General features: G+C 48.7%; 1 long non-coding RNA gene across 1 annotated transcript; it reads left to right on the plus strand.

Annotated features, from left to right (window-relative positions):
* The first annotated feature begins 47027 nt into the window (after window positions 1-47027).
* On the plus strand, window positions 47028-58999 carry LOC105726509 (uncharacterized). Its single transcript, XR_001109543.2, has 4 exons — window positions 47028-47164; window positions 47591-47719; window positions 57238-57408; window positions 58857-58999. It is a non-coding gene; the product is annotated as an uncharacterized LOC105726509 (long non-coding RNA).
* Window positions 59000-72089: the final 13090 nt, after the last annotated feature.

Consider the following 72089-nt stretch of genomic DNA (forward strand, 5'->3'; position numbering starts at 1 on the left):
GTCCGTGCAGGTGAGCTTTGATTCAAGGCCTGTGGGGGTTCCCCAGACTCTGCGGAACCTGGAGGATGCCCTTTCTCAAGGCCTGGCGAGGGAGGAATCCATTCTCTCTGCAATCTCCGGAGAGATTTATGCTGCTTGGCGTACCGGCATGCATGATTACATTTCCTTCTCTCTCATTAATCATCCCTGGGCTCATTCCTCCTGACAGCCAGGAGCCGCAGCCCGCAAGCCAGAGATTTCCAATCTCGCTGCCGAGAACCTGGCCAAGAGACTGGCGGCTTATCTGTGGAGGAGGCCTTCACGCTGCCCTGAAGAAAGGGTGGTGAGCTGCATCCCTACCCAAACCTCTGTCCTCTCCAGGAAGGGGCCCCTGCCTCCCCGGAAGCCAGGCATGGAGGGGCTTGCTCTGCACAGGGCGAAGGGACCCCCGGCACTGGCCAGGCATCGGCTCCAAAGTCATGCTGGGATGGTGGTCATCACTTTCTTTTTGTTCATTTTATAACTGTTTATTGAGAATTTACAATAAGCTGGTGCTGTGCCAAGCACTTTACTTTTATTGCCTTAGTGAATTGTCTCAAAGTCCTTTGACAGACATACAGCCTTCCGCCCTGCCTTCTGCTGCCTTCCACTGTGGGGCATGGGATTCCACCCTTCAACCCTGCTTTTTATCAGCTTTAGGGAGATGTCATTCGAATGCCATGCAATTCATTCATTTCAAGTGTCCAATTCAATGGCTTTTACTATATTCATACATATGCACAACCACCATCTCAATCAATTCTAGAACATTCTTATCACCCTGGAAAGAAACCTCTGCATCCTTTAGCCATCTTCCAATTCTCTAGCCCTAAATGGCCCTGTCTCTTGGTGCATATTCAGGTAACAGACAGTAATTGCCTACATGCCAGCCCATGGCCCAGCCTTTCCTGGGTCCTGGTTCCTGCACCCCAAGTCTTTGCAGCCTCTGAGGCTCCTTGCTGGTGTGCTGGTGAACCTGGGGGTGGGCTGTGTGGCTCAGCCTGCAGAGCCACCCCAGCTGGGATTCTGGCAGAAGGAGGAGAGTGGGATGGGGAGGTGGGCTTAAAGGCCTAGTGGGAGATGACAGTGGGGGGTGGCAGAGGAGTCACCAGGGATTATGACTCAGGGCAGTGAGTAGAAAGGAAAGGACAGGGAGCCCGAGGTGTGCAACATACACTGTGTTGACACAGGAGACATAGGTAGGAGTTGGGGTCAAGTGAGGAGGGGACACAAGGCAGGTGCCTGGGCTGGAGAAATGGCACCTGCAGAGATGTGGAGGGAAGAACACAGGGTCCCTGTGGAGCTGCAGCAAACTTGGCCTGAAGCTGCAGAGGACCAATGGGGTGAGGAGGTAGGGGGAAGGACAGGCAGGAGACAGGCCAGCAGATGAGGGCACGCAGACTCCCAGGGGAAGGGACTTGCCTGGGTCCAGACCACCCAGGCTCTGGCCTTACCCTCCCCTGGGTGTAGACCCCTGGAAAGCAGAGATGTTTCAGAGGTCTCCATGTTCCCAGCTCCCAGGCCACCAACCCGGGAACTCAAAGAGGAGGAGCTGGCCTGCTGCAGAGCACCATGATGGTGCCTGGGACCCTCTGGAGGCCTGATGGCGGTGACCACCGGACACAGCCTCTGCAGCACCTTGGCAAGGCAGACATCAAAGCTCATGCCACAGGCTGGGTCTGGCTGCCTGAAGTAGGAGATCCAGGTGCATTTGCTGCTGGTGTGTTGCACTGTGAGGCATTTTTGAGGGTACTGGTGCCATAGGGACAGCATAGCTGGCTTTTGCAAATGCCGCTATTTTAATACCATCCTTGCCCATCATTTGGGAGGTGAGATATGAGCCCCAAATCACAGACTCACAGGACGTCACAGAAGACACCCCATGCGGCAACAGCTCCATGTTTTCTTCACATGAATGCGCTGTTTCATGTGTGACCTCTTTTGCCTCCTCTGGTAGAGACCAGTCAGTGGCTCATCAAGCCAGTGACCTCTTTTTTGTCCCCTAGAAATACAGCTGGACTTTGTTTCCCAGCCTCCCTTGCAATGAGCTGTGGTGATGTGACTGAGTCTAGCCAATGGCCCAGGAAAATCTCTCTTCCAAGATTCTCTCTTCTTTCCCTACTTTCCAGTGAAATTCAGAAGATTCTGAGGTCCTGGAAGACCACTAGACAGAATTCCCACCTGGAGGAGAGCTGCCTGTTAAGTCAGGAACATTGGTTTAGACTTTACATAATGGAGTTATAAATACCTATTGTGCTAAGCCACTTTTATTTGGGGGGTTATTTGTTACAGCACCTAGCATTACCCTAATACACCTCTCTGTTTGAAAGATTTTGTTTTTCCATTGTATCAGTTAAAGACATATGTAACTTCGATGTAAATAGGCATTTTTTTGGAATAGCTAGAAAGACTTTATAATAGCTTTCACAACTGTCTTCATCAACTCTTAAGGTTTGGGGTACCCAAGATGGGAATGGCTGGTCCGAGAGATTATAGAAAGTGGAAATCCAGACCCAGGAGGGGTGTGTGATTTGCCTGGGATCACACACCTGTGTGGCTGAGTCAGGGCCACATTCTGTTGGGCTCAGGTAGAGGTGGGCTGTGTCTCAGTCTGCTTGGGCTGTCATAACAAAATACACAGACCGGGTGGCTTCAACAACAGATGTGTATTTCTCATAGTTTTGGAGGCTGTGCCAGCATGGTTGGGTTTGGTGATGGTGCTCTTCCTGGCTTGCAGAGGGCTGCCGCCTTGCTGGGTCTTCATGTGGCACAGAGAAGGACAGAGAGCTCCCTGGTGTCTCCTCTTACATGGACACAAAGTCCAGCATGAGGGTCCCTTCCTCATGACCTCATCTAAACTGAGTCACCTCCCAAATTCTATTACATTGTGGGTGAGGGCTTCACCATATGAACTGAGGAGTCACCATTCAGTCATTAGTATATTGTGTCTGCATTCTCTCAAACTACTGGTTTTTTTCCTTCTCTATTTTTGTCCAGAAGTTTTTGCTACAAGGAATAGCTTTCAACTTTGAAATAATGAATCAACAATATATATCTCAGTTTCTTGTGTCATGAGCCATTTTCCAACATTATTTTCCATGTCTACATCATGTTCTGTTTTATTACGCATTTCAGAATTTACACAGCCAATCTCTTGTTGTTCGACATTTAGTTTCTCTATTTTTGAAAAGCAACTGGGCTTCTGGGGAGCATTTTGCATTTTGGAGTCCTTCAGCTTTATTTCCTATCAGTGTGCTTTTGCAGAAACTGCTTCCTGTTGAATAAATTTTCTAAGGTTTTGTCAAGCCCCTGATCTTGATCTTTAAAGTTAGATACTGTGTTTGACCAGCATGAAAGCAATACTGGAGAGTGAGAGAGAAGGTCTCAGCCAGGGCAGAGGAAGTCTATCCTACCCTCCCCACCCTCCCAGCCACCCCCGGGGTCACCCAAAGAAAGAATGGCCTGGAACCCTGCAGGGTATGACAGCACCCTGGTAATCCCTGAATGTCCTAGAACAGGAAGTGACCAGAATTGCTTTCAGTGACTCGAGGAATATTCAAGACCAGTCCATTGGTGACTTCCCATGCCATGACTTGAAGCTTGAAAATCATTTAATTTCCTTAGCTTAAAAATCAGTTACAAAGGTAAAAAGACACTCACTGTTCTCTTAAAACATTTAGAATTTACCACCTCTACTTTTAGTTACCTTTCTCCTTCCCCAGAATTGGGAGAATGCTAATGTCTTATTGTGGTAGCTAATTATCTCTCTTTCTCTCACATACGCACTCTCATAGATGTGTATATATATATTTTACACATGTGGACATATATATATATATCCATAGGAAATAATTGATGGTTTGTAAGTGTGTTTATATAAATCGTATGACACTGTATCAATCTAAAATTTACGTTTTTTTCAGAAGCTATTTGTGTTACTGTGGACAGATCTAACTTGTTCTTCTTAATGCCTTCAGCATGCATCATCTGAATAGCTTTAGAAATCTGCTAAAATGCACATGGGTCCCCAGGGGGAAGGCCTTAGAAATCAAAGTGGGGTGATCTCCCTGCTTTTCTGAGTTGCCCTCTACTTGGGGCCAGAGATACCTGAACACAACTGGGATTTGAAGATGCAAAAGCTCAACAAGGTTCAGCAGAACGTGCAGGACAGGACCCATCCTGGGCAAGTGAGAGGGGAGTGGCTGGATAAGTCTCAATGCACTCAAAATAACACAAATCTTAAGCAGTCACAGGAGTGAGGACCACCAGATACTGAAGAACCACCATGCAGAGCACAGCCTCATTCAGAGTCTTATCACCAGTTTTTGCATGGGAATACTGTGTTCCTATTTCAAAGATAAGGAGACAGAGAACACAGACGTGGTCAATAGCTGTTGGCCCAACATTACAGCTGCTGCGTGGTGGAGGTGGGACTCACCCAAGTTCCTTCTCCTTTCAAACCCCAGGGCGTGAGAGTAGGGTGGCAGTGGTCTGCTGGTTGTCACCTTTTATTTTTAAATTCTACAGAGCACAAAGGAGTGACAGGGCAGGGGGTGGCATCATAACACACTGAGATCAGACGTGGTAGTGAACAATGACCTGGGTGCCGCTCAGGGCTGGGATTGTCTCAGCCACTGTGCTGGTTGAGAGAACTCCCTCCTCCTCCATTAGAACCTGGCAGTTCCAGTTCCCCAGACTTTCAGCCCCAAAGCCTCCACCAGTTAGAATGTCCCATGAGGTGCAAGGGAAGTACAAGACACGTCTCCACTGAGAAACTTCAGGAGTTCAGACACCATTGACTTTTATGTTCCTAAATCAGAGGCCTTCAAGGTTAGCCCTACTATAAAATCACTCTCTCTCACTTGCATTCCAGATTGTCTGCTCGAGTGGGAGATATGGAGCCAAAGCCGCAGCTTGCCCTGTGAAAATAACACGTAACCACCCCTGCACCTGCACGGGCTGCTCTCGGGGGTCGGGATGGAAAACTTGACCATAGTCTACCGGCTCTGCAGTTCCTAGGAAGAATCTTCTGCACTCCTTCTGGTCTTACTGCCCACGTCGAGCCTGGAGGCCCTTAGGCGGAGTCACCAGCTTTCTGTTGCTCTGCCATGCTGGCCAGCACCTGTTTTACATTTGACTCCTCAGTGCCTACTACTGGGGAGAATCCACCGAGAATTCAGATTTTTCCTTCTAAATACCAGAAGATCTGATCATGCCAGGCCCAGATTCCATCCTGGCAATGACCAGAGCCCATGTTCTCTGTGGGCAAGTCCCTGAGAGTCTCCGTTTCTTTCTCCCCAAGGCAGGAGGCCAAGGGTCACTCACGCTTTATCTTCTCCCACCTGGCCTGCTTCCCTCACTGGAATAAGAGTCGATGTGTTGATATATAAATGTATGCAATATGTGGTCACCTGCCACCCTGGAAGACCTTGGGGTTGGAGTCTGATCCTTCCTGTGAAGTGTTTGTGGTGGACGTTCAGCCACAGAGCTCCTACTGGCAAGATGGCGCCTTGGTGCAAAAGACAGAAGGGCCCCCAGAGGGGTAGCAGACAGTTCACAGGTGCCCCCCACCCGGGGCAATGAATTCCCCAGGCTGTGCTGGGCTCAGCCTCATTCTCCTTGGCAGCCCCTGTTTGTGTTACCACGGATGAGTCCAGGAGACTGACAGCAAGGACATTGCCCACCGTTATTTGGCTCATCCAATTCGATGCACGTGGAACCTGGGCACCTGCCAGCAGTGACACATGTCTGAGGTCCTCCTGCAGGACAGGTTTCCTGCCAGTGCCGGGAGCCTGGAGTGGGTGTTGGCTAGGGTTTCCTCTGTCCTCGTTCCTACCCCCCCGGGCTCCCAGACCATCCGTCAGCCCACAGCTCACCTGTGAAACCCAAGGCTGGGAACTGCGGCGCTATTCTGTTACAAAATCAAGATTTATCGGAACATGACAGGCCTGGAGGGGTTTTATGACATGCATGGCGCCAATCCCTCCTCTTGACCTATTTGTCCCCAGTGGTGCGGGGCGTTTTATGACTGCCAACACCACTCCATCTGCTCCTGGACTCCCAGCATTTTGACAGTGAGGACAAAATGTCCAGCCTGGGCCAGGCCCCTTGGGCTGGATTATCACTTCAGCAGTGAGCGCTCGGCCCCTTCCCCTTGGAAAAAGACCTCAAGCCCTGCTCCCCCCACCCCAGCTCAGCCTGGTGTGAATGAAATTCAAATCAAGCTCTGACAGCCCCATGAATTGTCTGTTTTCCAACCTGCCTCCCGCTCTTTCATCTTCACGGCAGAAACAGTGAAATAATCCGTTCCCATCTCTACAAAGGCCCCACCACACCCCAATTGCCTGTGTCTCAAGAGAAACGTGGCGTGGGGACCATTTGGAGCCTCTTTAAAAACAACGTCGCCACATCCTGAGACTGCCTGGGAATTGCCGTCCAGCAAGGTAGGGAGGGACCCTGGGGGTGACAAGGACACTGGGCCAGCTCTTTTAATGATTTAAAGAGTTAAGTTGTGTTTACATGAAATGGAACCCGTCAGGAAATTGGAAGCTCTCAGCCTCACTGTGAGCTCTGCCTAGTCCAATGCTGTTCCCCCCGCTGCGTGTCCACCCTTGGCGCGGAGCTGGGATGGCTTTTATTTTATTAGAGGGACAGGGTTGCTTTCTATTTACTCAGTGTGCTCCCTTCTTTCTCAGCCTGACTCCTGGCTCTGGGATGGGGGAGCTGAGAGATGTTTGATGTTCAGAAAAGGAGGCTGAAAAGGGCTTCTCTTGGGTGGGTAGACAAGGCAGCACCCCTGAAGGTTGCTTCTGGCTGAGAAGGGTCGCGGCCAGAGGGTGATGCCGGCCACTGTGTGCTGAGACCAGGGTGGGAAGGGAGTGTGTGGGGGGCGAGGAATAATGCCAGCCATTGATATTCCTGGCAGCTCGCGGTGCCCTGGCCTGTGCTCATCATTTTCGGAATCCGGTGCAGGGGGTACTGTGCGATTCTGGTTTTGCTGATGAGGCTGTTGTGCCACTGACTCACTCAGTGTAAAAAAGATGGTCTGCAGCAGGGCTGGGGAGGGAATCCAGCTGATGCCAACCTTGTTCCCAGGAGGAAACAGCTCTGGCCTGCTGATGACAAGGTAGTCTTCAATTGCCCTGGTATCATTCAATTGTCACATCTGTACGTTGGGTTTATGAAATCTACCTCACAGGGTTTTCAGTCTCAAATTAGAGTTGACATATTGATAAATGTATTCGGTATGCAGTGGGCACTCAATAGTTGTTCACGGACTCCAGTTGGTTGTGAGCCTTGGAGTCAAAGGAACTGGGCTAGAATCCCTGGTTCTGCCCCTAACAGCTCAATCACCTCTGGCAAGTCCAGCCAACCCCTGAACTTCACGTCACGCCTCTGAGCCTTGGGGTCACATCTGCCCAGTTGGGAGAGACTCACAGCACCCACCTCACGTTCACGAGGGCTCTCACAAGACGCTGCAGGTAATGTGCTTGGCGAGATGTGCAGTAAGGAGTCACTAGATGTTTTCCCCATGGGGAGAGCCACCAGGGGGTCATCATTGCTGCCATTTCCCAGGTCTCCAGCTGCACCTCTGGAGACCCCAGGGGTCAGGTGAGCCAGAGGCCAGATCTCAGGCCTTACCTGGGCGTGGGCTGTTCCCTTTCTGTATCTGCAGATGCTCCCATGGGCCCGATCACACCATGGCTGTGGTCTGTGGCCTGTGAGCCCCTGTGAGCTGCAGCAGCCTTTGTTGGCCTGCATGGCCTGCATACTTGTGTTTGGAAATGAGAAGTAAGAAAAGCTCGCCCAGCCAGCCTGGCATGATTTCATCCCCAGTGCCCTCTGAAGCCCCCACCAGGAGACCGGCAGGACGCCAGGGTCTACAGAAGTTCGCAAAGCTGAACTGGCTGTGACCTGAGCTTTGACTCCAAGGGTGTGCCGGGCTGGCTCCGTCTAAATGGGAAGCCCTTCACCAGGCCCTGCAACCCCGAGGAGATAGCAGAGCTCCGAGGTGCGGCTGACATCACCTCCCTGGGCCCCCAAAATGAGAAGGGTGTGTAGAAAGACTCACATGGAGGTCATAGCAGCTTGAATGGAGCCCACCTGCGCACCTCCCCATCCCACACTGAGGCCACCTGCGCTTCTGCCCATTCTACACTGAGCTCCACCTCGTGCCTGCCCATCCCACATTGAGCTCCACCTCACCCCTGCCTGTCCCTCAATGAGCACCACCTGCGCGCCTGCCCGTCCCTCAATGAGCACCACCTGCGCGCCTGCCTGTCCTCTAGGCTGTTCAGTGACCACCGACACCTGGATGTGGGTGGCGCTGCTGAAAGGCCATAGAGTCATGGGCATAGCCGCTCTGGAGGACAGTCCAAAAGTTTCCCACAAGACTGCACATGCTCTTGCCGCCCGCTCCAGCAGTCATGATCCTTGGTATTTACCCAAAGAAGTTGTAAACCTCTGTCCACACAAAAACCTGCACACAGATGTGTCACAGTTTTATTCTAATTTTCAAAACCCAGAGGCAACCCAGATATCCTTCAGCACCAAATGGATAAATACACGGTAGGAGGTGGCCGTAGAATATTATTCAGCAGCAAAAGGAAATGAGCTGCCAGGCCTTGGGAGGACACAGAGAAGCCTTAAATGCCCATTGCTCAGTGAAAGAAGCCCATCGGAAAAGGCCACAGGCCGTAGGATCATCTAGATGACATTCTGAAAAAGGCAAAACTATGGAGATAGTGAAAGCATTTGTGGTTTCCAGGGGTGAGGGGAGAGAGAGATAAGTAGGTCAAGGGCATTTTTAGGGCAGAGAAACTCGGGGTATGATAGTGGAATTGTGGGGTCAGCTCATTATGCAATTGTCCAGACTCAGAATGTCCAATGCCGAGAGTGAGCAACTATGGACTGAATGATAATCCATCAATATTGGTTCATTGTAACAAATGTATCACATGATGTTACTAGCAGTGGAAACTGTGTGTGCATGAGAGAGAATGGAAACTCTCTGTACTTTCTGCTCAATTTCTGTAAGCCCAAAACTACTCTAAAAATTCCATGAATTTAAAAAATAAGAAGGACACAAACTATGTGAACCCCGGAGCCAGACCTTCCCAGTGCGAGCCCCACCTTCACCACCATGTTGGTCAGTTTTATGTGTCAACTTCAGTCCCTGGTTATTCAGTCCCACACCTCTGGGTGCTGCTGGCGGGGAGGTGGTTTTGCAGATGTGATGAAAGTGCATGATCAGTTGCCCCTCAGTAAGGGAGACTGTTTTAGATGACCTGGGTGGGCCTGGGTGGGTCAGCTGAGAGGCCTTGAGAGCCAGGCTGAGGCTTTTCTTTCCTGAGGAAGAAGAAACCCCACCTGTGGGCAGCAGCTCCCCTGCCCGCCCCTTGAGGTGAGCACCCTGCAGATGCTGGACCTGCCCAGCTGGCCCCACCACTGTGAAGCCCACTCGCGCATTAAATCTCTTACGATGTGTCTTCCACTGACTCTGCATCTCTGCTAGGAACCTGACTGATTCAGCCATGTAACAGCTGTGTGACCTAGGGCAAGTTATTTACCCTCAGTTACCTTATCTGTAGAATGGGGTTAATAATAGCACTTGCCTCTGTGCTGGCTGGGCCTCTAATACAGTCCTCTAGATGGGGAAATACAGTTTCCAGTACTGGTAACATCGTGTGGTACATTTGCTACAAGTGATGAGCCAATATTGATGGATTAAGTCCATAGTCCTCTAGATGGGGACTGTATTTGTCCATTCTCACACTGCTAATAAAGACATACCCGAGACTGGGTAATTTATAAAGAAAAGAGGTTTAATGGACTCACAGTTCCTCATGGCTGGGGAGGCCTCACAATTATGGGAGAAGGTGAAGGAAGAGCAAAATAATGCCTTACATGGCGGCAGGCAAGGGAGCATGTGCAGGGGAACTCCCCTTATAAAACCATCAGCTCTTGTGAGACTTATTCACTATCACAAGAACAGAACAGGAAAAACTTGCCCCATGATTCAGTTATCTCCCATCAGTTCCCTCCCTTGACACATGGGAATTACTGCAATTCAAGGTGAGATTTGGGTGGGGACACAGAGCCAGAGCATACTGGAGATGAAGTGAGTTACCACATGTCAGACAGTGAGAATGACAGCACAGAGCGGGTGTAACTATTGGGATTCCTGCTTCACCAAGGAAGAAACCGAGGCTAAGGAAGGGTCTGTAACTCGCGCCATGGCACAGAAGTGGCCGAGTCAGTGTGGGATGTGGAGATCTGTTGTGGCACCTGCAGCCCTAACCATGCTCACACCTCCTCCACTAGCAGGCGATACTGATGGTATTCATAGCCAGAAGGGTCTCAGATGACCTATATATTCAGTTCGAAGTCCCTGTCCTACAACAGAGGAAACCAAAGCTCAGGAAAGTGGTTGGCTCATGAAATATTTAAAGCCTGGGACAGTAAGGTCAGGGTCATTGGGCTTCACAGGGCCAGGCAGGAGATGGAGCCAGAGGAGCCAAACTGTGGCTGGGCATGGCGGGCTGTGCCTGGTCAGCTGCCCACCCGGCCCTGAGCGGGACCCCGGCACTCACGTCCTCACAGCTGATGCACCTTGTCTTCCCCAGGACACTGGGAGCTTCCCAGGGGCTTTTAATGGAGACAGCAGAGGACCTAGCAGCTACCTCTCTGCTTGGAGCAGCAGATTTTTCACATTCCTCCTTGACTTGGCACAGCTGGGACACTGTCCCTTAAAAAAATTAATAAATCTGGTATTTGAAAATTAAAATAAAATAACAAGCTTCCTCTCCTGGATTCATTTCCTGTGGTGTTTCCCTGGCCTAATCGAAACCTGACAGGCTGCCATGTGGAGGAAGCCAGACGCCCCTGCATCAGGGCAGAGTTCAGCGTGGAGAATGGTGTTTTTGTTCAGGGAAGCGGGAAGAGGTGACGGAGAGGGGGCTTCCCCCACTGAAATCTAAAAGCAAAGAGAAGGGCCATGAGGCAAACATCCTAGACGTAGCGTTGGACTCCACCCCTGAGGCAGTGGATAATACCGGGGTGGCAGCACCCATAGATGGGCCACTTCCTGAGGGGTTCCTGTTCTCCTCCTCAGCTTGGAAGGACCATCGGAGCTCTTGGGGTAGAAGTGACTGTCCCCCACACACTCCTACCAGGGCAGACAGCAGCAAAGGAACAAGCTGATTCTCTGATTCAAGAACCCCTCGTTACCCTCATGGGGCTGAATGGGAACAAGCCGACCATCAGCAAGGATGCCAAGCTCAGCAAAGCCACCACAGGCATTCTGGAGGGGAGCAGTCATTTATGGAGGTCCATCCCCTGCCCCCAAGAATGATGAAATTGGCCAACACCTTGTTGCTATAATCATAGCTAATAGGTATCAAGCACTGACTGTGCAGCGGGCATGGTGTTCAGCACTCTGCATGCATCATCTTGGTTAATCCACAAAACAATCTTAGGAGGTAGAAGAAAGGATGGCTGCTGCCCTGTTATGGAGGGAGAGCTTGGAAATATCACAGCCACAAGGTCACGACATGTCCAGGCCCACATGTTGAGCTCATGCTCTGCTCATGGCTGAAGGAGAAAGGCACTGGGCTTGAGCCACTGGGCTTGATGGTTAAAAACAATAGTCGGTCACTGAGTATGAACCGCATGATCCTTGAAGACTTGAACAAGCACTTTTCGCTAGAGTCATAAATGGGCAGTGTGTGTATGAACAGGTGCCCCGACTCATTACTCACTGAGGAAATAAACATTAAAGCCACAACAAGGTAACTGCTACCTGCCCAGTACAATGATTGAAATGGAAGAGACTGGGAATGCCCTGTGTTGGTGAGGGTGTGAGCTACTAGAGCTCATGCCTGGCCGGTGGGGTGTGAATTGGCATATTCTGGAGAACCGTGTGATGCGAACTATGGCTTCATCGTCTCTGTATCCCCAATGCCTGGCACTTGGTGGATGCTTAATAAAGGTCTACTACAGCTCCATGTCCTCCTATCGTATGATCCAACATATGCAGTCCAGAGAAATGAATAACATCCACCAACCATATATGCAAGAAAAGGCCATTCATAACTGCTTCATTCATCATCACCCCAAACCAGAAAATACCAAGTATTCATCCATGTAAGATAAATAATGGAAGCGGCTCCATATAATGGACCACACTCACAGCACTGAAGAAGAATGGAGTACTGCTATCCATGACATGGGTGAATCTCACACACTAATGATAAGTGAAGGAATCTCCCATGCTAAAGAAAAGAGCACACACCATACATCCCTTTATATGAAGAGGGAGGGCAGGCACCACCAGTCTCTGATGGTGGAGGTCAGGACAGCAGTCATCCTTGGGAGATGTTGGTTGGGAAGGGGTGTGGGAGGGTTTTCCAGGGTACTGGAAAACACTATTTCATGTGGGTGGTAGTTACACTGTACCTATGTGAAAATTATTTATGGTGTATATATATATAGTTGCACTTTAGGCTCTGGGGTGCATGTGAAGAACATGCAGGATTGTTGCACAGGTACATACATGGCAATGTGGTTTGCTGCCACCATCCCCATTACCTATATCTAGCATTTCTCCCCATGTTTTCCCTCCCCAACTCCCTACCCCCTACTGTCCCTCCCCTATTCCCCCCAACAGATCTCAGTGTGTGATGCTCCCCTCCCTGTGTCCATGTGTTCTCATTGTTCAACATCCACCTATGAGTGAGAACATGTGGTGTTTGATTTTCTGTTCTTGTGTCAGTTTGCTGAGAATGATGGTTTCCAGGTTCATCCATGTCCCTACAAAGGATACGAACTCATCATTTTTTATGGCTGCCTAGTATTCCATGGTGTATATGTGCTACATTTTTCCTGTCCAGTCTATCATCGATGGTCATTTGGGTTGGTTCCTAGTCTTTGCTATTATAAACAGTGCTGCAATGAAAATACATGTGCATGTATCTTTATAATAGAACAGTTTATAATCCTTTGCATATATACCCAATAGTGGGATTGCTTGGTCAAATGGAATTTCTATTTCTAGGTCCTTGAGGAATCGCCACACTGTCTTCCACAATGGTTGAACTAATTTACACTCCCACAACAGCATAAAAGTGTTCCTATTTCTCCACATACTCTCCAGAATCTGTTGTCTCCAGATTTTTTAAATGATCTCCATTCTAACTGGCGTGAGATGGTATCTCAATGTGGTTTTGATTTGCATTTCTCTAATGACCAGTGATGATGAGCATTTCTTCCTATGCTTGTTGGCCTCATATATGTCTTCTTTTGATAAGTGTCTGTTCATATCCTTTGCCCACTTTTGAATGGGGTTGTTTTTTCTTGTAAATCTGTTTTAGCTCTTTGTAGATTCTGGATATAAGTACTTTGTCAGATGCGTAGATTGCAAAAATTTTTTCCCATTCTGTTGGTTGCCAGTTCACTCTAATGATTGTTTCTTTTGCTGTGCAGAAGCTCTGGAGTTTAATTAGTTCCCATTTGTCTATTTTGGCTTTTGTTGCCAATGCTTTTGGTGTTTTAGTCATGAAGTCCTTGCCTATGCCTATGTCCTGAATGGTTTTGCCTAGGTTTTCTTCTAGGGGTTTTATGGTGTTAGGTCTTATGTTTAAGTCTTTAATCCATCTAGAGTTAATTTTAGTGTAAGGTGTCAGGAAGGGGTCCAGTTTCTGCTTTCTGCACATGGCTAGCCAATTTTCCCAACACCATTTATTAAACAGGGGATCCTTTCCCCATTGCTTGTTTTTGTCAGTTTTGTCAAAGATCAGATGGTTGTAGATGTGTGGCATTGCCCCCGAGGCCTCTGTTCTGTCCCATTGGTCTCTATCTCTGTTTTGGTACCAGTGTCATGCTGTTTTGATTACTGTAGCCTTGTAGTATAGTTTGAAGTCAGGTAGTGTGATGCCTCCAGCTTTGTTCTTTTTGCTTAGAATTGACTTGGTTATGTGGGCTCTCTTTTGGTTCCATATGAAGTTTAAGGTGGTTTTTTCCACTTCTGTGAAGAGGGTCATCGGTAGCTTGATGGGGATAGCATTGAATCTATGAAATACTTTGGGCAGTATGGCCATTTTCACAATATTGAGTCTGCCTAACCAGGAACATGGAATGTTTTTCCATCTGTTTGTGTCCTCTCTGATTTCCTTGAGCAGTGGTTTGTAGTTCTTTTTTTTTTTTTTTATGAATAAATGTTTTAATTATAAAATAACAATTTTAAACTTTCAGAGGAAATGGTAGTAATATAAAACAGAGGACATTTTTATAAGAAACTCTTACATTCTTAATATTTTGCAAATTATTATTCTCTCATCACCAAATAATGTTACCTAAGAAGAGGTTCTTTACATTCCTTGTTGGTTGTATTCCTAGGTATTTTATTCTCTTTGTAGCAATTGTGAATGGCAGTTTGTTCTTGATTTGGCTCTCTCTAAGTCTGTTATTGGTGTATAGGAATGCTTGTGATTTTTGCACATTGATTTTGTATCCTGAGACTTTGCTGAAGTTGCTTATCAGTTTCAGGAGATTTTGGGCTGATCTGTTGGGGTCTTCTAAATATACAATCATGTTGTGTGCAAATAGAGACAATTTCACTTCCTCCTTTCCTAATTGAATGCTCTTTATTCCTTTTCCTTGCCTCATTGCTTTGGCTAGAATTTCCAATACTGTATTGAATAGGAGTGGTGAGAGAGGGTATCCTTGTCTAGTGCCGGATTTCAAAGGGAATGCTTTCAGTTTCTGCCCATTCAGTATGACATTGGCTGTGGGTTTGTTGTAAATACCTTTTATTATTTTGAGATACGTTCCATCGATATCTAGTTTACTGAGAGTTTTTAGCATAAAGGGCTGTTGAATTTTGTGGAAGGCCTTCTCTGCATCTATTGAGATAATCATGTGGTTTTTGTCTTTGGTTCTGTTTATGTGGTGAATTATATTTATAGACTTGAGTATGTTGAACCAGTCTTGCATCCCCAGGATGAAGCTTACTTGATTGTGATGGATACGCTTTTTAATGTGCTGTTGCAATTGGTTTGCCAGTATTTTATTGAAGATTTTTGAATCTATGTTGATCATGGATATTGGCCTGAAGTTTTCTTTTCTTGTTGAGTCTCTGCTGGGTTTTGGTATCAGGATGATGTTGGTCTCATAAAATGATTGGGAAGGATTCTCTCTTTTTGGATTGTTTGGAATAGTTTCAGAAGGAGTGTTACCAGCTCCTCTTTGTAGGTCTGGTAGAATTTGGCTGTGAACCTATCTGGACCTGGGCTATCTTTGGTTGGTAGGCTACTAATTGCTGCCTCAACTTCGGCCCTTGTTAATGGTCTATTCAGGGTTTCGAATTCTTCCTGGTTTAGGCTTAGGAGGATGCAAGTGTCCAGGAATTTATCCATTTCTTCCAGGTTTACTAGTTTATGTGCATAGAGTTGTCTGTAATAATCTCTGATAATGGTTTGAATTTCTGTGGAATCTGTGGTGATATCCCCTTTATTGTTTTTTATTGCATCTATTTGATTATTCTCTCTTTTCTTTTTTATTAATCTGGCTAGTGGTCTGTCTATTTTGTTGATCTTTTCAAAAAACCAGCTCCCGGAATTATTGATTTTTCGAAGGGTTTTTTGTGTCTCTATCTCCTTCAGTTCTGTTCTGATCTTAGTTATTTCTTGTCTTCTGCTAGCTTTTGAGTTTTTTTGATTTTGCTCCTCTAGCTCTTTCAATTTTGATAATGGGGTGTCAATTTTAGATCTTTCCTTGCTTCCCATGTGGGCATTTATTGCTTTAAAATTTCCTCTAGACACTGCTTTAAATGTGTCCCAGAGATTCTGGTATGTCGTGTCTTCATTCTCGTTGGTTTTAAAGAACATCTTTATTTCTGCCCTCATTTCATTGTTTATCCAGTCAACACTCAAGAGCCAGTTGTTCAGTTTCCATGAATTTGTGCTGTTCTGAGTTAGTTTCTTAATCCTGAGGTCTAATTAGATTGCACTGTGGTCTGAGAGGCTGTTTGTTATGATTTCCGTTCTTTTGCATTTGCTGAGGAGTGATTTACTTCCAATTATGTGGTCAGTTTTAGAGTAGGTGTGATGTGGTGCTGAGAAGAATGTATATTCTGTGGATTTGGGGTGGAGAGTTCTTTAGTGTCTATTAGGTTTGCTTGGTCCAGGTCTGAGTTCAAGTCCTGGATATCCTTGTTAATTTTCTGTCTTGTTGATCTGTCTAATATTGACAGTGGAGTGTTAAAGTCTCCCACTATTATTGTGTGGGAGTCTAAGTCTCTTTGTTAAGTCATTAAGAACTTGCTTTATGTATCTGGGTGCTCCTGTATTGGGTATGTATATATTTAGGATTGTTAGCTCTTCTTGTTGCATCGATCATTTTACCATTAGGTAATGTCCTTCTTTGTCTCTTTTGATCTTTCTTGGTTTAAAGTCTATTTTATCAGAGACTAGGATTGCAACTCCTGCTTCTTTTTGCTCTCCATTTGCTTGGTAAATCTTCCTCCATCCCTTTATTTTGAGCCTATGTGTATCCTCGCATGTGAGATGGGCTTCCTGGATACAGCACACCGATGGGTTTTGACTTTTTATCCAATTTTCCAGTCTGTTTCTTTTGATTGGGGCATTTAGCCTATTTACATTGAAGGTCAATATTGTTATGTGTGAATTTGATCCTGCCATTTTGATGCTAGCTGGTTGTTTTGCCCATTAGTTGACATAATCTCTTCATTGTGTCGATGCTCTTTACCATTTGGTACGTTTTTGGAGTGGCTGGTACTGGTTGTTCCTTTCTATGTTTAGTGCTTCTTTCAGGAGCTCTTGTAAAGCAGGCCTGGTGGTGATGAAATCTCTGAGCAATTGCTTGTTCATAAGGGATTTTATTTCTCCTTTGCTTATGAAGCTTAGTTTGGCTGGATATGAAATTCTAGGTTGAAAGTTCTTTTCTTTAAGGGTGTTGAATATTGGCCCCCACTCTCTTCTGGCTGGTAGGGTTTCTGCTGAGAGATCTGCTGTGAGTCTGATGGGCTTCCCTTTGTGGGTAACCCGACCTTTCTCTCTGGCTACCCTTAGCATTTTTTCTTTCATTTCAACCCCGGTGAATCTCATGATTACGTGCCTTGGGGTTGCTCTTCTTGAGGAATATCTTTATGATGTTCTCTGTATTTCCTGGACTTGAATATTACCCTGCCTTGCTAGGTTGGGGAAGTTCTCCTGGATAATATCCTGAAGAGCATTTTCTAGCTTAGATTCATTCTCTTCGTCACATTCAGGTACACCTATCAAATGTAGATTAGGTCTTTTCACATAATCCCATATTTCTTGGAGGCTTTGTTCATTTCTTTTTACTCTTTTTTCTCTAATATTGCCTTCTTGTTTTATTTCATTAAGTTGATCTTCAATCTCTGATATCCTTTATTCTGCTTGGTCAATTTGGCAATTGAAACTTGTGTATGCTTTGCAAAGTTCTAGTGTTATGTTTTCCAGCTCCATCAATTCATTTATATTCCTCTCTAAGCTGTTTATTCTCGTTAGCATTTTGTCAAACCTTTTTTCAAGGTTCTTAGTTTCTTTGCATTGGGTTAGAACATGTTCTTTTAGCTCAGAGAAGTTTGTTATTATCCACCTTCTGAAGCCTGTTTCTGTCAATTCATCAGACTCATTCTCCATCCAGCCTTATTCTTTTGCTGGTGAGGAGTTGTGATCCCTTGGGGGAGGAGAGACATTCTGGTTTTGGGTGTTTTCATCCTTTTTGCACTGGTTTCTTCCCATCTTTGTGGATTTATCTCCCTGTGATCTTAGTATTTGGTGACTTTCAGATGGGGTCTCTGAGTAGATGTCCTGTTTGTTGATGATGAAGTTATTTCTTTCTGTTTCTTAGTTTTCCTCCTAACAGTCAGGCCCCTCTGCTGTAGGACTGCTGGAGGTCCACTCCAGACCCTGCTTGCCTGGGCATCACCTGCAGCAGCTGCAGAACAGTAAGGGTTGCTGCCAGTTTCTTCTTCTGTTATCTTTGTCCCAGAAGGATACCCGCCAGATATCAGCCACAGTTCTCCTTTATGAGGTGTCTCTTTGGATATACAGGGGTCAGGGAGCTGCTTGAGGAGACAGTCTGTCCCTTATAGGAGTTCAAGTGCTAAGCTGTGAGCTCTGTTGTTCCATTCAGAGCTGCTGGGCAGGTACATTTAAGTCTGCTGCAGTGGAACTCATAACCACCTTTTTTTCCCCAGATGCTCTGTCCTGGGAAGGTGGGGCTTTATTTATAAGTTCCTGGTGTGCTGCTGCCTTTTTTCAGAGATGTCCTGCCTAGCTAGGAGGCAGCCTAGTCACAGTCTGCCAACAGAGGCATTGCTGAGCTGCCGTGGGCTCTGCCCAGCTGCTGTGTGAACTTCCTTGCAGTTTTGTTTATAGGGGTATAGTTAGAACTGACTTGGTAATAGCAGTCTGCCTCAGTAATGGCAGACTGTCTCTGTAATGGTGGATTGCCTTGGTAATGATGGACTGCCTTAGTAGTGGTGACTGCCTCGGTAATGGCGGATGCTCTTACCCCCACAGAGCTAGACCATCCTGGGTCCAGCTGTGCTTGCTGTGAAACTCTCAATCCAGAGCGTTTCAGATTGTTGGTCTTTGTGGGGATGGGACCAGCTGAGCCAGATCAACTGGCTCCCTGTTTCAGCCACCTTTTTTTCAGTTGAATGGGCAACTCTGTCTCCCAGGCATTCCAGTCACCAGCTGAAACAGTGCCCGGATTTGTGTGAGTTTTTGTGTGGAGATTCATTGTGCTGGCTGAAATAGCCATGCTGGAGACTCATGGCACTTTTCTGGCCGGGAATCTCCTGGTCTGTGGGCAGTAAAAATTCATGTGGAGATGCGGTGATCACTCACCCTCTGCGTTTTTGCTGGGAACTGCAATCCAGAGCTGTTCCTATTCAGCCATCTTGGATCGTACCTAGGTGTATTCTTAATAGTTGTGTTCTTTACTATGTATTTATAATGATCCAACTAAAATTAGGGAAATGATCCAACTAAAATTAGGCAGGTACTGCCCTCAACTGAGTTACAGCCTAGCTGGGGTGATTGGCACACTCTAGGAAGTTCAGATAAGGAATATGTCAGTAGAAACTGGGGTGGGACAGGAAGGTGCCATTGAAACCTAAGTTAGGAGACTCCAGAGTCACCGTCAGGCTGCTGTTGGTTCAGGAGGGCATCTCTACCTTCATATAGTATTTCCAAGGTACATGTCAATGTGTGTGCATGCATTTGGGTGTCTCTCTTTCCCTCTCTCTCCCTACATCCCCCATCTCTGTGTGTTGGGGGTGGGGATTTGAGGTTTTATATACTTGCACCAAATAAAAAAAGTTTAGCAATTTCACTGGCATTGTTACCACCCATGGTTTAAGTATGCAAGGCAATTGTTCAGTGGTCCTTGTTTTTCCTAAATACTTAAATCTACTATTAGATCTCTGATCATGTCAGCGTATATTTAGGCAGAGGGAAAAAAATGGGAACTTCCTCCTGGCATGGGGCAGGTCTGTGAAGGCAGTTGTGGGATGATGTGGCCGTGACATTCACACTGCCCTTGTCACATACGTGGGCAGTGAGAGCCTTTGGAAAGGTCTTGAGCTTATCATCTCTCAGAAGTAACTCTTCCCGGCTAGCTCTCTCAGGAGTCCTTTGTAAAATAACCAAACAAAATATTGCCATGAAGGAGGGAGGGTTGTGGGTTGATTACTGGCCAGACTTGGAATGATCCATCTGTCTTAACAGTTCAGAGCAAGTCAGATGAGAAATGGGAAGCTACAACGTGTGGAGAAGGCAAATAAAGTAATAATGAGAAGATCACCTTTACTCTTTTTTTTTTTTTTTTTTTTTTTTTGAGACAGAGTCTTGTTCTGTCATCCAGGCTGGAGTGCAGTGGCATGAGTTTGGCTCATTGCAACCTCTGCCTCCTGGGTTCAAGCAATTCTTCTGCCTCAGCCTCCTGAGTAGCTGTGATAACAGGCACGCTACACCACGCCTGGCTAATTTTTGTATTTTTAGAAGAGATGGGGTTTTACCATGTTGGTCAGACTGGTCTTGAACTCCTGACCTTGTGATCTGCCTGCCTCAGCCTCCCAAGGTGTTGGGATTACAGGCGTGAGCCACTGCACCCGGCCTACTCTGTCTTTCAAAGGAACCATCAATTTGTTTCAAAAGTAATATCAGTTCCCTTTGTACTTGATGTGTCAGCAGTACCTGTGAAATGTGCTGTGAGTAGACAGTACTGCCTGTAGAAGGCACACACAGATGTTGGCTTGTGGATGGGCATCGTGTTAGTGAATGGACACTGTTTGAAAAGGTTGAAATCCACATGCATAATTCAAGGAATGTTTTAGAGACAAAGTTGGTTGTGCCTCAGGAGTACTTCTGCCTGAATTATGGTAATGATAAAATTATATTAAATTTATTAATATGCATGACTCTGTTCAGTGGAACGATAAAACCCTTAAAAGCAGTACCTATGGCTTAATCAGCTGTGTATCCCCAGTGACTGACACCTGCTAGTTGCTTAATAAATATTTAGTGAAAAGTTTAATAAGTGAGTGAGTGTGAATGACTGAATATGCTCTTGGGAAAGACATCATTTTCAGGATTTGGAAAAATGAGGATAGTGATGGCACTGCCTCAAGGGTTTATTGTGAGAGCTGGGTGAAATCCTGCTTGTGCACTGGTTGCAGGGCAGGGTGACGATGATGATGATGATGATGATGATGATGATGAGAATGGGCAGGAGAGAAACAGGGCAAATAATTCACCTTGTTATGTTCACTAATGAATCAATGTTGCAGTTGGAATTCAGTTCCCAGCCCTAACTCTGGAGCTGTTTCTCTAGAAGCCTGAGACAAATGAGGGGCCACTGGCCTCCGCAGTGGAACTCCATGTGAACTCACCCCAGTGGGCTGGGGTCAAACTCTGGGCAGTGGACTGGCTCATTAAACAAATGACCTAATTTAGTGCTTAAGACACCCAAAATTTACAAGACTAATTTGTCAAGTCATCCAGAACAACCAAACCACAAATGGTTAGCCTCGTAGGGTTTAATGGAATCATAGACAACATTCAGATTACCACTCAGTGAAAGGTTAAGTTAAAGTAGAAGTGACAATTTAGTCTTCAGAGCACTGCAGAGATTTTATGGGCTGGTATAAATCTCTTGGCCAACTCTTTCATCTTGTCCTTTCCATTTTTAGCACCTCTCAAGGAGAATGGTTTATGGAACTTGGGAGCAGGAAGCAGGAAGTAGGAAACAGGAAGTAGAAAGGTTCTCCTTCACATGTGGTCACTGATAAGCACATGAAGTTATCCTTGGAGGGTAATGGTGACAGGGATTGTTCTATTCGCCGGCTTTCAATGGGGACTCAATGAATGAAGGGTATTTGTCAATGGAAACAAGATCGTTTGGCATGACAAGGCTAGCTACAGAAACATAAAGGGATGGAATAAAGTGTGGTCCCATAGAAAGCTATTATTTTCATTCACTCCTGAAATCAATACCTCTATAATTACACCTCCTTCTGTAACTAAGGTGATGTTTGTCATTTTGCTTCAGAGCAACAAGGAAGGAGCCCTCACAGAGCTTGTGCATTTTGCTGGTTCAGGAAAGACAATGGAAGCAGTTTTCCAAGGCCATGTTCCTGGGGCTCTGTTCTACCTCCCATCATCTGGACAGCTGTCTGTTTACACGGGCAGGGCTGCAAAGCTTCCAACTTAAAGATCCATCTGGTTCTTACATCAACCTAACCCGTAACCTTAAGGAGCAAGCCCAAACACACCAGGGACATTTGAAAATTTAGGAACGAGCGTGTTTATATTGTATTTGCATTAATGCTTCCTAGAGTTTATTTTCAAAGTGAAGAAAGAACAATGCATAGTAGGCTATTAAACCCAAACATAATCAGTTTAAAGTTAGGGGCATGCTCCTAAGAATATTTTTCTCCTGTTTTGAAGGGTCCACTTGAGGAGGGAGTTGGGGGGGCGGTGCGGCGAGGAACCCAGGGCAGGGGAGGGGGATGGAGGGACTGTTCTGAATTCTCCTCAGGGTTTGGCCGGCCCCTGCGGGCCACTGCTGTTTGTCATATGGAATGGATTAGGCCTTCGCTCTCACACTGTCAACTTGGGTGTTCTGCACACAGGCTGTTTTTGCTGGGGTCTTGGTTTTGCTTTTTATAACGGCAGGAAGTGCCCCTCTCGGACCACATGTGAAATCGTGTGGGAACGGCTGGGAGGGGTGGGGGCCTGGAGAGGAGGTGAGTGGGGTGTGGGGATGGAAAACCTCCTCACATCAACGGCAGTGTGGGTGGAAGCCAGGGAGGGGAAGATGCTCACTGGCCAATTTAACTTTATGGGGTCTCGTTGGCAGGAGGACGGGGAGGTGGATGCTTCCTTGACGAAACCAGCCTGTCCCTAATAGATCTGCCCTCATATTTTACAATCCCACACAGGATCGTGGAGGGGCCATTAAAGCATGAGGGACTGCAGCTGCTGTTTAATTTGTTCTAAATTTCCTGCCGGCCTCACCAGACGTGTACAGGAAATGGGCGGTAAATGTTTAATAGGTCATACCTAACCAGACAATTAACGGGTGCTGTCATTTAGAAAATCCCAAACTGTGTGTGTGCATATTATGGGGTGGTACCCAACAGGGGACTGGACAGAATAAGACTCTAGAGTGGTTTAAAGTGTTAGCCTGCCCGGCACATGGGTCTCAGTGTTGCTAAGCCGGGCCCGTGGTGTTTCTGCTGCCGGCCGCCTCCTTTCCCTCCAAGAAGGCTGTCCCGGACATTTCTGGGCCTGGTACTCAGAGAGTGAGCAGTGCTTGCTGCCTCATTTGAGAGCGCCCGATTCTCTAAGAAGGTGCCTCCCCACCTGCAGCTCCGCTCACCCACCTGTTCTCTTATCCGGTGAGGGGCAGGCAGGAAGCAGACAATGGCAAAGGGCCCTTGCATGACAGAGGGCTCGCAGGACATGGCCAGGAGCCAAGAGGAGGCTGAAGCGGAGAGGGAATGGTGCTGTGTGTGGGGGTGTGTGTCTGTGTGGGGGGGTGTTTGTGTGGTTATATGTGTGTTTGGGTGTGCATTTGTGTTTCTGTGTGTTTGCGTTTCTGTGTGTTTGTGTGTTTGTGCACGTTCGTGTGTTTGCTTGCATGTGTGTTTTACATGTGTGTGTTTGTGTATGTTTTTGTGTTTGTGTGTATGTGTATAAATTTGTGTGATTGTGCTGTTTATGGATGTGTATGTATTTTTGTGTGTATGTGTTTGTGTCTGTGTGCCTTTGTGAGTTTATGTGTCTGTGTGTGTCTCTGTTTTTGTGTGTATTTGTTTGTGTATATTTATGTTTATGTGCATTTGTATGTGTGTGCCTTTGTGTATTTGTGTGTGTGTATTTGTGTATGTGTATTTGTGTGTGTGTGTGTGTGTTTTACTTGGGTGGGGGTGGGGCAGGGGTATCTCAGGTCCCCCAGTTTATCCTCCTGATGGGTGCTGGCAGTGTTCCCTAATTAGCCCCTTAATTTTGTCCAAGTACTTTGCCTGATTCATCCCTTCAGCCCCAGGAGTTCGGGGGTAGAATCATTTCCATTTTTACAGGAAACGAGGCACCAACCAGATAGGAACCCTGCCCATGGCCAGAGAATCAGCTGGTAGTAGAGCTGAGATTTTACCCAGAAATCTGACTCCCATCCAAGCTTCATGTTTGATTATTTTGCCCAAGGACAAAAAGACTCTGCCACCCAGCACCAACCTGTTACGATTTTGATTCAGTTTCTCTTGTGCTTTTCTGTGTGGAATATTTTTTCCTACAAAATCAATATCATGCTCTTTATAGTGTTTCAAACTTGCACTTATAATTATTATTATATGGTGATTACTTCCTGTTGTTCACATGCAAAAATGTTTTTTAATGGCAGCAAATACCTATGCCTAAGGATACACCCTCAATTATTCAATTAATCTCTTCTTTTGACATTTATAAAACCACACTGAATTGCACATCCTGTACATAACTCAGATGATACCTCTGATTATTTTAATACTTTTATAATTGGAATAAAGGAAACTTATAAATATAAATGAAGTTCCCAAATCATTGTCAAGGATGGAGTAAGTGCAGAGAGGATGAAAGAAGAGAATTGCCATCTTTTGGCTCATTTAAGAAGCAAATGGGGCCAGGCTCACGCTTGTAATCCTAGCAGTTTGGGAGGCCGAGGTGGGCAGATTGCCTTCAGGTCGGGAGTTTGAGACCAGCCTAACCAACATGGAGAAACCCCATCTCTACTAAAAATACAAAATTATCTGGGTACGGTGGCCCCTGCTTGTAATCCCAGCTACTTGGGAGGCTGAGGCAGGAGAATTGCTTAAGCCTGGGGGAGCGGAGATCTCAGCTTAATGGAGTTTAATGGAGCTGAGATCTCACCATTGCACTCCAGCCTGGGCAACGGGCGAAACTCCGTCTCAAAAAAAAAAAAGAAGGAAAGGAAATGGACTTCTTGCTGTGGCCTTGTGGGCTTGGAAGAAGAAGAATAATTGGGGCTGGATTTGGTCATCTCTACTGGGCATAATTGGGTTCTCCCCTGGGCAGTTCCATTGGTTGATTATCCAATAAGTGATCTTGAATATTCTCAGAAATGTAGACTGCACTAAATGGGAAAAGGCTAGAAATACACAGAAACGCTGAGGAGAAGAGAAACACCAGGATCCATAGTGGGTGAGCCCATGTTAAGTGATGGCCCATTCATTCATTCATTCATTTGTTCGTTCATTCATTCGTTCGTTCATTCATTCATTCCTTCTGTTCATTGGCTCCTTCTGAGGGTCTGCTCATTCCTACAGACAAAAGATGAATGAAATCTATTCAGTTACTGCTACGAGGGAGCCAGTTACCCAGCCCCTGGCTGCCCAAAGCTGGTCACTGCAGCAGTGATATCACCTGGTGCCTGTTATATATCACCTGATGCTGGATCTCAGGCTCACCCAGACCCACGGGATCGGAACCTGCACTTTAACACGGTCCAGGGATTCATGATCTCAGGCCTGCCGAGATCCGTGGGATCAGAACCTGCACTTTAACACGGTCCAGGGATTCATGATCTCAGGCCTGCCGAGATCCGTGGGATCAGAACCTGCACTTTAACACGGTCCAGGGACTCTCTCGTACAAGTGGAGCTTAAGCCCCAGCTGGAAGTTTTCACCCTGAGACCTCAAGTCAGATTTCTTTATCCCTTTTCTGCCTCCTACAAAACACAACACAAAGGAAATGTGTGATAAGGAGTGTGTTAGAATGTCACTATGGCTGTGTCCCTGACTGAATGGATCAGCATTGAGGGCAGGGCTATCCCTGTCCAGCCTAACGTCTGGCTCACAGAATGCCCCTTGATACATGCATATTGAAATAAAATCAGCAGAGAGTGCTACAGCCGTATACTGTTCTTCCACAAAAGAACCCACAATCACCTTAGACCCAAGTGATTCTTTGAATCCTCTTCAGATGTTGTGAGAACTCTAGCTCTTTGGGCAAAGGCTTGTGATGCAGTGGCCAGTTTCTTATGAGGCTCTCGGATGATGGAGCTGACCCGACACATCCACACCACCTCTGCATTCACTGCCAACCTTTAACAATGAGAGATTGCCTTCATGGCACTTGGTTTGATTGGCTTTGTAAAATTTAGGGCTGGAGGGAGGGTGACTACCCTGGTTTTCCTGGGTCGTGGGACTTCTAGTGGAAAAACTAGGAAAGATCCAGGCAAACAGGGGTGTCAGCCACCCTAGACAGAAGAAATCGGTGGGACCCCAGGTCTTATGCTCCGATCTTACAGCTGCAGGTGCTGAGGCCTGGACATGCCCGGGGACTTCTCCAGGGCTCTGCAGCTGGTCAGAGTGTAAATTAAAGTGCCCCCCAGCTCTCTCACCTTCCATGGCATCAAGCCTTGACAATTCCATGCAAATGTCTGGATAGAAATTGCTGCATTGGTTACCAGGCAACCCTCAGCTCCCATCCTCCCTGATGTTACCTGCATGAAGTTCAAGGCTAATGGAGTTCAAAAGATGATTTAAAAACAACATCTAGAAAGTATTCTAATAGTCCATGACTAATGGGCTGGGCTTGGCTGTCTAATAAATTGTCTATGGAGCATTTACAGTGACGATCCTCAGATGCCCTTATCAGCACTTGAGGCTCGTGTAAACCAACTCTCATTAATAACAGGATGAAAACAGAGACACTGTGCAGGCCTCCTGCCTGCCGTCCACATCACACTTTGAAGTCCAGCTGCTAATAGCAGTGTCGACTACTTACATAAAGACGGGTGGCAGGTTATACAGACACGTCCAATTTCAAACAATTGATGTCAGCTGTCATTTCTGCCAGGAAACTTCTCCTTTTCCTGGCCATGGCAGAGCGGGCTGTGTGGGGATGGCGTACAGCTTAGAGGCTCAGTGACATCCCTACCTGAGATACTCTAATCCTCTAAAGCAGAGGGTATACCTGGTGGCTTGGGAACCAGATCAGTCCATAGATGTGTTTAAATTTTAAAAATGCATCTCACAGCTCTTAAAGTCTTTCAGGAGCAATTGAAACAGGCCTTACAGGAAGCTGAAAAAGCTAATCATCAACTTAACTGTTTCCTAAATCAAGAGAAGTTACTTAAAAGTGAGGGGAAGACCAAGACAATGATGGAAGTGGGTAATAAGCAAAAGTTAAAATCAAGATTCAAAAAATATACCACTGGAGAACGAAAGAAGAAAATCACTGGTTTCAGATTCAGGTGGACAAAGGACAAATGATAAAATCCAAGAATATCCACAGATCTTGTCCAATGGGGAAGACCAGCTGAGAAAAGATCCTTATAGAGTTTCTGAAACACTTTGGAAAAATCTCCCAAACCTTCAGAGAGTGGATGACAGTGAAGTAAGGAGAGCCCACCTGAGCAGATACATGGTATTGCTTACAATAAAGTACATCTTTGCTATTAAAAAAAAAACAAACCCTAGATCTCTAGCTTTTCTTGAGAAATCAGAAGATCTGGCTAAAGCTGGGCCTTCCACCTGGCAGACACTGGCTGGAGGTGAGCAGTGGCTGTCCCCTTTGAAGGAAGCTGTGCTTTCCAATGTGCCGCAGTCCCCACCACGCACTGCTGTCTCACACCTAGTGCACTTCGTTTATTTAAACCACAGGCCTGGCTTCTGTAGGTGTTTAAATCTGGGAGCCTGTGTGGCAGTCTCTCATTTTACCTTTTAAATATCCTCAAAAGGAGAAAAGAGACTGAAGTGAGTTCTAATTTTTAGTCTTATAATAAATTTCTGAATTTATCCTCAAGGCCTACAAAGGGGGTCACAAAGGAAAGATCGTGAGGTGAGAAGCTGCTAGAAACTTGGAAAGAAATGTGAAAGTTAAATATTCTGGATTTGCATCTGGGCTCTGTTGCTGACACTGTTCTGTCGGGAGGACCTGGAACACTTTGGAAGGACCTGGCTGGCTCTACCCAGCTTGTGCTCACACATGTGAGACACCAAGCATCACGTGATGCTGGCCCACGTGACACTGGCCCATGTGATGCTTGGTGTCTCACGTGTGTGAGCACAAGCAGGGCAGAGTGATTCCAAGATTCCTTCAATATCCAACTTCTCCTTCTATGATGCTTGGAGATCTCTGTCCTCCACCTCCCTCCCAGGATGAGGAAACCCGAGCCTATAGAAAGCAATGGAAGGAAAACCCCCTTGAGGGGGCCCGCACCTGGTGAAGCCCTATCCCCTCCACTCAGCAAGGATTATCTGAAGACCTCGTCTGAGCCCAGCACTGAGTGGTTATAAGAGCCTGCATCATCGAAGCCTTTAGAAAAGGAATCCTTATTTTGGGGGATGATCTAAATCCTTGTTCTGAGAATGGCAGAACCTTGAGGGGGAAGAAGGCAAAGAGATGGAGGGAAAGGGAGATAGAAAAAAGAGAGAAAAAAAAGAAAGAAGGAATAATGAGGAAGGGAGGAAGGAGGGAAGGCAGGTAGGACAAAAGGGAGGGAGCAGGGGATGGAGAGTAACGAGATGATTAAATGAGAAGGTTGGCGCACAGTGAACCACTTTCTCTGTGAAGGAGCAGATAACACAGTCTTCAAAGAGGGAGGATGCGTAAGAAGTGCTGTAAAGTATCTACATTGTGGGAATGGAAAATGAACCTGTCTGGGGAGAACGAACATATTTACCGAGCTGTGTTGTTTGGAATCATGTGAGTGAGAGACAGGAAAGAGTCAAACTGTGCTCAAGGTTCCTATTCAGGAAGGGAAGATGGTGTTGACATTAACCAGTATAGTTTGGGTTGAGTGAAAAGGTGAGAGAGAGGCATTAAGCTTGGGGTATCGGAGGACATTTAGCTTGGGAATCCCATCAAGTTTCCTCTGTAAACCTCAGTTGACTTGGATTATGTTAAAAGATCACAACCTTTTCAAAAGGAGCCAGGTCACCATTTGATTCAGAGTAGGTGCTCAGTGAGTATTCGTTGATGTGAGCAGAAGATGTTCAAGGAGGAGGTGGTCTCACACCCGGCTGCACATTACGGCCACCTGAGAGCTTTTTTAAAAGTAACCTCCCCCCTGCAGAGATTCTGACTCAATTAGCCCGGAGTGGAACCTGAGCTGCCTGCGTAATCTGAGTATGCATCCGTATTGAGACCCAAAGATCTACTGGAAGGCCCTTGACAATTGAAGCTGTTTCACCTCTGTATGTCTCAGACTCAGAACCTACAAGACAGCAAGTTTGGATCAAGTCATCCCTAAAGCTTCCTGTTCAGTGCTATAATTCCCCCTTTTAATAAACTCCTCACTTGGAATTCCAACTCCTCTAAGAGCACTGTGTGTCTCCTCACTTCTCATTTCTAGCATGTTACACCCCAACGATGGGTCAAGAACCCCATGAGAAAGGTATTATTCCCATTTGACAGATGAAGAAATGGAGAACACAGAGGTTGAACTGTTTGCCCAAGGTCACACAGTTAGTAAAAGGCAAGGCTGGGACTCAAAGACAGGGTTACCGTCTCCAAAGCCCAGGGGGTAGCAGGTAGTGACTGCATACTATTTTACCATTCCTCCCCTCTTCAAGATGGAGATGGAGAGAGTAAGTTTGCCCTAGAAGGAAGAACTCATTGGATACCTGTGAAAGGGTTCAAGGAACTCTAGAAAGCAGAGCACATGCAAGTAATTACTCGTATCATTGCCCTCCTGGAATTGTATTTTGAAGGACCAGAGGAAGGGAGAGAAATGGTCTGTTGTAGACATTGATATACGAAGAATGGAAATTCCCCTGAATGTGACGATAGTGACTTATGTAAAGGGAAACTGAGAGTTGAATACAATTACAATAATTTTAAAGGCAGGGAAGTCCTTGCTAATGAGAATGCAAGCACAGCCAATTTTGAGTGCCCGCATTAATGCAGAGATGAAGGGTGTGGGGCACCCAGTCGTTCAGAGAGCCGCAAGGATATGAACAGACACTTCTCAAAGTGAGACATTTATACAGCCAACAACCCTTCCTTTGTGCTTGATTTCATTATCTCTTTTATTGTCCTGTATTTTTATATTTTGTTTCACAGATAAAATTCACAAAACAGATAAAATTCAGTGGCCTTCAGTGGACTCACAGTGGTGCATCATCACCACCTCTGTCTAGTTTGATGAGATGTTCACCACCTCCCAAAAGAAACCCTGTCTCCATGAGCAGTCACTCCCCACGTAGCCCTTCCCCCAGCAATACCTAGTCTGCTTTCTGTCTCCATGAACTTAGCTATTCTGGACATTCATATAAACTGTTAAATATGTGGTCTTTTGAGTTTGGCTTCTTTCACGTAGTGTATTTTTGAAGTTCATCTATTGTAGCATGAGTCAGCACTTTGTTCCTTTTTATGGCTGAATCATATTCCATTGCACAGTATGCTTTTCTTCGTCATCTGTTGACAGACATTTGGACTCTTTCCATACTTTGGCTGTTGTGAGTCATGCGGCTGTGAACATTTGTGTAAAAGCATTTGTTTAAATACCTGTTTCATTTCTTTTGAGTACAAATGAAACAGGTATTTAAACAAATTCTTACACCTCTCCTTCCCCCATCAAACTATAAATTCTGACTTATCCTCTGTATCTCCCAGGGCTGATCTAGAGTCTAGCCCCGAGGAGGTCTTTGGTAATATTTATTGAATACATGAATGAATGGATGATTAAATGAATGAATGAATGATGGGTTCCATCTATCTCCAGTTAGCTCTTCCCTTGGAAATAGCATATGAAAGAGACAAGCAGAAGAAAAGACTGACCTGTTGGTCCCAGTCCTGCCATTTCCTGGCTGTGTGGCTTGGGGACAGGCTGCCACCAGGCTCTGGTCTCCTCTTTTTCACTGTCCACCCTGCAGATCTATGAGTGGCCTGCCCACTTAGCTCCAGTCATGTTGGCGTCTCTGCAGCATCGGCTGCCGCCAGGGAGAACGCCTCACACGGGGTGTGGGTGTGCTGGCTGCCTCCCCCTGCATTTCCTTTGACTCTGATAGCAAGTGGAGCCACGCTGGGCTTGGTGGCCACTGTGGCTGAGCAGACCTCAGGGACGTGGGGTCTGCACACATCCCTCAAGCTTCATTTCTGGAAGACAATTCCTGGACCAAAGGGAGTCCCCACTGGGGGCTTCCAGGCACTTTGGGAGCTGCACCTCTGTGCAAGCATGGCTGGGCCTACCTAGTTTTGAGGGGGTCTCCTTCCACCTCCTTCCCCCACCCCATTCCACCCCAGGTGGATATTTGGCTGTGTTGTTGGTGTAGGGCCTGTGAGTGCTGAACTCATGTTTAGGAACCTCTGCTGACAGGCGGCCCCTGTTTCTTCTCTGTTCTTCCCTTTGAAGTCAATGGGGACTCTGTGTGCAGCTGAAAGTGCGTGGGGTGTGGGAGCAAAGAATTCGGCTTCGCTGTTTCTGGCCAGGACAGAGGGCAGAGGTGCCAGAAGTCTCACTGCAGGGATGGAGGGTGGTAGCCTCCCACTGCAATTTCTCCAATGTGAAAGGTTTGGAGAGGTTTCAGACAAACCTCTGATGTCCTGGACTCAGAACCTGACACCTCCTAAAACCACGGCCCACCCCGCTCCAGGAGGATTTTTCCAAGCTCACAGGGCATCTTGGATGGAGTTCCTCTGCAGCCTGCTCCAGGGACCTGGACCGAGCCTCAGTGCACGGAAGAGGTGGAGCCTTTGATGTGCAGCTTCACCTTCCTGTACCTTCCCACTCAGGAGGGACTTGTGAGGAGCCACTAATTGGATTTGAGCTTGGCTCCCCTCCTATGGGCTGCTGAAGACTGTGAAGAGAGGCCACCTGGCCTTAGGGCTGGCATAAGGCCTAGACTTTCACCAGGCCATGGGTTTGTGCATGCAAATAATCCAGTGCCCTTGCATCCTGAGAGGTGAGTAACTTGGAGAGTGAGGAGAAGGAAGCCAAGGTGCCATGTTGCTCCAGAACCTACCTCTTGTCAGGTATCACAGAGTAAAGCCACCAGGAGAAAAGACAGCTAATCCTTCAGCCAGAAGATGAGCTGGGTACACACCTGTAATCCTGGGGGAGTGTGTCTCTAAACGTTTCTCTCTCCTCTCCTGCTCAGTAGGGGAAGGAAGGAATGCAGGAAGGGAAGCAGAGGAAGAGAGGGAGCGGAAGAGAGAGAAAGAAAGAGGGAGGGAAAGAGAGAGAGAGAGAGAGAAAATGGCTATATACGGGGAACAAAGCACAAACCATATATAACTATAAAATAAATTCATTTATTCAACAACTGTTTACTGAGCATGTAATCTCTTCAAGAAGCTGTGCTAGGTCTACAGCAGATAGTGGGAAGACAAGAAATAGTTCTTTCAAAAGTATTGCAGTATAAGATTCTGGATGGGAGTGGGGTTTTAGAGACAGACACAGATCTGGTGGGATTCTGAAGCCGCCATCATCTCTATGGGACCTGAGGCAGATTGTTTTATCTCTCCAAGCCTCAGTTTCTTTCTCATGGAGCCATTCTGAGAAGGCAATGAAGCTTTTAGCGTGGGTTAACACTTAGTGAGTCAGAAATGGCAACAGCAGCTGCCGCTGTGGCAGTGACCTGGGAGGGGAAGTAACGCACGTGCACGGGTGTGCTTCTCTGCAGCTCCCTGGGGTTGCCTGTGAGAGTGTAGACACTTTCCCTCCTGTTCCCACATCATGTCCTTCTCGCTTCCACATAGCCCTTCTCCCCCAGTGTGGTGATGATGGTTCCCATGTCGGTCTCTCCTGATGGACCATGAGCTTGTGCACGGAAGCTTGGTCTCGCTCCTATCTTAGCCCTGGCTTCCAGCTTAGAGCTGGCCAGTGCTAAATCCACATGCACACTCTAACCCTGCTCTCCCAACCCCCACCCAGGCCTTGTTCTCTTTCCTAGTATGTCCTACAGTTTACTTCTTCACTATGTTTATCCATCTCTCCCCACTACAATGCCAGCCTCGGAAGAACAGGGATTTTTGCCTTTTTGTTCACTGGTTTACCCCACTGCCTGGACACATCCTTTGTGCAGATACCCCCCAGTACCTGATGAAATAGCAACCCAGTAAGGATTTGCTGAATGGATTAGTGACACTGTGTGAAATTACTGAGCAGACTATAATTATTGGAGGCAGAAAAGGCCATTGAGAAAGAACAGTCTTCCAACAAAAAAGCATGGGGTTCCCAGAGGTCAGGCCAATGTGGGTGCTATGGCCTGCCCCTCTGTGTCCCAGCCACAGGACTCGCTCAAGGTTCTGAACGTCCCGAAGACTCAGCTAGCTCAGCAGTAAAATGAGAAAATAATAGCATCCACCTGGCAAGACATAGGGAGATTTAAAAGTAACGATGGTTGTCAGCTGCTTAAGAGAAGTGTGGCACGTGAGTCAGAGTGGCAGTGTCAGCTGTCGAGAACCACAGCAGCTCAATGGTGCCACATCACCCCCTGGAGAGCAAGTGCTTTTGTGGGAGCAGCGTCATCTCATCCCTCTTGTGATAACCGGCCTTGCTCTCTGTATCATCATCTGACTTAGGAGTCAGGGTAGGCCGGGTGCGGTAGCTCACACCTGTAATCCCAGCACTCTGGGAAGCCAAGACAGGCAGATCACCTGTGGTTGGGAGTTCGAGCATGGAGAAACCCCGTCTCTACTAAAAATACAAAATTAGCTGGGTGTGGTGGTGCACACCTGTAATCTCAGCTACTCGGGAAGCTGAAGCAGGAGAATCAATTGAATCCGGGAGGCGGAGGTGGCGGTGAGCCAAGATGGCACCGCTGCACTCCAGCCTGGACAACAAGGGCAAAACTCTATCTCAAACAAAAAAAAAAGAAGTCAGGGTAGTGTGTCTTCACAGCCTCCACCTCTGCAAAACCCTAGTCCATGGCACTGTATTCAGTCTGCTGTACAGTTCCGTCAGCAACGTGGCTTCCATCACTCCTGAGCAGTGAAACCCTCCGCTCCCTCGCCATCCCCGCCCTCAGGCAGCCACCAAAATGCTGCTCCAAGTGCAGGGCTTCCAGAGCAAGCAAGCAGCAGAAACATCTTTCTAGGGAATTCACACACAGAGTGCTGGGCCTGAGTGCAAATTCTGCGATTCGGACTTCCACTGTTCAGGTGTGTGTTTACAGTGTGTGTGCTGTGTCCTGGGTCGGGCGGCTTGCAGTGCCCTTTCATCCTCTGCTGTAGGGCAGCCTGGAGAAGCCCCCAGGCCTCTACCTGGCCTCATCTGGCACTCATTGGTGCCTTCACGACAGTTTGTTTACGTGTAATTTCTGGCTGAGACTTGAAAGTTTAACTACCGATCCTTTCTCTAAACAGCCACTACTGTTATACAAAAAACAGACGATCCCCCTGCTTGGATGTCAGATCAAAATGTCTATTCCTGGCGTACCTTGAGAGGGAAATCAAAGGGGGCTTGTTTACTCCCAAATGAAAACTTCCAAAATTCCGAATCCTGCAAGGTTGGCTTATTTCCCTGTGAGGAAAATGCATGCTGAACAGCTCACCGTAAGCCTAAATGTTTGTTTACTGAGACAGCCTCCCTGGTCAGGAATCAGATATCCTGGAATGCTGGGGCAGGCAGGGGCTGGGGTCCACCAGCTGGGGACAGGCACTGTGCAGTGAGGGAGGGTCTCGGGCTCCCACCGCACTCATCCCGCCGTCCTGACCTCCCTGTTTCCTCCCTCTTCTCTCCCTCCTTCCCAGGGAAGGTCCGCAGGCAGGGCGGGCTCAGAGAGAAAGTCTCCTTTGTTTCTCCCGCAAATGTTTTCGTTAGAAAGCTGGTTCTCCTCTGTATATTGTCCCTGGCCCCTCACAGAACCGGTCATCGGGTTTCAGGACCACAATTTGGACAGCTGCACGTGCTAATTTGATCAGGTATCTGATTTGGGTACCATGATCAGGTATCATGATTCCCAGGGAGGCCATGGTGGCAGCCCGGTCCTGTCCTGCAGGCACAGACCCTGGAGGCGCCTGCCCTTCTGTGGACAGCTGTCCATCAGAACAGCTCCGGGCCGAATGCAGGAGAACTCCAGTGTGGCCCAGCTTATTATGTATTCAATGATGCCCCAAGAGAAAAAGGAAGGGAAAGTAGTAATGACTGCTTGACTCTCATTTTTCTTTCCTGCGGGTTCTACAAGACCTCTGTTCCAATATGTTTTGGGGCTGGGGTGGCTGGCAGGGGGCACAGTTGTTCCCCAGTTGATGCCAGCAACAACCTGTAGGAGCCCCTATGCCACCAGCTTCTTGCAGCAGATGGGACCAGCCCCTGTATGCACATCTGACAACCCTCTCTAGAGCTGATATTCATGTCCAGGGCCATAATGAATGACCACATAATGAATGACCACGAACAGTGGGGCTTACTGTAGCAGAATCGAGTCTCTCACAGTCCCAGAGGCTGGGAGTCTGAAACCGAGGTGTGGGCAGGGCCGTGCTCCCTCTGAGGGCTCCAGGGGAGGATGCTTCCTGCCTTTTCCCACTTCCGGTCTCACTGGCTCTCCTTGGGATTCCCTGGCTCTGAGGTGCATTACTGAGGCCTCTGCCGTCTTCCCTCTGTGGGGGTCTGTGTCCAAATTTCCCTCTTCTTATGAAGGCACCAGTCCGGTTGGATTAGGTCCCACCCTCCTCCCATATGACCACATCTTAACCCAATTATATCTGCAGTGACACCACTTCCAAATAAGGTCTCACTCACGTGTGCCCAGGGGTAGGACTTGATCATAACTGTTTTGGTGACACAGTTCAACCCTGCACAGAGCTGTTTTCCACAACAGCCCTTTTCACATTGATGTCTCAGTTTTTTCATCTGCAATATGGGGATAATAGCCACACCTTCCTGGCTAGGCCAGTGTGGGGACTGAATTGGCTGAGACGTTGCGTGCTCAGAGCTGTGTTGGGCCTGCAGCAAGCACGATGTCAGACGGCTCTGCTCTTGATGTCATCATCAGCTGCAGGCTTCCGACAGCACAGAGGGAGAGGGTCGGGGGTGGACACAGGCCCTTCTCCATCAGAATGAAATCCATCCAGGCCAGTGCCACATAGCTCCCAAAACTCACCCTGCACTCTCTAGCTCTACCTCACCGTGCCTGGCATGTGGGCCTCTGGTCTTCATCGTGTCACAGGGGTGGTGGCTGCTGCTGGAACCCCTGTCCTGAGTTCTTGGATGGTGGGGCTTTTGCTCTCCTTCCCTGACTGTCCCATCAGGGTGAGCTTCCCTGTCCTGTCTTTGCTCCTGAGTGCCTCTGGCCCTGGCTGCTGCTGCTGCTGCTGCTGCCCGCTGTTCCCTTCAGCACATGCGTATTCAGTGCCTTCGTGCAGGGCGGAGTTTGCTTGTGCTCTGATCTGAAGGCGTTTAGACTGTAAGTCCACGAGGCCAGGAGCTGCGTCTGATGTGTTCTTCCCTGTGTGCCCTGGCAGATGGGTGCTCGAAGCAGTCTTGGTACCCACGTCTTTGGATGAGATTGGACTGCTCGATGGGTCACCTGAACCCCTTTCACCGATGGGCGCTGTGGTACAGGGGCAGCTTCCGTCCTGGGGCAGCCCATGAGAGGGGCAGATGGGCAGGGAGGCTAGGCATGGCTCCCTGGCTGTATTTTTCCCTGTTTTATTTGCTTTTATAAAAGTTTTTACTTTAAAAAAATTGGACCTGTAGAAAAATGGACAAATATTACAATGGCCTGGTATATTCCTGTGGCTGGGCTCACCTGTGGCTGGGCTCCCCTGTGGCTGTGCTCACTTGTGGCTGGGCTCTCTTGTGGGTGGACTCACCTATGGCTGGGCTCACCTGTAGCTGGGCTCACCTGTGGCTGGGCTCACCCATGGCTGACCTTACCTGTAGCTGGGCTCACCTGTGGCTGGCACTTGCTGCACTTGCTCTTTGCTCCTTCTCTGTCACTATCAGCATCATCATTGTCGTTTGTTTCTTTACTTTTGTTGAACTCTTTGACAGGAACCTGTGGAGGGTGTGTTCCTCAGCTGTGAACACATTGATGTTCTCCCAAGGAGGAGGACGTTCTCCTGTACAGCCACAGCACCAGAATGCTCTCAGCTGATTTTCCTATTCAAACACCATCATTTGTCCCAATGCTGTGCTTTAGGGCAACTTTTGCCTTCCCATCCAGGCTTCAACCTGGAAGCACACCTTGCATGTAGCTGTCTCCTTGGTCTTCTTTAATCTGGAACATTCCTCTGTCTTTCTTCGTCTTTACTGCATTGGCATTTTGGAAGAGTGTAGAGACTTGCATTTTGCTGTTGCACATCTCTTTGAGTTTGTTTGATTGGATTCAATTGAGGTTTTGCATTTTTGGAAACTCAGTGTTTTTAAAAATGGGGGAATTATTTATTATAGAAAACATTTTCACCTTTTATAAATTCATAAATTTGGCAACATTGGGCCCCAATTTCCACTTGGCATGTTATCCATTCCCAGCCCCCTGACCCAGAGCGATGGGTGTGTGCGCTCTGATGTCATGGTGGGAGGAAGCCCTGAAGGGGGACAGGAGGCTGGTGTCGTGGGCTGGGTCCCTTCCTAACTCACGAAGTGATCCTAGGCATGCCCCTCGCTTCTGTGGGCTTCAGAGAACAGTAAAAGAGAAAAAAATTTGATGAGAGTACATCTCCCCAGTGGCAGATCCCAGAAAATATGATTCTTTCACTCTAAATCCATAAGGAGCCTATAAATAGATGCTCCCACTGCCAGAGGGAGGGGCGTTGCGAAGAAAGATGATACCCCTGAGCATGAGCAGCTGGGAGGTTGTGAGGATTTGTGCAATCATAGAAGGCACGGTGATAACACGATAATGCCGAGAAGTGGCTCTGTCACTTATCCAGGAAGAACTTATCAGCTACATTGATCTTTCTCAAGAACTCAGAGACTGACAGCTCCCTGCAATGAGAGTATCAGTCCCAAAGACAAGGAAGGTTGTGCCCGTATGGGTCATGGCAGGTCTTGGCTAGGACAAGCCCCTACCCCAACCATTCTTTGCTAAAACCTACCTACCCCCAATCAGAGCTAAAACCTCCCGAGTTCAGTCTGTGCTGAGCAGTCAGCTGGCGCGATGTTCATCTATTTTGAATTTGTGAATGATTAGGTAAGTGTAAAGCAGCTGGTTTCTTAACTAACTCTTTGGCTTATTCTCCAAATAAATGTCTCTTAGCTTTCTTAAACAGATATCTCCTTTGAGAAACGCAGAAACACATCCCATTTTATATGCAATTCATACATCCACTGCCCCAAAGGGCTATGGAGAATATGTCCTCATTAACCATTGTGATCCCACCTAAAAATCTCCACCTGCCAAAAACACTTTGTTACTCTGTGTTTTCAAGTTATACAGAGAAAAGCTGTTTTCCAATACAGTATTTAATATTATGAAATGGAATGTTTGAAAATGTTTAGATTTTAAATCTAACTGGGTTGCTCTCTGTCTTAGCTCTCCTCTCTAGAGGTTCACCTTGCCCACCCGAAAGGCGGAGGAGCACGTGGCCCCTCTGTGGTGAGCACCTCAGGTCTAAAGCTTTAGGATGGGGAACCTGCCCACAGCCTCCTTGTACAGGTGCCTGACTTTGGTGCACCATTCAACCTTGCAGTCACTGTTCTGGAATCTTCCCCAGGAAGCTGGCATCTAGGGCCAAAAAAGCTGGTCTACTCATGGGAACCAGCCCCAGGGATTGGCACACAGCCCCAACGCCACCACCCTGCACCCCATGCCTCTCCCACGTAGAATAAATGCTAAGCTGTGGAAAGGGAAAACAGAAAACAAGGACAGCCAGCCACCCAAAATGCTCAACTGCAAATGAAATAAATCATGCGTGTTTTTAAAACACAACAAAAAAGGCATTTGGGGTGAACTGGGCTGTTTATCTCCATCCCTTCTGTGTGTTTGGTGATAAAGATCTTACTTGGAAACTTTCACAGAGATTAGGACACATTTTCCAGTTCATAACGACAGATATTAGAAAATCATTAGCTGACTTGGCTACGAGACAGCACAGGAAGGGTTTCCTCTTCATTTTTAGCCATAGTAATAATAGCATCAGCCAGTTTCAGAAAAGATCAAATGGAAGAGCTGATTCAAATTATCCAACGTAATGGTCCTATGTGCTAAATTAACTATGAAATCTTCTAATTTTATTCAGGCATGTAAATAACATTTTTGTGCCTGAGTACATCCAATGGCATGCTTTCAACTAGTTTTAAATAGGCATTCAGCCTACATTCAGAGAGACCCATATTACTAGAGTTCAGAACCTGAGCTCCGGGGCCAGATGCTTGGGTTCAAATCCTGCCTCTGCCACTTCCTGCCTGGGTCAGCCTCTAGCAACTTCCTCTCTCTGTGCCTGTATCTGCTTCTTGAAACAAAGGGAGTGAAGATCATAGTGCCCTCATTGTGCATGGGAATCTCCGTGGGATTTTGATTTTCACAAAATTGCTTAGTTTCCAACACATGGAGAGTACGTAGTAGAAGCTGGAGATGGTGGGGAGGAGGAGGATGGTGTTTCCTTCATGTACACGGAGCACTTGGCACCCACAGGTACCATACAAGTGTGAAACACACACAGGTTCAATTAATTCTCCCAGAATCATTGTTGTCCCTATCTTTCGATCAGAATAGATGAGGTCTAGGGAAGTTAGGAGACTGGAGAGGGGTTGGACCCAGGCCTGTTGGGAATGACTGGGGCCTCCTATGGTCAGGGTTGGGGTAGAGATGGACAGATCCCTGATTCTAGGGGCCCATGATCCCCTGACAGGCAGAAGGGAACAGCAGATCATAAGACAGTGTTCTAGTGCTGGCACCTGAGAATAGCAAATGTCCTCATTTGAACCCACAGACACCCTGTCCCACGGTGTGAGCAGACACTCTCACATTCCTGCAATTAAAGATGCTTTATTTGGCCCATTGGTTGGTTCTAGGTACGAGAGTCATCATAGCACCTGTGAACTGGGATCAAAAATGAGTCGCCATCCCACCTGTGGTCTGGGCCCAGGTAGGAGAGTCACATTTCCAACTTTCGACTGCATTCGGGTGTGAGATTCAGAACCTCACCGGTTGGATATGTCCACATGTGAGGGTGACCAACTCTGCATGTCTGTGCTCTAACTTAAGTCTGTCTACTAATGACTAGCTAGTTAATTTGCCAATGAGAAGACCAGGTTTCAGTTATCATTTCCAGTCTCAGGTAAAGCTTTGCTTGCTTTTAACTCTAATTTCTTCTTTTAATTGACACAGTAATTGTACTTATTTATGCTTAATTGAGGTTGTTGTTCTCAACAATAGCTCTTAATACAATTTACATCGTAAGTCTTTAGTCATTAGTCTCATGATACGCCTTGATTGTGATGAATGTCCCTAATAGCATCAATGGTTTTGCAGCAGGTGTCTAGCATCTATCTATCGTCTAACCAGCATCTATATCCTCTATTCATCTCTATCGTCTACATATTATCTATGTCTATTATCTTTATCATCTGTCTTTTATCTATATTTATCCATCTCTATCATTTGTCTATCTCTATTATTTATTTCTATCTCTGTCCATCCATCCATCCATCCATCCATCCATCCATCCATTCATCCATCCACAGCCTCCTGCAAAAGATTAGCAGACACTTGTTAAATAAACAAATAAATAGATAGAAAATCCCAGTCCACAAAGGCACTCTCAATATTTGATCAGTTTTTGACATTGGAGACTTTCAGACACACCCAGAGGTTACAGAATCCAATGGTGAAATTGGTTTTGTTTCTTTACTGGGGAAACAAGCCATGCTTGTTGTATCAGTGAATCATCAGGACTGGCTCTGAAAGACTATTTTAAAATCCAGACCTGCTTCTGAAAATAAAGGTTTGCTGTCCCTAAAGATGCTCAAAGACAGGTGTCTCACATAAATGTCTTTAAAGAGGCATAAAACAGGCAGTGCTCAAAGATCCTTTCTAGAAGCATTTGGGCCAGTTCCCTCTAAAGGGCAAATGTTTCAGCAATAACAATAATGCATTTTTAAAAACTAGTATTTATTGGGATGTATTGCTCATATTTGGGCCACCGTGACTCACACGTATCACCTACAGCTTTCACAACAACCTGGCCAATTCAGCATTATTATTTCCATTCTATGTAGAAGAAAGTGAGTTGACAGGGTTCAAAGTTTGCCTTGAATCAGACAGCCATTAAGTCCTAGAGTCAAGATCAGAACCCACATGTGCAGCCTCTGAAACGTGCGCAATGTTCAATCTAGTCTTGCATCTACGGTCCTATTTGATGTTTTTTCTGATGGATGAGTCAGACTTGGTTGGTGGTCAAGGGCTGGAGAGAGCATTGCGGTTGGAGGAGTCCTATGTATAGATGAAAGGAAACATGAGGCCTCCATGGCTGGAGGACTGGGGCAGGAAAGGGCAAGGGTGTGAAGGGGGTGAAGATGCCAAAACAAGGAGCTGGGGAGTCAAGTAGGGGCCAGAGGTGCTCAGCCCCGGCTGCAGGTTACAATCTCCTTTGGGAGTCACACCAGATACATGACACCATACGATATGGATTAGGACTATCTCACTGAAATTGCTGTCCCCAGAGGTTAATTCCCTTAGTAAAATAAATCCTTTTCTCTGGGAAGAGGCTTTTTAGAACAAGTTTAAGGTATTTGAATATCCCTTTAAAACAAAGTTCACTGCAACTTTATTATTGGGCTTTTGGGATAGTAAAACCACTCCCAAAAGATAAATCTGGTCACTAAATATTGAAGATAATGAAATTAAAGAAGCCGTCAAGTATCATTTCTGTACTTCCCATATTAACCCCTGACATTCGAAACATTAACATTTAGTGTTCATTTGATTGCAGTGAAACTAGAGCGTTCACTGACTCTTGGTAGCCTGGTAAATTTTACACAACATGAGGGTAAAGCATTGCAAAAAATGTTGCTTCTCTTCAGCCAACTGATTCTATCCCTAAGATTTTATGCAGAGGAGGGTAGTATTAAAAGTTAAAAATCAGATGCACAAAGATAAATATGTTCACTGACAGGTAATCTAATTGCCAGTATCTGGAAATATCTAAGTGTTCTAGAATCGGGGAGGGCTAACTTCTTCTTAAAGGCAGACAGTAAACACTTCTGGCTTTGCAGACCACATATAGTCAGTCTCTGTCTCAGCTCCCCAGCTCTGTCTTTATAACACAAAAGCAGCTACAGACAGTAAGTAAGCAAGGAGAGGGCCTGTGCTCCAATAAAACTTTATTTACAGAAACAGGCAGCAGGCGAGATTTGGCCCATAGTCCCCTTTTCTGTAATAACATGATTCTCAAATTTAGAAACAGCAAAATATGATTCAACATTTAGCAGCCAATTTAGGGTCCCACAGAAACTTGGAAAAATGTAAGTTGTATACAATGTTAAAAGCCAATAAAAGATGTACAATTGCAATTGTGAAAAGCGTGTATACGAATAGAAAATGGCTCAATGGGAGCATACAAACGAAAATGACATAAAGATCGCAGGATGATGGGTGTGCTGATAATTTGAAGTTTGCCATTTACACTTCGGACTTTTGCACAATGCTTCAGGCAACAAACCGACATTAGAGGTGGACAGGACACCATGGTGCTGCCCTGAGGTCAGATTGCCGTTGCTGTAGCTTCCTCATCCGCTGCACCCCGAGAACATATGTTCGTTCATTCAGTCGTTCATTGCTTTATTTAAAATTGGTTTGTTAACAAATGGTGGAACATCTTTTCCATGTCGGATGCAGTGGGAAGTGATGAAGAGATACTATATATTTCAAAACATCATGTTGTACACCATAAATACATATGCTTTTTCTTCTTTTTTCTTTTTTTTTTTTTTTTTGAGACAGAGTCTTGCTCTATCTCCCAGTCTGGAGTGCAGTGGCGTGATCTCTGCTCACTGCAATCTCCACCTCCTGGGTTCAAGTGGTTCTCCTGCCTCAGCCTACCAAGTAGTTGAGATTACAGGCATCCACCACCACACCCCGCCAATTTTTGTATTTTTAGTAGAGACGGGGTTTCGCCATGTTGGCCAGGCTGGTCTTGAACTCCTGACCTAAGGTGATCTGGCCTCCCTGGCCTGCCAAAGTGCTGGGATTACAGGCGTGAGCCACCGTGCCTGGCCTACATATGCTTTTTGTCAATTAAAAATGAACCAGGCCTGCAAATAAATAAAAAAACCCTGCTAATACTTTCTGACTGTGATACCTGCTGGGAACAAGATGAATTGGAGCAACGAGGCAGAGAGAGGAAGACCTTAATCAGGGTCTTCAGGGAAGATCTGGGGAGGCAGAGACAAGGCCAGCATGGCTGGAGCCTGGAGGACGGTGGGCGAGGCCGGGAGTGGAGTCAGGGCAGGCAGGGCCCTGGCATTAGCACAGCTGCATGGAAACATCCCGCAAGTGATCCAATGTGAGCCAGTAAAAAGAATCAGGTGATATCAATTTTAGTAATGCATTTTATGCAACCCAATATATCAAAACTATTCATCATACCAATATGTAATCAATGTAAATATTATTAATATGATACTTTCCATTCTTTTCTTTCTCTGCCTTTGAAATCTGGTGCCCAGCATGTATTTTATACTCCAGTATCTTTGTCTTGTTTTTTGAGACGGAGTCTCGGTCAGTTGCCCAGGCTAGAGTGCAATGGCACAATCTCGGCTCACTGCAACCTCTGCCTCCTGGGTTCAAGCAATTCTCCTGCCTCAGCCTCCCAAGTAGCTGGTACTACAGGCATACACCACCACAGCCCACTAATTTTTTTTGTATTTTAGTAGGGACAGGGTCTTACCATGTTGCCCAGGCTGGTTGCAAACTCCTGAGCTCAGGCAATCTGCCCACCTCGGCCTCCCAACGTGCTGAGATTACAGGCGGGAGCCACCACATGCAGCCTACTCCAGTATCTTTATTTCAAGTGCTCAGAAGCTGTGTGTGGCCTGAGGTGCTGTCCTGGACAGTGTGGCCATGAGATCTTCGGGGCTTTGGTGTCTGGGAAGTCCCCCTGAGATGAGGAGGCTCTTTTCCTGGGAAAAAAATGAATTTTTGGCCAGATATGTACTAACCTCTGCGAAGTGCACACTTGGAGTAAAGACAGTTGAACAAGGTTGTTCCCTGGCGGATCTGACAGTCCAGGGTCTGAGAAGGCCATTGAGAGTGAAGTCACTGGGTGTCTTCAGGAGGGAGAACTGGGGATACTAAGCGGGGTGAGGGCACAGAAAAAGACCTGGGAGGGGCAGAGGGAGAGCAGGCACTCACATTTCCTTATTTTATCCAGACTCGGGCGTTTTCTTGCTCTTTGCTGCAGAGGAAACTGAGTCACAGCAGGTCGACTAAGTTGTCGGTGCTGGACAGCTGATAAGTGGTAGAGTTCTGGGAAGCTCTGGGGACTCCCAGAGGGTTGTGGGAAATTCTGGAAGTTTTGAGAGGACTTAGCCAGGGGCAACTCTCAGGGAGGCCCCCTAGGCCTGCTGGCATACCCAGTATTGCCTCATTTAGCATCCCCACATTCCTGGGACAAGATTCCAAGAGAATGAGGTGGAACAGTAAGGTTGCAGCGGCTCAGCTGCTCCTGGCTCTAAATAGTAAAATGCCTGAGCGAGAGTGGTGTCCGCAATGATGGTCTTGAGTGGCTCCACAGAAGTAGTCTGCAGGCCGGGGATTCTGCAGACAGCGGATTCCAAGTGTGGCTCAGCGGCATCACTGGGAGCCAGCACCTCCTCTCCTCTGGTTCCCCAGCCTCTGCATGGGCTGACTTTAACCTCATGAAATGGGGGCTCCAACGACAGGCCCCGCCTTCTCACACAGTAAGACCCAAAGACAGGGTTGCAGGGGGGACTCTTGCCCCAGGAATCTCTTCACTGGGGAGAAAGCACTTTCCCAGAAGCAGATCTCTCTGAGAGACCCCCCGTCGAGCTCCCCTTGAATTCTGAGGTCGGAACTGTGTCCATGGGGCCACTCTTAGCTGCAAGGCATGCTGGGAAATTGAGTGCCTTTAGCAGTTTCGATGCCTATTATGGGATGTGGATTGTGTCGATGAGGAAGGAAGCTTATAACCAGCAGGGGAGCCGTGCCTCGCATGCGGCATCCGCAGGTTCACATCCACAGCTTCAACCTACCTCAGGTTGAAAATATTCCAAAATCAAACCCAATACAAATAACAGTGCAACCATAAAAATAATACCAAAACACAGTATAACAACTATGCACATAGCATTTACATTGTACTAGGTATCATAAGTCACCTACAGATGATTTGAAGTATATGGGGAGCATGCATTTGTTATATGCAAACACTGTGCTGTACTACAGAGGGACTCGAGCCTCCGTACATTATATCTGAGGGGGACCTGGAATCAATTCTGTATTTCCAGGTAAGGAATTGACTCCTCCCATGTTCATCACCAAGTTACTTCCTTGGGATTCGTCTTGAAACAGTAATCTGGGTGCACATTTCCCTAGCTAGACTAACGGGTTGCCTTGTTCATCTCCACATCTTCAGCACAGTGCTGGGCATGAAGTAGGTTTTGAACAAACAGATGAATGAATGAGTGATTCAGAGTATCTCAGGATTCAACTGCAGACCCATCTCCTCCTGGCATCGGCCCACCTCCCCAGCTGTCACATGGTTCTGCCCAGACTCTCTTGCAGCTAGGAGCAGGGGTGGAGGTGTTTGTTTAGGTGTGAGTTATTTCCAGGAGCCTGCCAGGAGCCAGGTCCCAGTTAGCTGCTGGGGATGGTGAGTGGGACACAAGATGTCCCCCGTTAGATAGTCAATGAATCATGCAGATGAAGGAGACACTTGTGGTTGGGGGGGGCAAGTCACCCCAAGAACTGGCCCAGCCTGGGCTGGCGGTCAGGGGTGCTGACCTGGGGAAGTGACAGTGAATTGACACTGGAGGAAGGGGAAACTGATGGTTGAGGAGGGGAGGGCAAAGGTCAGCAAAGCTTTCCAGGTGGAGGGACAGCACGTGATGTCAACATCCTGTGGCAGGTGGGGGAAATAGAGTAAGAACTGTGTGTCTGTGGCCCTTAAGGTAGGCCCTTAGAGGTCTGTGGCCCACCTGGTAGCCCTGGATGAGGCTCAGGTGGGCTGCAGATCTGGAGGGAAGGTGACAATGGGAAGCCCACCTCTGCCCACTTTAGGACAAGCCAACCCTAAATTAGGGTGGGGAAGAGTTATGATCAACAACAGCCCCCACCTCCTGAGAAGATGGAGGGGGTTCCCTAGAGCAGGTGAAACCCACGGCCCCCCACTTCCCCGCCACCTCCCCACCCCTCTATTCTCTAGCCCTCTCTTCCTGGAGGGCCCTGGTCTTAGACGGGGCCTCTTCCCCAGCTGTGCCTGAGGGGCGAGTCTTGGCCAGGCCCTGTCTAACCCTCCAGGAGGGCACTTCAGTGGCTATGCCAGTCTTGCCTGGGTCTTGGGACAGCCTGAGATTTATGTCCAAGATCTGTGAGCTTAAAACTCCTCATGTTCGCCCTGCGGATGTTTCACGTGCAATTTGGGAATTTGGGAATGCTCAAAATAGCATTTGCCCATAAAATCGCCTGAAATGCAGTCCAAATGTGTCTGTAAAAAGTAACCAAAGAGCTATTTATTGTTATTAGTTCACGTTCTTCAGGCTTCCACGTGGGGCTGGGCGTTGACTTAATTGGGTGCCAGACGAGTTTGGGGGTGACCTCAGAGGCTGACGTGGACATGCTGGGCTCTGTTTTGCAGAGAGAAGCCGGTAATCAGCACATTCTCCTCACTGGCTCTGACATCTGACCAGGACACTTGCAGAAAGCCCCGCTGGCCTTTCCAAGACATTCTCCTTAAGGTAAATTCCTAAAAACCCCGGCAAGAGTCCAAGCCCGCGCATACATATGCCAAAATCCAGAAAAAAGGAGCAGACTATAAGATGATAAAATTATAATTAGGCAATCCCCTTCCAAAAGAGCCCATAGCAATCCATTGCTTCTATTCTTATTTTGCTAAAGTACACCTCACATACGAGTCACTGTTTTAACCATTTCAAAGTGTAGATTCAGTGGCATTTAGTTCATTCACAGCACAGGGCAACCATCGCCACTAACTCCAGAACATTTTTACCGCCCGCAGAGGAAACCCTGCACCCACTCACAGTCCCTCCCCATTGCCCCTCACCCCAGCCCTTGTCAACCGCAAGTCTGCCTTCTGTCTCTATGGATTTGCCTTTTCTAGATGTTTTGTGGAAATGGAATTATGCGCTATGCAGCCTTTTGTGTCCAATGAGCGCACGAAAAGATGCTCACCATCATAAGCTGTCAAGGAAATGCAAATCAAAACCACAAGGAGATGCCACCTCACACCCACCAGGATGGGTGTCATCCGGGAATGGAAAGTCACCAGCGTTGGTGAGGATGCTCGGGAACCGGAGCCTGTGTTCACAGCTGGTGAGGGACAAATGGTGCCATTGCTGCGGACACCCACCGCTTCCTAACCATCACTCAAGACTCAGCCGCTGGCTGGGCTTGCTCAGGCTGAAGGAAAATGAGCCAGTGGGGGTCCCATGCCTGTTGGAGCCCCAGACCTCCCTCATAGCAGCCGTGTGACCTTCAGGAATTCACTCGACCTCTGTGAGTCTTTGTTCTTCATCTTTTACCTCCCAAGATTCTGTGAGGCCAAAATAAATCACAAGAATGGTGGTGAGGGCCTCCCCATGTGTCCCCTGCAGCCCGTCTGGCCTGGTTCCTTCCTGAGTCTATCCCTCGTGCACCACCCACCCCCTCCACCCCTTGCCACAGGGCTGGGGCTCAGTGCCTCACACAGGCAGTTCCTGCCCCGGGGCCTTTGCACTTGCTGGAGCCACCTGGAATGTGCCCTCCCTCACCTCCTTCACACTTCTATTCAAACACCACCTTTCAGTGACACCTGCCTTCAGTGCCCTACCAAAAGCTCTGACCCCTTCCCTAGCCCTGGGCACTCCTGTTGCTTTACTCCTGTCAATTACAGCACAATGACTTTCACTTTTTAGCTTTATGAACTCACTTTCTTCCCAACAGAATGTAAATGCCACAAGCGCTAAGTAGTGTCAGTCTATTCAACACCAGCTCCTGAGCATGAGGCCGGCGCAGGGGGGCCTTTCAAAAGATGCTGTTGGAACGATGGACAGACTGTTGACTCCACATGAGGTAGGTGTCTTGAATGACACGTGTGCCAGGCAGGTTTCCTTGCACACACGGCAGTCAGGGTCTTCCTCGAGACATCCTTGCCTCCCTAGCTGCACGTGGCCCAGCGCACCCACGTTGTGAGGGGTGCACAAGAAGACAGGCTGGTGCAGGCTGAGTTCGGCTCTTGTTGGCAAGCACCACAGACACCCTGGTTCTGGCTTAGGTGACAAATGGGGAATTTATAAGGATACAGGGACGTGGCTGGACCTGGGATGGGGACGGGCAAGTCCCCAGGAAGGTGCAGGAATTCCGTCTCTGTTTTCCTCCCGCTGTCCCTTCCCTTTTTCTCTTTTTCGTCTCTCTGTTCCTCCTTTCCCTCTCGCTTCTCTCTCAGTCTTTCTTCTCTCAGTGTCCTCGTGCTTTTCTCCATGGTTCCTCTCTCCTCCACCCCTGTGGTCTGTGTCTGGGAAACATTTCCCCAGGGTGTGTGTATCTAACAACCTAACACTGCGTGCATTCTCTCCCTCAGTCCCAAGTCCAAGTTCCCTGATCGGGAATTCTGATCTCCTTGTGGGACAGGCTGCTTCATTGAGCCCATCAGCTGTGTGTGAGGCACATTGTAGAAGAAGGCTTTAGGGTGGGAGCTGGGGACAAAGGGGTGAGCCAGGCAGTTAAGGGACTCCGTCGTGACCTGGGAAGCCTTTGCAAAAGCTGCTCACCACATGAAGGTAAAGGGGATACAGGCTACACACCCACATTTCTTCATTTGCCCACTTGCCCATCAAACACCTCTTGGGCTCCTACCTCATGCCAGCCACTGTTCTAGGGTCTGGGTCTACATCGGTGGATGAAATATATGGACATTCCTACCTTTATTAAACACAACCGAGTAGAAGAAAGGCTGCTTAGAGAAGTAAACACGTGACCGCACAGTCCTTAGTGCTCGGAGAAGCTCAGCGAGGTGAGATGACAGTGAGGGCAGCAGGGCAGTGGTGGCTTGGCCCCTGGTGGGCAGAGAAGGCCTCCCTGAGGACCTGAGTGAAGGGATGAACCGGGCCACACTCCAGGCAGGTGGCCCAGCCTGTGCAAAGGCCCTGCGGCAGGTGCACGTGTGTGTCTGAAGACAGGAACGTGGGAGAAACGTTCAGGGGGCAGACACCTGAGTCTGGCCGGCCATGCACAGGCGGGAAAGCCCGCCTACTTCCAGCCCCTTCCGCAGGCATCAGGCCATCCCCACGTCCTTTGTTGCTGCCATGAAAACATCTCAAGAGAACAACAGGGCTTCTTTGGGTACCCGAGACTGACAGAACCTGCAATTTGGAGCGCAGTTGCTTAGATTGGAGTCTCAGGGAAGCCACTGGCTGCCTATGGAACTCTGACCTGCTGCTTGGCCTCTCGGGCCTCAGTTTCCCCGTCTGTCGGGTGGCCCTAAGAGCTTCCCCCATGGCCATGGGTGTCCCATGAGGTCTCACACGGGCACCTGTGGAGCCCAGTGGTCACGTCCCACATCAGGGCAGCGTGTGTGTGCCTCTGGGCCCCGAGGAGGGCTCCGCTCGGGAAGGTAAACAGCTGCGGGAACTATAAGGCTATGATTGTGCGCCTGCCGACGGCAGAGATTACAGAGCTCGTTTTTCAGGGATCTGTGATGACAGTTGTGGCCCGGGGTTGGGGGAGCCTCAGCCGGCTCCCTCCGCTGCTCCAGCCTCCTGGCTGGCTGTGCGGGAACTCGGGGTGGAGAATGAGGGCCGTGCCTGGCGGCGGTCTGTGTGCCTGTTGGACAGATGGAGGCTGACTCAGAACGAGTGACTTTCAGGCGGCTGCAAGGGGGACAGGCTGTCTCACTTGTCAACCCCCTTCGCTGTGTCCCAAGCAGGAGGCGGGAATTCTTGACAGGAAAAGCTGAAAGATAGGTCCCCACTGGACCATATAGATAATCTGCCGGGGGCCTCTAAACCCCAGGAAAGGCCAGGGCCTGCCAGAGGCCTCACCCTGAGGGTCCCAGGGGCGCTGTCAATCACGGCCAATGCAGGAGCAGTGGGGACGGGTCAGGCTGGCGTTTAAGAAAGCCCGGCATTGTTTTTAAAGGTTAACCCGTTTGCATCTTGGGTTTCATCGGGAAGTCTGTGTGGTCACACCAGCCAATTTAGCATTTGTTGGGAGCTGGGTGAGACGGGCCGTGAGGAACAGCCCTCTGGGGGCCCTCCGGTAGTTCTGTGGTCATGACTTATGGGGAGCACAGGCGGGGAAAGGGCGCATTTTTATCCCATATTTGGTGATGCGGTGGGCTTCAAGTTCTTCTTTCTCTCTCATTTGTCAGGATCTTAATGAGAAACCCCAAAAGGATTTAGAGATTTCCCTTTCCCAAGGACAGGAAATAAATGGGAACTTTCTAGGGAATTAGGGGAAAACCTGTTGCAACTTAAGACAATAGTCTTTGTTGTGTATTTGTGTGTGAGTGTTAGAGAATGAGAGTGTGTGTTAGAGAGACAGAGACAGAGAGACCAGAGACAGTCAGAGAGAAACCAAGAAAAACAGAGTGAGACAGAGACAGGGAGAGATGGACATACAGAGAGAGAGACAGAGAGAGAGAGAAAGACAGAGAGACAGAGAGAGAGAGAGATAGAGAAAGAGACAGAGAGAAAGAGAGAGAGACAGAGGCAGAGAGAGAGAGAGAGGGACCAGAGAGACAGTGAGAGAGACCAGAGAGAGAGAGAGAGAGACAGAGACAGATCGGAGAAACCAGAGAGAGAGACTAGAGAGGGACACAGAGAGATGCTAGAGGGAGAGAGAGAGAGACAGAGACAGATCAGAGACAGTGACAGACAGAAAGAGACCAGACAGACAGATAGGCCAGAAAGAGAGAGACAGAGATACCAGAGACACAGAGAGAGAGTCATTCTTCCCCGTAGCCCAGTCCCCAGTCCCTCCCCAAAGCACTGGGTGAGCATCTCAGGGGCCCTCTTGATGTTTTCTTTCTGTTTCTGAGCAGATACACAGAAAAAACCTGCTTTCCTTTAAGAAAAAAAAAGATTTTGGCAAATACTGTCCAAACGCTTTCAAAAGAAGTTGACCAAATTAATGTTTCTGTGGCAGGAGCCCACGGGTGCATGGCTCAGATGTCCCTCACGTCAGGAGAAACCCCGCTGTGGGGTGACGGTGGCTGGCGCCTCCACTTCAAGTGCCCTCTGTCTCTGCCTCAGCTCTCCAGCCAAGGCTCCGTGCCTCTGGGGCAGTCGACGGCCAAGTGTGGCAGAAGCAAAGGGCCCCCCATTTCTGCCAGCAGGGGCATCCTCTGGGGGCCACCTTCAGTCTGGGGCTCCCAGTCAGCCTGGCTGAGACATCCTCTGAGATGCACGGCAGGCCAAGGCTCCTGCTGCCTCATGCTCCTTTCTTCCCCTCTCCTCTCACGGGTGTCAGACCAGCATCACAGCCTGAAGGCGGCCCGCACCCTCCAGCTCCCCCTCTGTTTTATGCAGCACAGCAGCACCACCTCCCCAATACATCCTGACTCCATCATGGTGCTCCTTCCCAAGGACCCACGCTGACACCCATTGACAATGCGTAAGGATTGGCTTCCGATGGTACTCGGCAGCAGAGGTCTGTGGCTACGTAGTTTCTGAGCTGAGCTCCCAAGCTTATCCAAATCTCTCATTTTATAAGGGGAAGTGTGAGGCTCAAAGTGGGCAAGCCACTTGCCTGAGGCCACACGCTCAGTGGTGGCAGAAGCCAGGCCACACCCAAGTGCCCCCTCAGTCTCAGACAGCAGCGGACCTTCATTGTGCCCACCCTCAGCCAAAAGCAAGCACAGAGCAGACATGTGGGGCCTGGACTACCTCTCCTGCTCTCCAGGTTTTCTCAGGGACGGGGTTCACAGTTCCCCAAAATGTGTTGGGGGAAATTGCATCCCAGTTCTTGGAAGGCCTGCTCACCTTCCCATGCAGCCGTTCCTGCACCAATACGGGCTGTGCAGTGATGCTGGCGCCAACTCCCACTCCCCTGTGGTCAGCTGAGCGGGGACCAGAGCTCAGAGAGAAGCACTTTCCAGAGGAGCAGAGGGGGTGAGGGAGGTGAGGAGGAAGACAGCAGGCCACAGATTCTCATCACGTTTTCCCCTCCTGCGCTTTCAGGGGCTTAAACAGCAATAAAAGAATGTGCGATTGTCAGCATAAATCAAGAAAATCGGAATTCTGCTGAGCCAGGGGGAACATTGGTCTTGAAAGAGCTATTTGCTAAACGTGAAAGGAGCCCTTGAAAGTGTTCCTGGAGGCCTCTTTCCTGCCCAGCTAGCTCAGGACTGACTACTTGGTCACCCGGAATCAGGGTCTGCACACGGGCTGGTGCTGGGGACGTGGCCTCGGGGCTCAGGGCAGCCGTGTTTGGGCTTCACTGTGCCCCACCTGGCACGGCCCTGCAGGCAGCTGGGCAGGTGGGTCCTGGCACCAAGATGAGGGAGAGAGGGAGGGAGGGATGAGGAGATGGCATGGAGGTAGGGTCCCGGCATCCATACTTCTATAAGCCCCCAGATGGCAGAGCCAGAGCTCATCTGTTATTCATCTCCAAGTTTCTCTCAGCCCTTAGCATAAGGAAATTCCTGCCCATTGGATGTTTGCTGAGTGAATAAAAGAAATAGAAAGACAGGGAGGGAAGAAGGGGAGGGAGGGAGGGAGGAAGAAGCAAAGCCCTGTATTAGTCCGTTTTCACACTGCTATAAAGATACCACCCGAGACTGGGTAATTTATAAAGGAAAGAGGTTTAACTGACTCATGGTTCCCATGGCTGGGGAGGCCTCAGGAAACTAAGAATCATGGCCCAAGGCAAAGGAGCAGCAAGGACCTTCTTCACAAGGGGGCAGGAAGGCGACAAACCCCGGGGAAACTGCCACGTTGAAACCATTGGATCTCATAAGAACTCACTATCACGAGAACAGCATGGGGGACCCGCCCCGGTGATCCATCCCCTCCCACCAGGTCCCTCCCTCCACACGTGGGGATTATGGGGATTACAATTCAAGATGAGATTTGGGTGGGGACACAACCGCATCACCCCTCAAGTGCTTTTTCCTATTCACAGTGAGTCATTTTAATTAGGTGTTGGCCTAACCTTTCGGCTCAGCAGCTGGGACCCGCCCACCTGTCCCAGCACCCCCTGGGTGGACACAGCCATGGTCTGCAGCAGATGGTCCTCAGAGGTCATCACCCAGCTGTGGACTCACAGACACCCCCAATGGAGAGCAGAGACCATGCCTCGGTTTCCACACAGGCCCTAAGCTTTGCCGAGGAGCAGCCCTTTGTCCAGTAGCTGCATGGCGATCATCAACATCCAGGCCATCCTCAAGTGGACTCACATCATTCGCGGTTCTTACCCCTACCATGTCCACACGCTGGGGTACCCCTGAGCTTAAACCGGCACAACAGCCTGAGGAAGAACCTTGGTGTGACTCCCCCAGGTCTGCACAGGCTCTGCCTCTCTTTCTGGGCTGCGATGTGAGAAGGCGGGTGTATGACGCAGGCCACAGCCGCGTCCTATGCCTTCATACAGTCAGCCACAAAACACACCAAAAGGCAGAGATCCGCCGCCAGATGTGCGTGATCAGCGAGGTGGCCAAGTGGCTCTGAGACCGAAGCATCACTCCACGGTGCTCCTTCTTGCCTGCTCTGGCTGAGAGCATCGCCCCTGAGCAATCCAGCCTTTAAATCCTACAGGGACTTAGAAAGCTTCTATTTCAAAACACACGGCCATAAGCTATCTATTTAAACAATGTCATTGATAAACTGTGCTGTCTGTGGTCTGTTGGAATTGTATCTTTCAGTGTAGTCCAGTGAATGCCCCTCGCTGACCAGGGCACTGAAATTGAGAAGGCAGCAGCTTAGTGAGTCCTGAGAAGAGGATGGAAGGCTCACCAGAGGGATGTGCAGAGGGCAGGACAGGGGTTCGAGGATCTTGATGATGGAACAGTAAAGACAAGCATGGCTGCTCAAACGCCTGTGTCAGCTGTCACATGGGCTGACCTTAACCCATAACAGAGGGTTGGGAGAATCTAAGATGAAAATATCACCCTACCCAGCTCTGAGCTTTCGATGGGGGTGGGTCTGGAAAATCAGGTGAGTCTAGGTCCCCAAACCAAGCCCCCCACACCCCCGAACTGGAGCCTCCTCTCTGGTGCTGAGAAGTTAGGTGGTGCACACGTGCGTGTATCTATTAAGATGTGCAGTGTTTGCATGTGCGTGTGTATTGCTGCTGTTGCCTTTTAAAAATTCAGATGAAATTCATGTAGCAGAAAATCAACCATTTTAAAGTGAACAACTCGGTGGCATTTAGTGCCTTCACAATGTTGTGCAGCCGTTGCCTCTCCGCAGTTCCAAACTGCACGTGCTCTGTGTGTTCAGGTTGTTCAGAACATGTGGGTGTGCATGTCTGCGGACACGTGAGTATGTCCGTGGCATGCGTGTGCCAGCCCGGGGGTCTGTGAGTACTTGTAGGACTTTGAGGTTTGTGGAGCAGCCACATGGGCCCTTAAGGTAAAGCTGTAGCCTTGCTTTTATTCCTGCCTCTCCCTGGCCATTTATTTGTTCTTGTCAGGGGATAGTGAGTGACATTTCGTTTGCTGGACCCATTTGGCTGTGAGTGACAGCTGCGGGGGGCCTGGCGCTCACTGCCCACTCTGGGAGGAGGCCCACCCCCACCAGGTGCAGTGGGAGGCTGATCTCACCACCTGTGGTGCCATGGCTTTCCTCCTCCCCGCTGGCAGCTGGCCTGGCCTCCTGGGGATGGGGATGTGGACAAGCTGGCCAGGCTGGCGCTGCTCTCTGTGGGGTGTGGTTCCCCTCAGCTCCGCTCAGCCTGGGTGCTGGAACCTGTGAGGAAGGAGCTGCATGGCCCCCGCTCACACCACTCTCAGGAGAGTTGGGCACATCTCAGGTTTCAGCCAGTGCTACCTGGGGGAGACATTCCCCTGGGGGTCAGGGCTGGGGCTGAATACAGCTTGGCTAAAAAGGTATCATTTAACTGAGTTGCCACTTCAATGGGAATCAGGTTCTAATGTCAGCAGGTAAGCCTCCAATTAAGAACTGTATAGAAAAAATAATCCTTGAAAGAACAGTTAAATCATCTATAAATCATGCTGCTTCCGCTGTTGAATGAGCAAATGCAGCGGCTTCCACAGAGGCTCTACCGCACCGTGAGGATACGTCTGCAAACCGGGAACTCACACTCACCTTCAGGGCTGCAGGCTGCACGTTCTAGGTGGCCGTGGGATATGGGAAGGGACCGGTCTTCAGTTTCATCAGTGGGCAGAGATGCAGGCTCTTAGAATCCTTTTCCCCTCTACCTCTCTCTTACCTTCTGTCTCTCATCCCCTCTCTGTCTTCCTTTCCCTCTCCCTGTCTCTCTCTGTCTCTCTGTCTTTGTCTCTGTCTTACCCCTCTTTGTCTGCTCTTTCTCTTCCATCTCTCTCCTCAATACCTAGAAGCAAATTCACATGCACATAGGTCATGATGCCACCATAAAATAACTTCATGTTTGGAATTTCCCCCACCTTCAGTAGAGAGCCCAATACTCAGCTTCAGCCAGCTGTGGCCACAGCCAAATGCTGGCCCAGGGTGGCCATATCTTCCTGCATTTCAAGAGGGGCCAGAAGTTTGAAATGATTGGTGACATCTCCCGTTTTCAGAAAAATGTGGTTCAGATTAAAAATAAAACATAAAACCAAACAAAGGAGAGTGGCAGAAGCTGCTCCAGGTTCCAGAGCGTGACCTCTGAGAGACAGGCTCTCCGTAGGAGGGCTTCTGGGAAGCTCGTCCTTTTAGGCAGGGGCCGAGGTTCCCCCAAGGCTGGGCCAGCCTTGGTCCCTTCCTTACCCCCTCTGCCCCCCTCACCCCTCACACAAAGGGCAGAGGGTGTCGGCCGCCCTGTCTCCAGATGCCCTTACCGTTGCCAGCTGTGGGCAGCAACCACTACGCGTGGCTGGGCCTGGAGGGCGGTGGTCTGAGAAGAGTGCCATCAAGGATGCAGTCCCCTTTCCGCCATCCAAAGGGGGTCACCCTGAGTTTGGATTGGAGAAGTCTTGACAACAGAATTTTAAAATCGCCCCTTAGATTGGCTGCATTATTGTTTTTGGCAATCAAAGTCATTTGAAAGAATGGCCATTTCTTCTAGCTAACAAAAATGCCATCTGGGCAAGCAGGACCTGCCTGGTGGAGGAGCGGTTTAGACCACACCCACATGGGGTCAAACCTGTGTCCAAGCTGCCAGTTTGGAGGATATCCATTCCTGCAATCAAGGATTGGAGTGCGCATAGCAGTACTACCCACTGTAACCCCAGCTAAAAACAACTCAAACGCACATCATAGTAGAATGGGTGAATAAATGTATATTCACAGAATGGAGCCTGGTACAGCCTGGAGATGGGTAATCCACAGCCGTAGACTTGCTGAGCTCAACAAGCCAGACAGACATCGAAAGTGCGCGTCGTTTAATTCCACGGAGTTCAAAGCAAGCAGAGCTAACCAGGCGTGTTAGGTTGAGGGCATTCTCTCCAGGGGGCACAGGAGGGGACAGAACTGCACAGACTCCTGCCCTCAGGGACTTAGGTTCTGGAGGGGGGACTCAGACATTAAATCAGTAAGTAAAGTGCACAGATATGAACACATGGGGAGAAAACAGGACAGGGGGATGGTGTAGGGGGCTGGGTGTGGGGTCCGCATTGTAAATAGAGACGTCACTGAAGGCTGCAGAGAGGGTGGCATTGTAAAAGCCTGTGGAAGGGAAGGTGGGAGCCAAAGATATAACAGGGGAAAAGCATGCCAGGAGAGGGAGCGGAAAGAGGGAGGGTCTTGAAGCAGGTTGCTTATGGAGGAATGAGAGATGAGCCTGGCTGTGGTGGGGTGAGTGGGAGGGGTGGAGAGGAGAGAGTTCGAAGAGGTAAGGGGGAGTGGAGAGAGCAGAGAGCACTGGGGCCTGTAAAGACTTCGGCTTTGACTGTGAGGGACGAGGGGCTGTGGTAGGGTTCTGAGCAGAGGGATGGGCCCTTCTATTCAGAACAAGGGCCACTGTGCAGGTGGACAAGGCGGGAGAACAGGAAGACAGGAAGGAGGCCAACACACAGCTCCAGGGAGATCCTGGCTGGAGGTGCCAGCAGCCTGGGCTGTGTGGCTGTGGATTTGCAGGTGGAAGAAGTAAATCCACCTGGGCAGGGCTGCAGTGTTGGGTGCACAGAACCAGGCAGTGATGTATGGGTGTGATGGATGCCAGTGGAGATGTCTATGAGGAGGTTAGACCAGAGACCTGAGCTCTGGACCTGGAAACTGTCAGCTCAGACACTAGATTAATGCCTGGGAGCTGAGGGGTGGGACTGAAATAGTGCAAGGAGGAAGGAGAGGGCCAGGGACCAAGCACCAGGAAACCCTCGTATCTAAGGATTGGAAATGTGACCTTGTAGGGGGAGCTACAGAGGTAGGAAGAAACCAGAAGTTGAGTGATGGAACAAGGCCATTCTCACTCTGAGACATTCCATGGCTCACATCTTCCTCTCTTTTCCCTAGACTGGAAGCTCCATGAGGACAGGGGTGGGTCCAACAGGTTCTCTGTTGGGTCCCCAGAACTGAGAGCAGGACCCGGCACAGAAGGGGTGTAGCCGACCTGTCGGATGAATGAACACCAATGTGGCTGATCAAGGTGACAGGACAATGACCGTCCACCGAGATCTGGGGCCGGTGAGTAAGTAGCACGCAAATTCAGTGGGCTGTGAGTCTCAGCCCCTGCACACCGGGAGGCTCCGCTGCCTGTCATGCACATTGGTGGGAAGGAAGGACAGCTAGTGCCAGTGGCCCCCGATCTCATGCAGACGCAGGCTCAGCCAGCCCACCGCCAGAGCCTTCCTTCGGGAGCCACATCTGCTCTGCCTGTGCTCTTTCCCCATTTTCTGCAAACTGTTTTTATCTTGCCATCCAAGAGACACAATTGGGACTTCTGTGTCAGTGCAGATACGTGCCCTCCCCTCAGATCCTGGTTCAACGTTGGACTCATAAGCCAGGCTAAATTAAAAAAAAGCAAAGTGTGTCTGGCTTGATAGCTGGCTCTGAGTGCAATGGAAAAAGCCAAAAATAAACACTGTAAGTTGATGACATCCGTACCATCTGTGGGCACGGGCCCAGGCTGGGCTAAAGCGAGGGAACAGTGTACAGCCCGGCCTCACACACAGCCCACTGGGGCTTCCCAAGGCAGGCTCGGGGCCTGGCTGGCAGCGAGGGTGCAAAGCTCTGCTGCGGCCACCACCCTCTCTCAGGCAGCAGGGACCTACGTGCCCAGGGACTGTGATGCCAGTCACCCCAGCCTCTTGCCTTTGCTGGCCAGAGAACCACTGCCCAGGGCAGCCTAAATCCTCAGATTTTGTTTTCCCTCCCTTGTGTTTTTCTTGCCATCTGAGAGGTGCCAGTGTCTGCCTGCACACTCTGCTCCGTCTGCACTGGGCACTCCTGCCTGGCCCTGGATATGCAGAGCCCTCCCCCACCACCTGCAGGAGCGGCTCCCTCTGCATGGAAAGCTCTTCCTCTGCTGGTCACCTGGCCAGTTCTATCAGGGCTCAGTTTACCTCTCCTGTCTGAGGGAAGCCTTTGCTGAGCCCCGTCCCCCCTGCCATCTACCTCACGCCCAGAGCACTGTGCAACTGCTCCCTTGAACCAGCCAGGACCAGTGAGGTCGGGCTGCAGTCACACATAAACCCTGCAACCTCAGGGACTTCAAGCAACCCACATCTGCTTCTCACTCACACGGCATATCCCAAAAAGCTCACATCCCCGTTCCACACCATTGTTAGGGACTCAGGCTGAAGGAGGCATTACTCCTGGGCACAGCAGGGAGCAGAGAGTGTGGAGAGATCTCACTCCTGCCTCAGCTGCCCAGGACCCAGAGTGGCCCGTGTCACTGTAGCTCACACTATTGTCCAGGTCCCAGCCTGCCTGCAAGAGAGGCAGGGAAACATGAACTCCTTGTGTACCCCCAGGAAAGTGAAGCTAAAGTGAACGGGCTCGGCTGTGCCCCACCCTAGACTGTCCCGCGCCACATTATAGTTGTCAGTTTACCTCTCTGCTCACCCCCACCCCACACTGAGGGTCCTTAGGTTCACAAACTTCAGGCTTCTCCCCCATTTGATTCTTGGCAGCTAGCACAGTGCCCTCCTTGAAGGCCCATGAAGTTTCAGGAACAGCCGATCACACGACCCAGCAGGCTATAGAGCACCTCCACGCCTCCACAGAGCCCACTCCTCTGGTGCCGCACGGCTGTGACGGATCATTTCTTCATCCATCTCCTCCCTCTGCCAAGTCATCCGAAAATGCTGAGCACCTATGGAAAATCCTCAACACGCTCCGCCTCTTCTGTCTGGTTTTCATTTTATGTTGTGCTGCTTTTTTGGTACAATAAACAAGGTGAGAGCAAGTAAGTAAACAATGTGGGGTTCGAGGGGGTTTCAACAAATGAACGCTACCTCGCTGTGTTCTGTTTTGAGCACGTGCATCCCTGGTTTACACGGAGAGCTGGCAAATGGCGCTTGGATAGCGGCCAGGCTTCCAGGGTGAATAAACACCTCAAAGGGACAAATGTTTTTCACAGACTGGGAGTGAAATGGAGACTCAAATATTTAAAAATAAATATATAAAAAAGAAGAAAGAAAAGAAAAGGCAAGGAGACCCTGCTGACCCTAGTTCCCAAGTGAGCTAAAAACAAGTTTTTATCATAATATTTTCTGCTTCCAAAGAAACAAAACTTCTTATTTTCACTACTCCTGGCATGAGTATTTCTGTGCGTCACTGTTCTTGCAATGAGTATTTCTAAAATGTCATTTTTGAGACTGAACAAGGGGCTTCACTGTTTAAGCCTCCAGTTACTTGTCTGTAAAACAGGAATAATGATAATTCCTCACTCCCCGGGTAATTATGAGAATGTAATCAATTGTTATACAAAGGATATAGATCAGGGCCAGCACAAGGTGAGTTCCATATGATTGTTAGTCATCACTGCCTTCATCATCGCTGTCATCACCACAATCACCACCATGATATCATCACCGTCACCACTATCATCACTGTCACCACTGTCATTATTGTTACCTTCATCACCACCATGATCATCACCACCATCATCTTCATCATCCCCACCATCATCATCACCATTACCACCATCAGCAGCAGCAGCACCATTATCATCACCACCACCATCACCCCCATCATCACTGTCACCACCATCATCACCATCATCACCACTATCACCATCACCATCACTACTGTCATTACCATCACCTTCATTGCCACCATGATCAACACTGCCATCATCATAACCATCACCACCATCATCATCATTCTCATCGTCATCACCATCATCATCGCCATCACCATCATCATAACCACCATCACCACCATCATTACCATCACCACCACCACCATCAACACCATCATCATCATTACCATCGTCATCACCATCATCATCGCCATCACCATCATCATAACCATCACCACCATCATCATCATTCCCATCGTCATCACCATCATCATTGCCATCACCATCATTATAACCATCACCATCATCATCATTCCCATCGTCATCACCATCATCATCGCCATCACCATCATCATCACCATCACCACCATCATCATCATTCCCATCGTCATCACCATCATCATTGCCATCACCATCATCATAACCATCACCACCATCATCATTACCATCGTCATCACCATCATCATTGCCATCACCATCATCATAACCATCACCACCATCATCATTACCATCGTCATCACCATCATCATCGCCATCACCATCATTATAACCATCACCACCATCATCATTACCATCGTCATCACCATCATCATCGCCATCACCATCATTATAACCATCACCACCATCATCATCATTCCCATCTTCATCACCATCATCATCGCCATCACCATCATCATAACCATCACCACCATCATCATTACTATCGTCATCACCATCATCATTGCCATCACCATCATCATCGCCATCACCACCATCATCATCATTCCCATCATCATCACCATCATCATTGCCATCACCATCATCATAACCATCACCACCATCATCATCATTACCATCATCATCACCATCATCACCATCACCATCATCATAACCATCACCACCATCATTACCATCGTCATCACCATCATCATTGCCATCACCATCATCATAACCATCACCACCATCATCATTACCATCGTCATCACCATCATCATTGCCATCACCACTACCACATCATCACCCTCACCACCCCCATCATAATCATCACCACCGTCATTATTATCATCATAATCACCATCATCACCATATTCAGGAACCTGGGAATCTGGTGTGATTAGAAATTAGGTGAGCAACCCAGCAAAGGGAAACTGGAGACCCCAAGTTGACTGCAGACAAGGTACAGAACTTCCTCTAGGCCTTCGCTTCCCCAGCTGTAGAGTGGAGACAGTAAAAGCTCGTGCCACCTGCTTAAGAGGGTTTGAGACATGGCGATGCAGTTACTATTTCCACGGCTGCCGACAGGAAGGTGTTAGAACCGTTATTGTTAATAGCAATGTTTACTTTGGAAAAGTGGACCAAAGTGGGGTTAGTTAATATATTTATAATCTGTATTTGTTCTCAGTCTATTTATGGGCCCAGAAATGCAGGTGATCTAGTTCTCTAAAACGTGAAACATTGATGATGAACAGAACCTCCAAACTGGGCAGTTTTCCATTATCCCTGGCCGTGGGTGAGTCTTTCCACCTACTTGGAATACCCTACCTCCCCGCTTCTCCTGACAGTTCCCACTTAGCCTCCACGCTTGATACAGTCACTTTCCGCTTACAAATAGTCTAAGAACCTAAAACATGATCACCCGACCATTGTACCTTTATACTCAGCAGTCAGGGTGGGGGGATTCATTTTCACAAGGGATGGTTGGGTAGAGCAGAGCTCTAGTATTAAATAAGAGCCCATACCTTTTTGCCTAGCAATTTAAATTTAAAATTTACATTTTAAAAACTTTACATTCTAAGAATTTGTCCTGGAGGAATAATCATGGATTTGCACAGGTCCTGTCTCCAAGGAGATCACCCCTGCATTGGTTTAACAGCAGAATAATGGGAGACCACGAGAAAGTTCAGCTGAGGAGATGGCATGCATGCATGCTGGGATATGAGGCAGTGATCAGAAATGCTTTCATGGAGAAAGAAAACAGTAAAAGGGAAAGGTGCCATGATGTTTCAAGTGGAAGAAAGACAGGATTCAAAGTAGCGAGGGTGGCCCTACAGCCTGTTTTCCCAGCAGGAGTATCTGCCTCTCCCCTCTCGCTGTCCACACTCCCAGTTAGGACCAGGAAGCCCATGGTCATCCTAAAATTAGAATGCAGAGCAAGGTCCCGTCTTCATGGAAAACAGTGTCTGTACTTCTTCACAGAAAAATGGCCAGAAGAGCGTGCCCCAGACTTTGGAGGAGTTTGTCGCTGGGAGCCATGTTAGCAGCAGAGCTCCCAGATGGCCCATTTGACTCCAGACAGCAGTGCTTCCTGCCTGGTCTCTCCTGGTGTCATTAATCAATTAATCACAGTGTCTTCTTTCACTTCCCAAGTGTCCCAGTTTGGCTAATAAATTACATGGTCACCATAATTCTGAGAGATTCCTACGGTGTTTTTGCTTATCTCTATTTTCTAAGCGTTCATCATCAAGAGAAAAAAACTGGAAAAGTGCAGAATGCATCAGCCAAAAAGCACCACCTTCCTCAGAAAGGGTTCCCCGATCCTCCCACAGGAGCCACTCAAGGCTCAAGAGTCCCCAGTGTCACTTCTTGCCTGGCACATGACAGGTGAACGTTAAATGATGATATTCACCAGAAAGTGGAAAAACCACCCCTACGCCAGGTGTAGTGGCTCATACCTGTAATCCCAGCAATTTGGGAGGTCTAGGTGGGTGGGTCACTTGAGACTAGGAGTTTGAGATCAGTCCGGGCAACATAGGAGACTGCCTCTCTGTCTCTACTAAAAATAGAAAACACGAGCTGGCTGAAGTGACATGTTCCTACAGTCCCAGCTACTCGAGAGGCTGAGCTGGGAGAATCACCTGAGCCTGGGAGTTTGAGGCTCTAGTGAGGTGAGATGGCACCACTGCAGTCCAGCCTGGGCAACCAGAGTGAGACCCTCTATAGAAAAAAATAGAAAAAAGAAAAGCCCAAAGCCCTCCCCTAGCCACTTGGGTGACAGCTGTCCTCAACTAGCAATGGTAAGAAATTAAAACGCTCCTCATGCAGACATGGAAAGCATGCTTTCTCCAAGGATGCCGTTCCACTTGCTGGCCAGCCAGGTCACTCACTCCTTCACAGGGGATCTTTTCCTGGCTCCATTTGGCTGGTGTTTGCACCCAATGAGAGCCCTCCATGTGGGACAGGAAGAAATTGACCCAGGAACCAAGCCTGAGGCAGAAGCCCCGAGTGTCCACCTTTGTACTATGCAGCGCTACAATGCACTCCTGTCTGTTTTTCCAGGGATTTTTTTCCAACCACCTTTGAACTACCTTAAAACAATGAAGTGTTCTCTTTTGACAGGCTGGCCCAATGGGAAGGTTGACCTGATTTCCACTCTCCTGCCGAAAAGTGACGATGCAGCTCCCGGGCCGAGGAGGGACGTTGTGTGACCAGTTCAGAGGCAGGAGTTCACACCGCTGCAGTGACCCTCTGCAAAAGGAAGCAACTGGACATTTCCTCTACACATTGTCCTTTTGAAAAGTTCCAAGTGAGGAATATTTGTATTTGATTGTTTTTCTTTCCTTGCATGCCAGCAAAAACTTGCTCAGTTTAAGAGAAATGGAGAAAAAGCCTGGGTTATTAAATTTTAGTGGACAATCATGTTCCAGCAAAGGAAAGTGCCTGCTCACATCCCCGGGCAGGGCTCCCTCTGCCCAGCACCCGTAACCGCCCCAGACCAAGAGGTCTGATCACAGTTTTAGGACACAGATTTCAGGCTAAGTTGGCTCTCATGCTTACAACCCTTTAATGCTCCTTGTTACTTGGGCGGGGGGTCCCTGTCTGGTTTTACCTGGAAATCACTTGGAATACTGATAAAAATACTGAGCCTGAGCTTCGCAGACCAACCTGAACCTCCAGGGATGTTTGTGTGTATGTGTGTGGTGTATTTGTGTGTGTGGTGTGGGGTGTGTGTGGTATGTTTATGTGTGTGCGATTTGTGCGTGGTGTGAGTGTATGTGTGTGGTATGTGATGTGTGTGGTCCATGTTTATGTGTGTGTATGTCTGTGTGTGATGTATGTATAGTATATGTGTGTGTGTATATGTGTTTGTGTGTGTGGTATGGGATGTGTGTGGTATTTATGTGTGTGTGTAGTGTGTGTATGGTGTATGTGTGTGATGTGTGTGGTGTATGTGTGTTTATGTGTGTGTGATTTGTGTGGTGTGTGTGATATATGTGTGTGATGTGTGTGGTGTGTATGCGTGCATGTGTGTGCTTTGATTCTTTGAAAAATTCATCAAGTGACTCTAATAATATGCTTAGATATTTTTTTAAGGTCACCAAGTGATTCTAACATGCAGGCAGGCTAATATCACAGATGCTGGCCTCAGTCCATTTGCAGGTGGCTTCTTGCTGCCAGCACCTGTGGCCCCATCCTGTGAGTGTCTCTGGCTGAGGGAGCACGCTCAGTCCACGCAGGGGCAGAAAGGGCTGCTGTGGGGTGTACTGCCCGGGAACAGCCTCCCCCAGCTCAGGTTGAAGGATCAATGCCCCGGCTCCCTCACCACTCATGCAGACCACCTGAGGGGTGCTCCCCACTGTCTCCAGGAAGCCTCTGATGGGTCTGAGTCCAGGGGCCACCAGGGAAACCTGACTGTCCGCAGTCCCTCTCGTGGCTTCCTTCCCTTCCCTGTCACTCGTCCCCAGGCTCCTCCTACTAAGCTTCTTGGGATCCACCCAAATAAACTCCTGGCACTCAGTGCTCATCCTGGGTTTGGGGACAGTCCCTAGAAGAAAACTCAACAGTTTCCAGTGAGCCCGCAGCACTGCACAATCTGGCTGCACTGTGTCCCCTCCTCAGTCCCGTCCCATTGGCCACATGAGCTTCCTGTCTCTGCCTTGAATGTCCAGCTTCATCTGTGGCTCTGGAAGCAGTGCTCAGCTTGGAGCACCATTCCTGTCCTTCCCCTTCCCTTTAACTGCCTAAATCCTGCACATCCTCAGACCCCAAGTAACGCCCCTCTGTAGGCAGACTTCCTCAGTCCCCCTGCCCATCCCTTTGGAGTCTCAGCATTAAAGCATCTTCCCTTGATGCCACCATTTCTGTCTCCACTGTCACCATCTGTGTTCAATCCAGCTCACTGCTCTCCTGTTCTAACAGACTTCACCTGCTCCCAGCCGGGTACTGGGATGCTCAACCCTGGCAGCCCGTGGGCATCCCTGGGAGCCCTTGAGAAAACACTGACTCCCCAGTCCTGCCCCTAGATTCTGCTTTCTGGTGGTGCAGCCTGGACTTCTGGACTTCTAGTGCACAGCCCAGGGTGAGAAACCGGTGCTAGAATCTCACTTCACTGAGCTCCAGCCACGCACGCTCCTCTGATTCGCGGACATGGCCAGTTGAGCCCCCCTTGGGCCTCCGCACATGCTGCCTCCTCTCCCCAGAATGCTGTTCCTGTCTCTTCCATGGAGATGGCGTTCCTTCATTTTTTCCCTTCAGGTTTAGCTCCATCGTGAGTTTTTGAGAGGAGCCTTCCCTGATCACCCCCGCAGTGCTCTGTTTCATCAGGCACCTGCCACAATCTCACGGTCTTGTCTGCTTGTTAATTTTCTGTCTTTCCCACCTGGAAGGTAAGTTCCAGGAGTGAGGGACGGATATCACTCATCGTTGTGGCTTCATTTCCTGAATGAATAAATTAATGATAAATTACGGCTTATACTGCTCCTGCTTTTAAGGGCACCATGCTGGTTTCTTTGCAGGATGCCAAACTGGTGGTCTCCATTCTTCCGTTTCTGTTATTCCAACACTCAATTCCAAGTCTCATCTAAAACCATCTTTTCTCTCCTGAACAGAATCCACACCACCAGGCTCAAGCCTGCCTCCTTCAGCAAGCCTCCCAGGACCCTCCTCACACGTTCCCTGGTGATGCATTCAGGCACACACATTTATTGAGCACCAGCTGTATGCCAGCCACAGCATTTACGTGGGGTTTCAGGTATGAATAGCATCGTCACGGAGCAAGCCAGACCTGCGGTGCAGAACCACAGAGGCAAGGTGCCTTCACAGCACCAGAGCTTGGCAGGGCCAGGGACCATCCCTCCCATCACCTATCTCCTGGTCTAGATGCAGTTAGGCTTCTGAGCAGTACCTGAAACTTCCTTGTGCTCCTGTTCTCAAACCGTTTTCTTTTGTGTAGGAGGAACTTGTGTTGCCTCCATCTGCCTGGTGTTTGCACCCAAAGGAAGCTCTCCATATGGGAGAGAAAGAAATTAACTGAGGAACCAAGCCTGAGGCAGAAGCACCAAATCTGCACCTTTGAACTCTGGAGGGTTGTGATAAACTCCTGCCTGTTTTTCCAGGGACTTTTTTTCCACCCACCTTTGAACTACCTTAAAACGATAAAGTGCTGTCTTTTGACAGGCTGGCCTAATGGGAAGGTTGTCTTTCTTCTTGTTGGAACCGTACAGAACTGCTCCCAGGCCACAAAGCTGCAATGTGGGACTTTCCTTAAAACATTACTGCCGTTTTCATAGTAATGACTCCATCCAGCACAAAGGCAAGAGAAACTGATGATTCATGGCTACCTTTAAAGGGAAACGAAAAAACAGGTGGAAAGTAAGTGTTTAGGAAGGAAAGAAATAGTTCTCATTCTCATAAAAATGAGGGAGGAAAATGCCATAATGTATATTTCTCCTTTTGCTCATAATCCTTTTAACCAAGGGTGCTGACAAGGAGCATTTGTACCGAAATCTTAGATGCTCTGAAGTCAATGCTTACTGCCCCATCAGAGACATCCTGCATCTGACCCAATACATCACACACTGTCACACTCATGCACTTTTACAAACACATATTCACACACATGCATTCTCATACCCCCACAAGGCTCACACCCTTACACACTCACGCAGCCTATGTCATCCTGCTCTTTTCTTTTCGATCTCTAAAAACCTCCATGTACCAAAATGAGCGAAACCTCTGAGGTATGGAATCCACCTTGTTGAAAGGCTGGGTTTTACTGGTCAGTCGGTAACTGAAAGCACATGGCAAAGCGCTCCATTCAGGAACACGCTGCGACTGTATTACTCCCTGCTTCATTGGTTCATCTCTAATCGGAACCAGCTGGTCGTAAAGAACAGAGTTCATGGGAATCCAGCCTCTGTTGAAAGCGGGGCCAGGGTGGATGCTGGAAGCTGATGAGCACAATGAAAACAGCTGTAATTGACTTGTGAGGTCAGGCTCTGGGTAGAACTAGGGGACAGAGGTGACGCTACAGCTGGTGCATAAAAACGCTGGGCTCCTGGTTACCCATCATTGTGTAAAGAGGAGCCAGGGAAAAAAGCATCCACTTATGAAGCTCCTCCCAGAAGTATCTGCTGCTGCCGGCCTGTACCAGGCAGCTTTAGAACCACACAGTTACTCTGGGCTGCTTGTTGGAATTACGGTAATTATAAAGATGACACCTGTGATGATGATGATGCTGGTGATAATTACAGTGATGATGAAGATGATAATGATGGTGAGGAAGATGATGATGGTGCTGGTGGTGATGAGGATAATGGCTCATGTCAGAAACTCCAAACAGGCTCCACAAAGCAAAGCCTTATAACTTTTTTTTTTTTTTTTTTTTTGAAACAGGGCCTTGCTCGGCCTTCTAGGCTAGAGTGCAGAGGTGCCATCAGAGTTCACTGCTGCCTTGACCTCCTTGGCTCAAGCAATCCTCCTGCCTGAGGCATGGTGTGTATCACCATGCCTAACTAACTTAAAACATTTTTTGAGGTGATGGGGTCTCGCTATGTTGTCCAGGCTGGTCTCAAACTCCTGGGCTCAAGTGATGCTCTCACCTCAGCCTCCTAAATGCTGGGATTACAGGTTACTGGTCAAAGCACTGCAGCTTTAATGCTACAAGAGTTGTAATCTTGATAACAAAATTTAACCATTTTTTTGTGATTTATCTATTTTAAACACTTTTACTCCCCTAAACAAGGAAACTGGCATCTGAATTCTAGAAATGGAACATATACATTCGCCACCCCCATGCCTCTTCCTGTCTCTGATCAGCCCAGCGGGCCCACCCTTTGGAAAACTGTGATGTGTTAGGAGGGCCTGAGGGATATTTTTAGTGCTTGACAACATCCTACCTCTTCCTGTCCCTGTGGGGTTGTGGGACATGCACCTTGTTCAATACTTAACATTTTAGTTAATTTATTTTTATTTTTGTTTTTAATGTGCCCACTGCAGGCTTTCATTGATGTTTATTGAGTGTCTACTGTCTTCCCAGTACCCTGCAAGAGGCAGTGGAGGTGGGAGAAAAAGGGACCTGCCCAGTCCTCAAGCAGCTCACAGCCCACTGAGGTGACAGGTGTGCAAGGCACCCAGGTAAGAGCTCCAGGTGAAGAATGGCAGGTGTCCTAGGACCACAAAGCAGAGAGAAATGATTCTGCTGAAGGAGAGGCAGGATATGAAAGGTTCCAGGAGAAGGGAATATCTGAGCTGGTTTTAAATGTTGGGTCAGGAAAGGCAGGCTGAGATGGCTGGATTCCAGGCTGCTGGGACAGCCACACAGCGACAGCACCCTGAAACAGCACAGAGCATTCCACAAACTCTGGGCAGGCTGGGGTCACTGGAGCATGGAGCAGGAGTGGTGGAGGATAAGGAAGGAGACGAGAGCTCGTCAGGAGCACGCATGTTTACATGTAAACTGCCTTTGGAACATCGATTATGATTTATTTGCCCTGATGGAGAGCTGGAGGTTCAGTGACACACAGCAAGCCATTAGCCCTGGTGCAGCCACATGGGGACCTGATCCTCGCTCCTCCCAGGCAGGGAAGCACAGCCCATTGAGTCTGTTGCTATAAAAAGCATGACTCTAACTCCTTGCTAGGAGCTTTTGGCGCTAGGATTCCTATTGGAATCCCAGTGCCCTTCTCCTCCCAGGCATGAATGGGAGGAGGTGGGGAGAGGGCTGCTTGCCGGGAGAGCTGGTCCCTGGCCCTGTGCTATCCATTCATTCGCTGGGTCACCTTAGCTGCCTCTCTTCTTGTTGCTGCCTATAAGGTGAAATTGGGCAGCAAATCTGAAGACCACTCTAGATTGTTCCATTGTAGCTTGGTGTCTCCGGTGCATCGATGCATGAGTGGAGGCAGTGCTGGGAGGAGTTTGGGTACCGCCCTGACACGGCGTGGGCCCCTGGTGCGCCTTCGCGAGGGTCAGAGGGTTGTGTAGCACGACCGGGCAGTTCTCAGGAGGAGACACGTGTGACAGGATCTGGGACACACCCTGAAGTGAGGACCTGACTTCTACAGGCCGGCATGTGCTGTGGACTTGGAGAAACGGGATCCCAAACTTCCAGTGGGTTCCTGCTCACTAACATGCAGATTTCAAAGTCCAATCTCGGAGGAACTCTTCGGGGGGCTATTCCAGCTCCTCAAGTGAAACGGAACACTGTATTAGGATTTGGGTGACTCCAGGAGCCAGTGAGGCGGAGGGGCTGGGGACTTCGGCGGAGGCAGCAACAAAGAGCCCAGTGACCCAGCAAAGCCTGAAGCAGCCCAGACATGAAAGGCATATGCTGGAAAAATTAGCTCAGTGTTTGCTTTGGGAACCAGTCTGACGGCTCTTAATCCAGTGGGCGTTTGTATATTCCACCTCACGGGACGTCCCAGATCCCTCGGCGGTATGACAAAGCGCCATTTGTGAAGTTTCAAACATGCCATGGAGGGCGCCTGCCACCCAGCCACACACTCCCAGCAGCAGAGCGGAGCGAGAACAGCCGTGGACCTTCTGTCTATGGACGGTCAGCCTTCTCCTCTGGGCCTGTGCCGTGGACGGTCAGCCTTCTCCTCCGGGCCTGAGCCACCCTGGCTTTGTGTTGACCTTCCCCTCTTTCCCCCTTTAGAAAGATGAAAGGAATGTAGAAGTTACCAAGCCCCAGAGCTGAAAATGCATGGAGGGTCTCTTTCCTAAAAATGCATCTGTTAGGTTGAGTAGATGAGACGAAGGATGACTTTGGCCCTGGAAGGAGAGCCTGGGGCAGGGGGAGCAGGCATAGCTTCAATGAATAAGACACAGAAGCAGGAACCGCTCTCCTCCGTGAAATATATCAGTGGAATCATAGCACACACAGGTACACACACATGAGCACACACAAAGTGCACAAACACACACATGCATGCACATGCACACACACACACACACAAACAGAGGCACATGTACATTTCACTTTTCAGAATTTGATTATGATGTGTGCTTAAGAAGAAATCATGTTCTAAATTCCTTTGCCTTCCTTCCTGTTGTAGGGAAACAACCCCAGGAAAAGGCACCCTATGGCCAACCTTCATCAACAAAAGAAAGAGGTAACTTTTTACATGGCTGAGCTTTTTAGGGCTCGAGTCCCGCCATTCGAGGGTGAGTTGCATGATTTTCAAGAGTACCGTGGATCACATGGTTTGCGTTGGATTAGGAAGAGACCCTGTTGTATGTGGTAACCCACTTTTGTGCTGTCCGGGGAGCGCTTACCCCTGGGGTCCAGTCTCAGGGCAATGCAGTCATCAAGGAAGCCAAATCCAGCAACCAGAGGACATCTTAAAAAAACAAAAAACACCAAGTTGCTAACTCGCATCTCTCAACCGACACGAAGAGTGTACAGGGGCTACACACGGCACCACGCTTTCACGTTTTCCTTCCTGGTGCTGTTCGCTTCTCCCACGTCTCTGCCTCTCCTAACACAGCAACAAGGCCCACCTCTCTTTGCCTTTTGTGACATGTCATAAAAGCCCAAAATGTCGGTGTGGGAAGTCGGGGTCTTTCTTTGCTGATGAATGGAATACTCTTTATTGAATGGGGGGGATGACTGTCATGCATGAGGAATTCTCATCCTGTGTGCTGTGTCTGTCACTGTTCCCAAAAAGAGGGTGTGGGTGTATGAAAGCCGCCTGCCAAGTTTTCCTCCTCTAACCCTCAGTGTGGCGAGGACACGCCTCTCCTCAGCCACCCTCCGTGCCTGAGCCTCAACCCAGCTCTTCCATCAAATATTCTGCCTCTAGCTTTGGTCTCTTCCCACTGGCCAACAGGGTGTCTCACCCCTGCCTTCTCTCAAGGGTCCTCACACATCCAGAATATTCCTCCCTTCCCTTCTAAGCATGTGCACAGGGCTGAACTCTTCCATCCCATGGGGCTCCACCCCAGAGGCCTCCCCGGTGGCACCCCTCACCCTGCTTCGGTCCCCGTATGAGAAATGTGGACCTTTCCCCAGATGTTGGGGTCAGCTCTTATCCCCCCAGCTACAACATCAAGACCTCCTTGAGGGCTTCCTTGGTGGGCCCCTGGCCAAGGGTCCAGCACAGACAGGTTGGGGTAACTTCGAGGTTCTGGGAACAGAGCACCTGCCCCAGACTAAAGGCTCAAACCTTCTCTGCTCAGCAAAGCCAGGTGCGATGTGCCCACCATGGGCCTCGGCAAGAGGGGCAGTGGGGCCTTCACAACGCTTGGAGGAGCGGGGTGAGGTCCTTCCCGGGAGATCTGGCGGGGGACTGCAGGTCAGCTTCAAGTGGGGAGAGTGGAGAGGAGCCTTGGGGGCCACACAGGTGCCCAGGGAGGAAAACGGAGGCAAGGAGGCAGGGAGGTCTGGAGGCCTGGAGGCTGACCTTAAATGGCTTCAGAGTGTGCTTCCCTGACCCTTGCAGCTCACAATACGAGTGCTCCATGGGGCAAAGGACACCCCAGGGAAAGAAAGTGAAGATGGAGAGGGAGCCCTCTTTGGTATCCTGCTTGCAGAAACATTGGTTTTTCTAGTGTAGCTACTTCCTGCTAGTTTATTCTAAGGACACAAGATGGGCTCACCCGATCCCTGGAAGCTACTCCCATTCCCCTCAAAGGGCTGGCACCCAAAGCGGACTGCAGGCATCACAGCTTGAGCTCTACGGCAAGGCAGGCCCAAGGGTGCATCTCAGATTTCTGTTCTTGCTGGAGTTTGACCTTGGGCAAGACACACAGCTGTCTTGAGCCTAACGAGCCTTATGTCTAAACAGGGGTAATAATGGCGCCCACCTGGTGGGTGGTGAAAAAGGCTAAATAGGCTGTGTGCCCTCAGTGCTCGGGCCAGAGTCTGGCGCTTAGCATTTGCTCAATAATTAGAGAAAGGCTGGCAGGAGGAGGAGAGGTAGAGCAC

This window comes from Aotus nancymaae, unplaced genomic scaffold (genome assembly GCF_030222135.1).
Source record: "Aotus nancymaae isolate 86718 unplaced genomic scaffold, 86718_ANA_hifiasm-v0.15.2.pri h1tg000095l, whole genome shotgun sequence".
NCBI lineage: Eukaryota > Metazoa > Chordata > Mammalia > Primates > Aotidae > Aotus > Aotus nancymaae.